The sequence below is a fragment of the Mya arenaria genome, chromosome 8 (genome assembly GCF_026914265.1).
Source record: "Mya arenaria isolate MELC-2E11 chromosome 8, ASM2691426v1".
NCBI classification, from domain to species: Eukaryota; Metazoa; Mollusca; class Bivalvia; order Myida; family Myidae; genus Mya; species Mya arenaria.
The window spans coordinates 43,630,260-43,702,348 of NC_069129.1; the positions used below are offsets into that span (position 1 = coordinate 43,630,260).

At 35.6% G+C, this 72,089-nt stretch overlaps 1 protein-coding gene and 2 long non-coding RNA genes across 3 annotated transcripts; 1 reads left to right on the forward strand and 2 right to left on the reverse strand.

Annotated features, from left to right (window-relative positions):
* Nucleotides 1-8,484: 8,484 nt before the first annotated feature.
* On the reverse strand, nucleotides 8,485-12,708 carry LOC128244987 (uncharacterized). Its single transcript, XR_008263026.1, has 4 exons — nucleotides 12,572-12,708; nucleotides 11,141-11,380; nucleotides 8,943-9,022; nucleotides 8,485-8,530 (listed from the first exon to the last, which is right to left on the reverse strand). It is a non-coding gene; the product is annotated as an uncharacterized LOC128244987 (long non-coding RNA).
* A 71-nt stretch (nucleotides 12,709-12,779) lies between these two features.
* On the reverse strand, nucleotides 12,780-15,906 carry LOC128242590 (uncharacterized). The gene is made up of 3 exons (XR_008262640.1): nucleotides 15,761-15,906; nucleotides 13,765-13,983; nucleotides 12,780-13,202 (listed from the first exon to the last, which is right to left on the reverse strand). It is a non-coding gene; the product is annotated as an uncharacterized LOC128242590 (long non-coding RNA).
* Nucleotides 15,907-42,405: 26,499 nt separating this feature from the next.
* Nucleotides 42,406-45,676, forward strand: LOC128243830 (uncharacterized). Its single transcript, XM_052961797.1, has 3 exons — nucleotides 42,406-42,496; nucleotides 43,524-43,602; nucleotides 44,349-45,676. Exons 1-3 carry the CDS (start codon nucleotides 42,448-42,450, stop codon nucleotides 44,632-44,634), a joined length of 414 nt encoding a protein of 137 aa, XP_052817757.1. The 5' UTR covers nucleotides 42,406-42,447; the 3' UTR covers nucleotides 44,635-45,676.
* Nucleotides 45,677-72,089: the final 26,413 nt, after the last annotated feature.

Sequence of the window (72,089 nt, forward strand, 5' to 3'; positions counted from 1 at the left end):
TATATATTGACACCGCCTTCTGGTTATCGCCTTACTATCCACATATAAGGGACATACTAGACCTCAGCTGAACATATGGTGACCTCCGTCAGCTGGTTGTCGCCTTAGATTTTACGGACTTACATTATAGGGACAGTTTAGTCTTGACTTGTATATCAAATTACCTCCGCCTACTGGTTGTCGCCTAAGGAGGCACATACATTGGGGAACAAAGTCTGCGTTGAACATATAGTAACCACCGCCGAGTGGTTGTCGCTTTAAGAGACTTTTTGAGGGACATTTAAGGCCAACGCTGAACATAATTACAGTGACCTCTGCCTAATGGTTATCGACTTTAGAGACAACACTTACAGAGGCGTAGCCAGGCTTAAATGAATGTTACGCACGAAAGGGGGAGGGTGTGGTAGGGAATATCCCTGAAGCCGATGGGGGGGGGGTTGGGTAGGGGGATGCGGGGGGGGGGGAGGCTCCCCGGGGCAAACAAAATAAAATGGAACGAACAAGTTGAACAATGATGTGTATTTGGCGGGATTAATAGGTGCGAGGCCGCCGTCTATGTAGTTACCAAGTGATTAATTAATGCTCAGTAAGCCGTATCTAGCACAGAGAAACAATGCTTACTATAGCTTATATTCCCTTTATTCTGATATCAATAACTAGCTTAGCCCTCTACTTTGATGCCACTTTCTGGTAATTTTTATTGTTTTCATTTTAAAATTGATAATACGCACGTGCGTACGTGCGTAACGCTGGCTACGCCCCTGTCTTATGTGGACATATAAGGTCTGAGCTGCATATAAAAACCTCGACCTACTGTTTGTTACCTTAGGAGACCCTTAAGGCCTGAGCTGAGCATAAAATGACCTCCTACTGGTTTTCGTAACATGTAATGGTTATCCGTCTATATGACACTCTAGGGGACACGTTAACGAACATTGTATTTATACAATATTGACAACAAATCACGGTGACATGGTGTTATTTTACCAAGAAAGCAGTTTTGTAATAAAGATGTTACGGGTTGCGAAATACAACGTAAATGGACTTTCTACGTTTAGCTCGTTTAGCTATGTACCTATATACGTCTATGGCTATATTCTAGTATGGCCTATATGTATGCATAAGGGGCTGTACCGTTCATACAATACCCTGGCGATGACGTTTTTAACTTTATTCCATAACACTTGATAAGATTTGATCAACGATTCACCCAAAAATACTGAAATATGCGTAGAAACACTCCCTAGTATCAGGTCAAGAACGGTAACTTTGACAAACGTTGAGTCGACATTTGCTACGTAGTTTTATAGTTGAGAATAACCTCATCACAACACAGTACGGCATCGCTTTTTCAAAATAAAATTTTAATATTTATAGCTCCGCCCAAACTATATATACTGGATGTCGGATAGCACTGGCCGGGAAAAAAGGCCAATGCTATCCGACATCCAGTATATGTAGTTTGTGCGGAGCTATGAATATTATAATTTAATTGTGAAAAAACGATGCCGTACTGTATTGTGGTTAGGTTATTCTAAACTATAAAACTACGTAGCAAATATCTACTCAACTTTTGCCATAGTTACTGTTCTTGGCCTGATGTTAAAAAGTGTTATTAATCATGTTCTTTATTGATTGAAATTGTAAATAAACTGATCTCGATCGGAAAAACACTTTTATAATGGGTGTTCCATATTTAGGTACTGTACCAATTTAGATACGGCCCCTTGTGCGTACATATAGGCCTTACTAGAATATAACCATAAAGACGTATAGCTAAACGTAGAAAGTCCATTTACGTTGTATTTCGCAACCCGTAACATCTTTATTTTAAAAAAAAATGCATTCTAGGTAAAATAACAAAATGTCACCGTGATTTTTTGTCAATACTGTAGAAAAACAATATTCGTCATCGTATCCCCTATAGTGTCGTATAGAAGGACAACCAGTATACACGTTACAACAACCGGTAGAAGGAGGTCAATATAGGCTCAGCTCAAACCTATAGTGTCTCCTAAGGTAACAATCAGCAGATCGAGGTTTTTTTTATATTCAGCTCAGGCCTAATATGTCCAAGTGTTTTCTCTTAAGTCGATAACCATTAGACTGAGGTCACTTTAATTATGTTCAGCGCAGGCCTTAAATGTCCCTCAAAAAATCTTTTAAAGCGACAATCAGTAGGCAGGGGTCACTATATGTTCAGCTCAGGCTTTGTTCCCCATGTTTGTGTCTCCTTAGGTGACAACCAGTAGGCGGAGGTCATTTAATATACAATTCAAGACTATAATGTCCCTAAAATGTAGGTCCGTAAAATGAAGACAACCAGTAGACTGAGGACATTATGTGTGTGTTCAGTTCAAGACTATAACGTCCGTATGATGTATTTTATAAGGCAACAACCAGTAGGCGGAGGTCACTATTTATATATCTAAGGCGATAACCAGTAAACGGAGGTCATTATGAGTTCCGTTCAAGACTAGAACGTCCGTATTTAAGGGTCCGCCAAGGCGATAACCAGAAGTCGGATGTCATTATGTGTTCAGTTCAAGACTATATAACGTCCGTATTAGGGTCTTTCAAGGCGACAACCAGTAAACGGAGGTAACATTATGTTCAGCTGAAGTCTAGTATGTCCCTGTGTCTTTTATGGCGACAACCAGTAGACGGAGGTTATTATGTGTTCAGCTCAAGACAAGAACGTTCGTATAAGGATCTTCCAATTCGACGACCAGTAGACGGAGGACAATAAATATTCAGTTCAAGACTATAATGTCCCTTTAATGTAGTGTAGAAGGCGAGAGCCAGTAGACAGTAACTATATGTTCAGCCGAGGTCTAGTATGTCCCTATTATGTGCCTATTTTGGCGACAACCGTTAGACGGAGGTCATTAAATATACAGTTGAAGTCTAGAATGTCCATATTATGTATTGTTTAAGGCGATAACTAGTAAACGGAGGCCGTTAGATATACAGTTTTAGACTATAATATCCGTTTAACAGGGTTAGACACTAACATTTTTCACAAGGTAGTCCCTCGGACTACTGGATCTAAAATCCAGGTAGTCCAGCAAAAATTCTGATAGTCCAAAAAAAATTGCAAGCCTGCAACGGATTCCTTCAGTGTTTTGTTAGACTTCTCCTTAAAAACATTGTCAGTATAACCCTTTGATTGATCATGTTTCTTATCTGTCTCAATCTTAAAATTTCCACATTCTTCAAAACAATGTTTGGCCATACAATTTTAAAACCTTAAAAAGTCTAAAAATCATGCTAAAATACCCCAGAATAAAAATCTAAAAACCATGCTAAAATACCCCATAATCTGTCACTTTCAGGAAAATGTTGCAATAAATCAATTGACACCTCGACCGAGATCGTTGCTAAGTTACGGCACAAATGACAGACATCCTACTGGTCAGCACTATTTGATATTGGCATCCTACTATTCAGTAGTCTTTGTTAATCTATTAAAACGACATACAATAATGCTTTAACAGTATAATGAAAGTAATTTCCAAAATGTTATTAATTAATTGGGAGTTGATAAGAATTGTTATTGGCCCTAACTTCAATGTATAAAATGTTACGACATTTTGGCGCGAAAATTAACGCACACAATTTTTGCCGTCGTCTGCACTTACACTGAATTAGACATTTATGAGCAGTATGATTATTTTTTAAGCTGCTCTTTTAAAACCCAGTTAAAATATTTTACAAGCCATACATAATGTTCCTTCTGTCTGCTTTATCAAAACACCGACATTTGACAATAGACGATAAATAAATAACCATGACATATTTTCAGAAAATCTAAAAATAGTAACAACCATCAAGTTTTTGCTAGCATTGTATCTATCATTGTTTCTGACTGAAAATGCAAGGGATCTCGAAATTCTACCTCATTTTAAACCCAAATCTACCTCGCTGACACTGGCAGACTTTCACGTGTCTGACGATTAAAACACACCATACAGTGCAAAATGGTTTTTCCCATTCTAAATAAAGACATTCTACAGACTGGTTTAAATATTGATCGAAAGGCTATACGAATTGCGCGCGAAACTCGCCTATCAGTCCAGGTTGTCCGGAACTGCTCGGCCATCTTCGGCAAACTTTAGAATCAGCTCCGAATGCTTTAGAATGAGTATTTAGCTATACCAGTGATACTTTTTTAAAATTTTAACAACACGTTTTACGCAAGTTTAAACGTAATAAATATTTTATGCTCAATTACCTGATGTCATATTTACTTTTTCTAGTAGTCCGACGGACTATTGACTTAAAATTTCTTGTACTCCGAGCACAAAACTGGTAGTCTCGGACTACCGGACTACCGTTAGTGTCGAACCCTGTTTAATATATTGTATAAGGCGACAACCAGAAGGCGAAGATCACTTTTTGTTCGGCCGAGGTATAGTATGTCATTATTATGTGTCTATTGGGGTGGCAACCAGTAGATGGAGGTCAATGTTCAGCTGAGGTCTCGTATGTCCTTATTATGAGCCTATTAGGACGACAACCAGTAGGCGGAGGTCACTGTTCAGCTGAGGTCTCGTATGTCCATATTATGAGCATATTAAGACGACAACCAGTAGGCGGATGACATTGTTCAGCTGAGGTCTCGTATGTCCATATTATGAGCATATTAGGAAGACAACCAGTAAGCGGAGGTCGTTGTTCAGCTGAGGTCTCGTATGTCCATATTATGAGCCTATTAAGACGACAACCAGTAGGCGGATGACATTGTTCAGCTGAGGTCTCGTATGTCCATATTATGTGCCTATTAGGACGACAACCAGAAGGCGGAGGTCATTGTCCTCTATACCTATAAGAAAGACAACCAGTAGGCGGTCATTGTTCAGCTGAGGTCTCGTATGTCCTTATTATGTGCCTATTAGGGCGACACCCAGTAGGCGGAGTTCATTGTTCAGCTGAGGTCTCGTATGTCCATATTATGTACCTATTAGGACGACAACCAGTAGGCGGTCATTGTTCAGCTGAGGTCTCGTATGTCCATATAATGGGCCTATTGGGATAACAACCAGTAGGCGGAGGTCATTGTTCAGCTGAGGTCTCTAATGTCCATATTATGAGCCTATTAGGAAGACAACCAGTAAGCGGAGGTCATTGTTCAGCTGAGGTCTCGTATGTCCATATTATGAGCCCATTTGGTCGACAACCAGTAGGCGGAGGTCAGTGTTCAGCTGAGGTCTCGTATGTCTATATAATGAGCCTATTAGAAAGACAACCAGAAGGCGGAGGTCATTGTTCAGCTGAGGTCTCGTATGCCCATATAATGAGCCCGTTAGGAAGACAACCAGAAGGCGGAGGTCATTGTTTAGCTGAAGTCTCGTATGTCCATATTATGAGCCTATTAGGACGAAAACCAGTAGGCGGAGGTCATTGTGAAATTAGTTAAAGACTATAGCTTCCGTATTAGAGTCTTCCCATGCGACATTATATTTACAGTTTAAGCCTGGAATGTCTCTTTAATGTATTGTGCAAGGCGACAACCAATTGGCGGATGTCACAATATGTTCAGCTGAGGTCTGGTATGTCATTATAAAAGTATGTCTCCTATGGCTTCAACCTGCAGGTGGATGTCACTTTATGATCAGCTCACGTCTAGTATTTCCCTTAAATGTACCTATGCCTATTAGGGGGACACAGTAGACGGATGTTATTATTTGTTCAGTTCGAGACTAGATCGTCCGCATTAATTTCTTCTCAGGAGAGAGCCAGAAAACTGAGGTCATTACATATACAAAGACTAGAATGTCTCTATTATGCTTTCAATAAGGCGACAAGCAGTAGGCAGGTCTAGATAGGCTCATCTTTGACTCGATATTTAAGAGGTTTACCAAGGACATTTGTTCTTACAATGTGGTAATTGAGTGTGGTGTCAATAAATGTATGGCATTATTTAACATTTTGTCCGTCTGTCCATCAGCAACTGTAGTATTACCATCACTTCATACCCCTTAAAAGGGCCTTATCATTTTTGTTTAAATGATGCTGTTCATGGGTCCGTACTTATACGTTTTTAATGTGGTGAAATGGTGTACACCTTAACTCCAAGTAGGGAGGCTAAATGTTCCCTTATTTTGCTCTTTTTAGTGACAACCAAGAAGCAATCATGAACCTTAAATCTTATGCAAATGGCCAAGTGATGAAATACAATTGCAAATTGTACGTTATATCATTTTATTGGTTTTATACATAATATTTATACAATCAGGTATCAAGTTATAACATATATGATAGACTGTGAATGGCAACACGAGACTGAGGAAGATAGAGGGAGAAAAAAAGATGAACGAATAGAAATAGATGGAACAGACACACTAAGAAGGACAACAGAGGAATAGAACATACACCTCCAGTTAGAGAGGTAGAAGAAGCATGCATAAGCACAGGCAAAGAAACACGAAGAGAAATATAGCGGTAGAACAAGCATGTACACACACTGATTTAGAGGGAGATCACGCATGCACATGTGCTTATATACACACCCACTCACACACAGATAAAAGGAGGCAGATAACATACAAAGGAATAAAAGGTAGACGAAGCACACAGACACACACACACACACACACATTGTTATGGTAAACAGTAAAAGTACCTGTTTCCTTGTTTGCCTTCTTGTTTGCCTTTAACTAATTAATTGAATTCATATGGTAAACAATTATGCATGGTGTTTATTGTCATATAAACCATGCAAACATGCAACAACAAATGGACGATTTAAGAAAAAATCAAATTTCATGCCGAAAAATAGGTAATATATGTCAATGAGCAAAGACAAAATAAATACATTTTTGAAATGTAAGAAACTGATTTCCTTAGCATCGATAAATGTAAAATGATTTCACTGCAAATAATGCACAAAAGATCATTCCTTTAATATTTTTGATGCCCGGCAAGCGTGAGGTTTGGCGCTATTAACTGGTTTAAATCCTCCTTGATTTTCACTCTCCGTTAAAAAGGGAAATTACGACATTAATCATGAAATGGATTCACTTTGGTAGCTCCTTTCGATAGCTCTGAAACTCCTTATGAATGATGACCTCAATCTCCTCCTTAGTGCACCTCACACCTGTTGGACATAAAATATGTAGATTATATAAGGATTTAGACTTTCAGAACATAACAGTTATAATTAATAATATTCAATAACAATCATATCTTTACTTTATAACTTTTGCATTTTCATTTGCTACAAAATCTTATAGAAAAAAATAACCAAATAAAACTTTCTTAGTATCACACTTTTTTTAAAGACCAAGGAATACACAGTCCAAAACAGTTATTTCCACATACTAATTTCAGTGTATGGATTAAAAAGTTTTGGCGAAACATGCATGGATCACTGTTAGATTAGATTTCAATGCAATACATGATGTGCCGAGATATTTACATAAATTGAATTGGAAAATATTTGAGGTGGTACGCAAACTTTAACATAAATTCTAAGTAGAAAAAGGGGCATAATTTTGTCAAAATGCTTGATGGGGTTACCTCCTCATGTGTACAGGTTGGGGGCATGATGGTGAACAAGTGTGCAAAGTTTCAAAGCCATATGTCAATGGACTTTGAAAATATTTGAGGTGGTACGCAAACTTTAACATAAGTGGTTACGCCGACGCTTGGGTGACTAGGATAGCTCTCCTTATTCTTCGAATAGTCGAGCTAAAATAGGATACTAATAAGACACATATATTGCCTTAAAAGGATCAGATAGCATTTATCCTAATAATTTTAGAACTAAAAACTCTTACAGAAAGGATAACAAAAGCCAAATCTACACATAAATGTTATCAAATTCAGTAAGCCAAGTCAACAAATGTACCTGTTCATCATCATCAATATGACCAAATCCACTATGTTGTATGGCTCTCTTGGCTCTCTGTGACAGCCCAGTGAAGATAGTGTAAAGATTGCTTGCCTGTTTGCCTTGCATATAATCAGTAGGTTGGCCTGAAATGAATAATATGAGATTACTCTATTGTAAATATCTCTTTCATTGGATAGTGTAAACTAGACCTATGAATGAATAGGAGAAGTATCCCTGCCACACTGAATTAAAAGTCATAAGTGTCATATACTATTTTTGGAAGCATTGTGTGCCCTGCACTGTTGTCCGGCCTTTTTCCTATAAAATAAGTGCAAAGTTTCATTGCTGTTTCTCTAAGGCTATTATGATATTAAATATTTCGCAACCGGGAAAGACAATGTGATATGTACTTGATTCAAATAATTCACTATGTTAAGCAGGAGTATAATATAGATTCTGTACACATGTATCAGGTGTTACATTGGACTTATTATTATTCAATAAACAGCCAAATGGGCAGACTGAGAGTGTATAATAAACATGTATGTATAAATATGGTATGTACAGTAAAATCAAACGATCTTGGTTCAACATTCATCTGCTTGAGTTGAAATGTAAAACTATAAAAAATTACATTACCTTGACATCAAGAACTGCACTAGGGTTTCATTCTTTTCTTTCATGTTTTGCAACCTGCAAGGTAGATATTAAATTGCATTAACCAACCAAAAACAAATACAGTTTGAGGCAAACCATGTTATTCACTGTTTATCATCCAAATATTTTTATCATTTTTTATAAAAAATATTTTTTATTGCCATGGCACCTTACATTTTGTGCCTGAATCAAGACCATTTCCACAAACTTAAGATTAAAGAACCTTCCAGAAGTAATAATACACTTAGGGTATACAAAACACAAATTGAACATTTTACAATTTGTGTTCACACAGCATCCAAAGAATTGGCCTCATAAAAAAATAATTTCATTATCTCTATAGAGCCATCTTCGTTAACTTCCAGAATATGTTTGGAGTTCTTGCACAATCCGGATTTTTTTATGTGAAACTTAATATAATTTATCAATAAAGGCTTACCTTTTTTACCTTTCTTTGAAAGCACATCCTTTGGTGTTTTTTGTCTTGAATTCCCTTTCTCTGGTGTTTCTCCATGATGCTCTCTTGATCTTAAAAGGATCAAAGGTCAAAAGCATATGGGTCTGAACTCTGACACAAGAAATTGATGGTATATCATGATAAAAGTATTTTTGTACTTGGCACATTTAGATGTGTTCTCACCCATAGGATTAATGTACACCAAACAATTTGCATTTGACCATAACTCTTGGGGCCCAAAACATAATCTCTTAAAAGGTCTCTGGAAAAATCTTCATATATATATATATACTAAGTTTGGTCGCAAAATGTCGACCCTTACTTAAGTTATTTAATACTAACCATTTTTCTATAAATAGTAACTTTGACCTTGACCTTGATCCTAGGGGCATTAAACGCAATCCCATGAAAGGTCTCCATAAACTCTTCCTATGTACCAAGTTTGGTGACTAGATGCCAAACCTAGCTAAAATTATTCGATATATAAGGTGACTTTGACGCTGCCCTCCCACTAGCCTGCCCGAACAATGACACAAGTCATTTTAATAAATAGTTTTCCCTTTGTCAAAACCTGGTTAAGAATATGAAAATTTGCAACAGAAATAAAAAAAAATCAACCAAGGGCCATAATTTGTAATCAAGGTTAAAATGTAGTTAGGTAACCTTGTTGTAATATGGTCATCAATAATTCTGTGACGTATTTAGTCAAGTGAATGAAGGGTATAGAAGTTTTTTTTATTAAAATCCCAACTTGCCCTACTTGAACCTGCCCTAAAACTTTAACCTAAGTTCCTTAAGGGGCCATAACTTGTATTAAAGATAATATGGAGTTATGTAACCTAATTGTGTAATAGTCCCGAACAACTGTTGAAGTATTAACAAGCATTTTCAGTGAAAAGATATCCCCCGCCAATGATGGCTTGTTTGTGCTTGATGGCTTGTTTGTGCTTGAAGGTTAAAAAAAATCTCAAAAAGAATAAGATAAGCACATTGGTTTTACTGAGAAACGGCTGCAAACAATGATTTTTTTAATAAATCAAGGGCAATAACTCTAAGGAAAATTGACCAATCCAAAAGAAAAATAGACAGGCATCATCACAGTATGTTGGTTCTTATTTCTTCCAAGTGTCATGAAATTCTACCAGCTAGTTGCATAGAAAAGGCTGCAAACATGGATCTTTTAATAAATCAAGGGCAAATAACTCATATAGATATTACACAATCCAAAATATAAATAAACAGGCATCATCGCAGTATGTTGGTTCATATTTATTTCAAGATTCAAGAATTTCTACCAACTAGTTACTGCGAAATGGCTGTAAATGAGTTTTTCAAAAAATCAAGGGCAATAACTCCAAGTACAATTGACCAATCCAAAAAAAAAAATGAACAGGCATCATCCCAGTATAGTAATTCATATTTATTTTAAGTTTCATGAAATTCTGCCAGCTAGTGACTGAGAAATGGCTGTGAATGTGCATTTTTCAAAAAATCAAGGGCAATAACTCCAAGGACAATTGACCAATCAATTTTTTTTTGGACAGGCATCGTTCCAGTATAGTTGTTCATATTTATTTTAAGTTTCATGAAATTATACCGGCTAGTTACTGAGAAAACGCAGGTGACGGACGGACCGACGGAAGGAAGGACGGACGGAAGGAAAGACGGACGGACGGAAGGACGGACGGACAACGCCATTTCAATATCCCCCTCCCTATTTCATAGGCGGGGGATAATTAAGTCAATTGAATGAAGGATAAAGAAGTTATTAATAAATATCCCAACCTGCCCTAAAACTTTAACCTAAGTTCCATAGTCAATCAGAGGCCATAATATGTATAAATGATAATATGGAGTTATCTAACCTCATTATGTGATGGCCTTGAACAATTTTGTAAAGTATTAAATGAATTGAATGATGGGTATTGAAGTTTTAAGTGAAAATCCCAACTTGCCCTTATACTTTAACCAGACGCCGACCTGAGTAGTAAAGTCCTCCTTATTCTTCGAATAGTCGAGCTAAACTTGGACAGGATAAACACTTCATGTTTGTCATCTTGAATACTGCTTAAATCTTATCAGACCAACCTAGCTCAAGGAATCCACCAATAAAGTGATGTACATAGCACTTTCTCACATTAATTACTTTATTTTCAAAAAGGAATATTAAACTATACATTTGTAGTTACCTGATCAAGACTGCCGAAGGTCACTTCATTTTCATTTTTTTCCCAACAGAAACGGCTTCAACAATGAATATGTCAGTTTGTCCAGGCTGCCAAGGGAATCAACTTTTAGAAATGGCTCCAGTGAGGTACCCTCCCTCAAGCCAATATCTCCATCTACACCAATCAGATTGAGTATAAAAATTTGCACTGTCCACTCCAGCATCCAACTTCCTGTTGTCACAGCAACCACATAGCGTAACACTGAAAATCATGGTTTAAATTTCAGAATCAAAATTATGATCCCATCACAGGCTGATAACAACTATACGCCAAATGGCGACATGTGAAAGAGACTCTGACACAGATATTTCTCTTCAATGCAATTGCATTACAGAATAACATGGAGTTGAAAAATACATGTGACCTGTGGCACTACGCCTCAGCATGTTTTTTTTGAAAATCCAATAATGCATGGTAAAGTTACAGCCCTGATATGGATTAGTCTAAACCAGTCCCATCAACAGTACTCATTTTGACATTTAAGTTGTAAGTGTGACTTTAATCTTTAATGAACAGACCTTGGTCTTTTGTGTATCACACCACCTCATCATGGTGTACCTTCATGGCAAGTTGTTTGAAAATCCTATAATGCATGGTCAAGATACAGCCCAGACAAGGATCATTTCAACCTTTGACCTCTAATCATGACCTTGACCTTTGACATACAGACCTGCTTCTTGTGCGCGAAACACACCATCTCACCATGGTGGACCTTCATGGCAAGTTTTTAGAAAATCCTATATTGCACAGTCAAGAAACAGCTGGGACAAATTCAGTCTGCATTTACCTACGGACACACATGCATGCACGCAAAAACACGGAACCCCCATTGTGATAACTATGTCTCACTTACTGCAAGCATGCTTGTCAACAAATGCCTGTTTACTAACACTTAAGATTTGTTTGAGCATTTATACTGTATAAACGCAGTAGAGGACACAAGCTAACTCCAAAAAATCAAATGAATTCTTTCTTGATACAAAGCAATTAACATTAATACCAGTACTTAATACCCAACATTATGTGGGAAGTTTAAAGCTGCACTCTCACAGATTGAACATTTTGACAACTTTTTTATTTTTTGTCTTGGAACGAGCCACTTTTTTGCGAAAATGCATGGAAACCAGTTATACAAGACTCCTGACAAAAAAACAGATCGCAGATTTTCATATTAAGTTCAAAAATTGATGATTTGTGCATTTTTCTTAAACCGTTAGTAACGCTTTAAGCCATGAAACAGAAATATTAAAGTCTGATTTGATCTTCAACATTTTTGGTATGCAGATATTTATGCAAAGATTTGCTCTTTCCAAGACAATAAAATAAAAAAAGTTGTAAAAACGGTATATCTGTGAGAGTGCAGCTTTAAGTACAAGGAATATTTATATAGACCTGGCAGGCTAGGGGTGCCTTTACGTACTGCTGGTAGTCCTCTACAGATTGAACCATCAACTTTGTCAAGGGCAAGCCAGTGGTCGACGAAGTACATAAGCTTATCACTGCTATCCTCATCATACATTCACACCTAAGTACAAAGAAGTTTTGATATGACACGTTTGCAAGACAGAGAATTATTAGAGAGGCTAAATAACAATCTCAGATGTCATGTATTATTTACAGAACAGATATAGAACTATGGCCCATTATAGGATTTTAGGGCGATGTATGTTAGTACAAATCACGATTCTCATAATGATCATTATACTTAGCTTCTAGTGGCTTAAGTTAATCAAAAGGAATGCACAATAAAATCAGCAATATCATACATAATCAACCCTCCAGTCAGGTTTAGAGCCAGAGTTGTCACATTCTAGTCAGATCTTGGTTACTCGGCAAACGTGCCCGGTGCTGATATGGAACTCAGACTTGGCCCCGGAAGTGAATGCCAGAGTCCCAGGGTCTAAAGATGAGAGGAGGAGGGCTGCAGTGTGGCCACTGGTGCCATACATGGTGATTTGAACCTTCCCTGTGGTGGCCGTCCTTTTACCCTCGCTAGTCTTCACAGTCACCGTACATGAGCAACCTAATTTAGGATTAATAAAACAACTGTTGAATGGCTAGTGAATAAATTCTTCTTTCACAATCATGCTGGGGGTGCTTGATTTACTTTTAATCAAAAGGTGGTGATCTACCTCAAACTTTCAGTTTTGTTTTGTTTTTGGTAACTTTCAGTTGAAATGGTTTTTGAAATAAAAGTTTATAAAGTGTGAACTGGATTTTTTCTTTTCCTTTGTTGATGGTTGTTTTTTGTGTTAATGACATCTGAACGTTATTACTTTTATTCACTAAAACATTATTTTTTAATTCCATCAAAGCATCATTTATTTTTCGAAGAACAGTACACCACAAAATTAAACAACGTTTCTTACACAAGAACAGCGCATAATCTTTATAAATAACATTTTGAGTCTAGTAAGTACTGATCATTCTAAACAATGTATGTACCAAATAGTTTAAGCCAAGTACATACCAATGATTCTCAACAAAGTGTGTACCAATCATTCTGAGGAGAGGTCTATAAATAATTCACAGCCAAGTACATTCTGAGCCAAGTATGAACTAATCATTCTCAGCCAAGTACTTACCAATCATTCTCAGCATCGTCTCCATGTGGCAGTTACCGTTGTGCGAGTCCAGCCAGGGGCCGCACTGGAACACGTGCCTTATGTGTGACTTGTCCTCGCTCCTTTCTGTGACAACAACCGTCTCCACAAAGAAGCCAGCCCTGTGTCCCCTACCATCATGACACAAACGAGATTTGCTCCAGAGTCTAAAGATCCACAACTTCAAACAAATGTGTCCAACTGCAAAATGAGTAATAGCAAAAGCTTGTTAACATTTAACTTTAACTAGAGTGTGGTCTTGTGTTGTGGAGAAAATCAAAGTACAATGAAACCTACTTGTCCGGCTTAGTGAGCACTAACCAAACATAAAGTGACTGGTTGTCACCCTAGCCAACACATTAGGGACATACTAGGCCAGAGAGGAAGAGTGACCTCCGGATACTGGTTGTCACCCTAGCCAACACATTAGGGACATACTAGGCCAGAGAAGAATACATAGTGACCTCCGGATACTGGTTGTCACCCTAGTCAACACATTAGGGACATACTAGGCGAGAGAGGAAGAGTGACCTCCGGATACTGGTTGTCGCCAAAATGAAACACATAATAATTGTCGCCCTATAGGGACAAACTAGGACAGAGCTGAATACATAGTGACCTCCGGATACTGGTTGTCGCCCTAGTAGACACATACTAAGTCAGAGATGAATACATAGTGACCTCGGGATACTGGTTGTCGCCCTAGTAGACATATTAAAGGGACATACTAGGTAAGAGATGGACAGATAGTGACCTCCGGATACTGGTTGTCGCCTTAGTAGACACATTATAGGGACATACTAGGTAAGGGATGAATACATAGTGCCTCTGGATACTGGTTGTCGCCCTAGTAGACACATTTAAGGGACATACTAGGTCAGAGAGGAATACATTGTGACCTCCGGATACTGGTTGTCGCCCTAGTAGACACATTATAGGGATATAGGGACAAACTAGGACAGAGCTGGATACATAGTGACCTCCGGATACTGATTGTCGCCCTAGTAGACATATTAAAGGGACATACTAGGTAAGAGATGGATAGATAGTGACCTCCGGATACTGGTTGTCGCCTTAGTAGACACATTATAGGGACATACTAGGTAAGGGATGAATACATAGTGCCTCTGGATACTGGTTGTCGCCCTAGTAGGCACATTTAAGGGACATACTAGGTCAGAGAGGAATACATTGTGACCTCCGGATACTGGTTGTCGCCCTAGTAGACACATTATAGGGATATACTAGGTCAGAGCTGGATACATAGTGACCTCCGGATATTGGTTGTAGCCCAAGTAGACACAAAATAGGGACATACTAGCTCAGAGATGAATACATAGTGAACTCCAGATAATGGTTGTCGCCCCAGTCAACACATTATAGAGACAAACTAGGACAGAGCTGGATACATAGTGACCTCCGGATACTGGTTGTCGCCCAAGGAGACACATAATAGGGAGATACTTTGTCAAAGTTGAATACAAAGTGACTTCTGGATACTGGTTGTCACCCTAGTTGACACATTATAGGGACATACTAGGTCAGGGTGAATACATAGTGACCTCCGGCTACCAGACACATAATAGGGACATGTATACGAGGCAATATAGAATCAAGAATATGCGCAAGCCTGGATGATATTTTACAAGTGCAGGGCTTGATGGCTTATGTTAATTAACAACTGCAGGGCTTGCTGGCTTTTGTTTATTTCAACCACTTGTTGTCCTAGCAAACGCATAATAGGAACACACTAGAACTGTGTGCGATCTAGACCCGAGCTCTACATATAGTGACCTTCTACAATTATTTCTATACACTATTACAGAGATAATAAGTTAATATTAGTTTGCCATGAATTGTCAAAACGATGAATTTAGATGATAATTAATATTAATAATAAGTATTAAATAAAGCGCTCGACGACATGCTTTACTGTTTACATAATACCTCGAATTTATATTACAATGTAATTTAATACCTGGTTATTCAAATCTGCTATCTTTGGCATTGACAAAGGAAGACGTTTTCGATTATTTCTAATCGAAATTTAGTTCGTTGGCATATTTAATCGGTAGACCATAGTCCATACGCCATAAAACATTATTCTCATTAGTCTCATCAGTCGATTTGGTAGCCATTTTGATTTTGTGACGTGTGAAGCACGTCACACAAACAACTGCCCTTGACTCCGCCTCCTCCAGATACTGGATGTCGTTTAGCATTAACCTTTGTTGTTTGGTTGTGGTCGAATCCGTCTGTTTTTTTTTTCTAAGACACCGTGCATGGTTCATCGATTTTACGGAAACTGCCGGAAATTCTGGTTCCCAGCGTTATATGAATTACATATTACAAATGGTAAAGGCTCATTTGATTAACTTCATGTTGCTTAGTGCTTACTTAGTATTGTTTTCGCCTTGCATAACTTTCAATCATTTAATGCCTAAACTACTATTACTTGATATCTAATAAATATACATCCAGCATATCAAAGAGCACAGAGAGCAAGTATAGATAGCAAAAGTAAGAATCCATTTGACAGATTTATGAATGAAACCTACAACAGGGACCTATATACAAAACAACAACAACAACGGGCAACAACTAAATGTTAACATGCATGTGTCAGTATTGAATAATGGAGGAACGATTTAATCAATTTCACAAAGTAAAACGTACAAAGCAATAAGAACTTGTTCGCATTAACATTTTAAGATGGCACAGAATGGATGCATTTGCCATTTACACGCAAGAATATGTGATTCACATACATCAAATAACACAAGGCAATATGCAATTGTCATTTAGCAGCATGCATGTCCTGGCGGATATTCTCTTCCATACATGCAAGCTAGTTTAAACCCCCAGTAGACTTATGTTCCAGTGAACTTGTGTTACACTGACAGTTCAAAGGTTGTTGTCCAATTATTTATCAGTAAAGCTAGTTTGATGTGTGTGAGCTTTGTTTCTGATGTTTTTAATTTCTACACGTGGTGTTTATACGATTGCGTCTCTAGTACATCGTCTTGGGCCTTGACTTGTTTATTAATTTTCGACTACTGCACTTGTCCTTGTAGTTTGTTTTATATTTTGTAATAATTGTGAAATGATAAAATTCTTAAGAGTGTTTGGATCATCCCTTAAATGTCTGCAACATGTATTTTCCGCAATTATTTTCCCCTTCGTTTCCTCACGACCTACTTTGATTTTGTCACGCGGTCATGGATTCAAAGCCACGTCTTGTCTGTCAATATTAATCTATTCAGAAATGCATCACCCTCCTACTTGAACCCCTGTAGAAAAGCCCTGGAAACATAGACACGGCGTTCCTTTTTCATGATCGTTTACCAGACTCGTAACCAAGGGTGCATGAACCTGCAAGCAATATTTAATTAAAAGTAAAAATGATTCGTTTGAATTCAACTTTGAACTTGTATCAATACAAGTAAGGGTTATACTTATATAAATATATATAAATCAGAGTGAGTGCGTGAGTGCGTGAGTGAGTGAGTGAGTGAGTGAGTGAGTGAGTGAGTGAGTGAGTGAGTGAGTGAGTGAGTGAGGTGAGGTAAGGTGAGGTAAGATGAGGTGAGTAAGTAGCTTTTTGTAAAATGAATAACAATATGATTTGAATAGGTTTTCAAAACGCGGTCACTTTGGTCCAGGCCTAGACAATCTATGTTTGTGGAAACAAAACCCTATCCAACAAAGTATCCTGACCGTATTGTTTTTGTTTAGTTTTTTCTGATGTCCAGGTGTTGTTGAATGTAAATTCCATGTTTGCCAAAATAATGCTGTTTAGAGTAAAGAGTGTCTATCTTTAATTTTCTAGATGTTATCGTAATGCTCAGGTCAATTGTTGTCTTTGGGAATTTAAAAAAAAGTAGTAGTAGTTGTAGTAGTAGTAGTAGTAGTAGTAGTAGTAGTAGTAGTAGTAGTAGTAGTAGTAGTAGTAGAAGTAGAAGTAGTAGTAGTAGTAGTAGTAGTAGTAGTAGTAGTAGTAGTAGTAGTAGTAGTATATTTAATAATAGGAAGCAAACTATGAAAAAGGTACGCTAACAAGCATAGTCGTTTAAAAAAAGATCTGGTTTGCTGCTTTTTAAATTTTGATTTAATTTCTATATTGTTTTTAACTACCAATAACATGCAGTTGGCAATTAGATTAAAATCAATACACAGAGGTTGAAAACAATACACGTTTTTTTTTCGGGGGTGGGGGTCCACTTATAGAAGGATTAAACTAGGCCGTTAACATGACGCGGCCTGTCAGTCAAACCAGCCGGTCGATACCCGACTGACCAATCAGCGTTGAGATAAGGCGGGTCTTATCAGTTGCCTGTCGCTATCCGCCCCGACCTCCGACAATCTGCACATATCAACAGTAGTGTAATTACGCTTTTTATCTGAAAGATAGTAACGACAATAAGGAAATCCGAAATACTGACATTTTCCGTTAATTCTGTTCAAATTATGCATTTCATTGTACTTGTTTGAGTTACCTTTAAGTAGACTATTTCAAACCTCCAAATATATTAATCGTTAATGTAACCGTACATTATAAACGTATATGTTCCATTAGCCATTAAATAGGAAATACCAGAATGAGTTATCAGTATAAGAGTATTATATTAACGATATCATGATTTATTCTTATTAAGAATTTTGTCTCCTTTTTGTGCGTTAATTTTAAATCCGAAGCATATAAATTTGCTTTTTACATACTTTTACAGAAAAAGACAACTCTTATAACTAAAGGTCACATAAAGTATATACATACAAATCAAATACAATCATCTTTTTCAATTGATACAAATCATAGTATAAACTTTTTGATGATGAATTTGATAATTTCGTTTTCCTTTGTTTCTTGTTCAAACAGTCTTGCATTACATTTAATATGGATATATGATATATGAACTTTTTATGGAGAGAGGAAGAAAACAGCACAATCAATTGAGTTTTGACAAACGTCGTTTTTGTTGGATTTCGTTAAGGAAATTATTACATGTTTTGTTTTCATAAATTTGAGCTTTAAAAAGAGACATTTGCTGAAAAATTCGACATTAGATCATTTGTTCCTGAATCATACATTGCATAATGATGAACTAATTTAATGTTATACTTGCTTTTATTGCTTTGTTTTTCCAAGTTCCATGTTTTTTATCTGATTAGCAAGTATAACTTCTGTATTATTATCGTCTGCTCTTGTGCCCGTGTCTATCCACCATGACCTCCGACAATTTGCATTGTAGTGTAATACGCTTTTTTTCTATATATTTATGAAAAATGTGTTCTTCATAATGGAGATAAAGATTAAACAAATAAGGGAATACAACATACTGGCATTAACACAATTACATTGATTTTGACTTCCTCTGCAGTTCTTTTATATATCAATACATAATAATATTTATTGCTGAGTAATAAAGCTGCATTCACACAGATTGACCGTTTTGACAACTTTTTACATCTTGGTATGAGCCAATTTTGCGTAAATGACTTGAATTCAGTGATGTAAATGATCAGATCACGGTTTATAGCTCACCAGAGCACGAAGTGTTAAAGGTGAGCTATTGTGATTGGTCTTTGTCCGTTCGTCCGTCCTTCCGTCAGTCCGTCCGTCAAAGAATTGCTTAAAAACATCTCCTCTGTAACTTTCAGTCCAAATTTGATGAAATTTTACAGGAAGCTTCCTTGGGTGTCTTTCTACTAAAATACAACAGAAAGGCACGATTAATCAACAACAACAACAACAACAACGAAATGGCTGACTTCCTGTTTTGCTTTAAAAACACCTCCTTATAAATTACCAGTCTAAATTCAATGGAACTTTACAGGAATCTTCCTTTGGTGACCCTCTACAACAATACAAAAAGGGGTCACGATTGATCAACAACAACTACAACAAAATGGCCGACTTCCTGTTTTGCTTTATAAACATCTCCTCTGAAACTACCCGTTCAAATTAAATGAAACTTTACAGGAAGCTTCCTTAGGTAAATATATGTTTAAATTGCAACATTTTATTATTGCTTTATCACAGAGTTATGGCCCTTTGCTTAGGTGAGCGTTTTAGGGCCATCATGGCCCTCTTGTTAAATTTACTGAGTTAAGCGTGGTAGATAGCCCCAGTAAACCTCGAATTGAATGAATACGCAAAAACTGTGATAAATACATGTGTCGTTAGTGATGTGATACTTATGAGTATATTTATACTGAGAAATGCATTTAAGAATTTAAAAAATAACCCACGAAAACATGTTCAGTGGTTGTAAGTCGTGTGTCCGTGTATTTGAATATAAGTTTTGCACTCAAAATCTGATTTAGGTATTATTTAGCACTAAAATTTGAGTACAAAACAATGAATAACTTAAAACACACGGTCACAAATAATAATGGCTTTAGACGCTGTGAAACTGCTGTTGTTTACTGAAGACTAATCCATTGACCATGATACTGATTTTCACTTAAAACGTATATTTTACATTACGAAAACTGAAAGTAGAAAGTAAACTGAAAATTAAAACGGAAATGAATACAACAGTGCGTACTGCAAAATATTCTCGACATAAAAGACTGTCAACAAATATCAGCTTGTTTGCGGTTACCCGGACCTGATTTTGTCCTCACACAAGGAATCAGTGTATGTATACCACGTGATTAATTACGTCATATATGCTACGTCGGAACGCAACATTTTGCTTAAAAATAAAGACTTAAATCAAAGATTACTTTTCTTTTACTACACCATTTTAAATAAAACAAAGGGCAGTCTATGCCGCTTAAAGAGCCCCGACTTCGTTTTATTTCCGAAGTTTGAAAAGGTGATTAGTTTCATCAAACAAACCTGGCGTGAAACCACAGTTATTTTTACTATATGTTTCATATAGACACTAACCTGGCTTTTCACTTTAAAACAGTCCCAATTGAAAAACAAGTAACTGGCTGCTGTAGAACAATCCAATACTTTATTTAATCACAAGAAAACATAGGGTTGACCAATGCGTTGTCTCACAAAATTGAGTAGTAATACATGACCCTGAGGTCAAGACGGAATAAGGCTACAAACAACCAATTTACATAGTTCCATAGTTTTTTTTACCAATTTTTACACTAAAAACTATCAGTTTTTGTAATACAGTGTCAAATTATGTTAAGCTCTATGCAAAAAGGCCTCCTGTTTCTTCTCTTTCATTCAACTTTAATAAAATATTGATACTTGAACACAAACACTCTTTTCTGTATTCACATCCGGATCATGATCAACGTTTACCACCTGTTTCCAAAAAAATGTTTTGACAGTGCTGCGTATTGTGAAACAGTTTGTCGAAGTGTTTTAAGAAACTAAACTCTCAATAAAACTCTGGTAGAATACCGAATCGGTGCTTCGTAAGCCGCGTAGACTGCGCTATGTTTCATTCAAAATGGTGAACAAATAGGGAAGTTATCTTTGTTTAAAGTATTCACTTGAAGCAAAATATTGCCATCCGACGTAGCATTTACGACGAAATTTATCACGTGGTATACACACACTGGGAACGTTTGCTCGTGAAGAATTTAAAGCATGAAAATACCTTCAAAAAAAGGCGAAGTCGACGTAAACGAAATTAAGAAAATAGGGGAAATTCAGAAGGCAACAGATAACAGGATTGGTCTTTGTCCGTTCGTCCGTCCGTCCGTCAGTCCGTCCGTCAAAGAATTGCTTAAAAACATCTCCTCTGTAACTTTCAGTCCAAATTTGATGAAATTTTACAGGAAGCTTCCTTGTGTGTCTTTCTACTAAAATACAACAGAAAGGCACGATTAATCAACAACAACAACAACAACAACGAAATGGCTGACTTCCTGTTTTGCTTTAAAAACACCTCCTTTTAAATTACCAGTCTAAATTCAATGGAACTTTACAGGAATCTTCCTTTGGTGACCCTCTACAACAATACAAAAAGGGGTCACGATTGATCAACAACAACTACAACAAAATGGCCGACTTCCTGTTTTGCTTTATAAACATCTCCTCTGAAACTACCCGTTCAAATTAAATGAAACTTTACAGGAAGCTTCCTTAGGTAAATATATGTTTAAATTGCAACATTTTATTATTGCTTTATCACAGAGTTATGGCCCTTTGCTTAGGTGAGCGTTTTAGGGCCATCATGGCCCTCTTGTTAAATTTACTGAGTTAAGCGTGGTAGATAGCCCCAGTAAACCTCGAATTGAATGAATACGCAAAAACTGTGATAAATACATGTGTCGTTAGTGATGTGATACTTATGAGTATATTTATACTGAGAAATGCATTTAAGAATTTAAAAAATAACCCACGAAAACATGTTCAGTGGTTGTAAGTCGTGTGTCCGTGTATTTGAATATAAGTTTTGCACTCAAAATCTGATTTAGGTATTATTTAGCACTAAAATTTGAGTACAAAACAATGAATAACTTAAAACACACGGTCACAAATAATAATGGCTTTAGACGCTGTGAAACTGCTGTTGTTTACTGAAGACTAATCCATTGACCATGACACTGATTTTCACTTAAAACGTATATTTTACATTACGAAAACTGAAAGTAGAAAGTAAACTGAAAATTAAAACGGAAATGAATACAACAGTGCGTACTGCAAAATATTCCCGACATAAAAGACCGTCAACAAATATCAGCTTGTTTGCGGTTACCCGGACCTGATTTTGTCCTCACACAAGGAATCAGTGTATGTATACCACGTGATTAATTACGTCATATATGCTACGTCGGAACGCAACATTTTGCTTAAAAATGAAGACTTAAATCAAAGATTACTTTTCTTTTACTACACCATTTTAAATAAAACAAAGGGCAGTCTATGCCGCTTAAAGAGCCCCGACTTCGTTTTATTTCCGAAGTTTGAAAAGGTGATTAGTTTCATCAAACAAACCTGGCGTGAAACCACAGTTATTTTTACTATATGTTTCATATAGACACTAACCTGGCTTTTCACTTTAAAACAGTCCCAATTGAAAAACAAGTAACTGGCTGCTGTAGAACAATCCAATACTTTATTTAATCACAAGAAAACATAGGGTTGACCAATGCGTTGTCTCACAAAATTGAGTAGTAATACATGACCCTGAGGTCAAGACGGAATAAGGCTACAAACAACCAATTTACATAGTTCCATAGTTTTTTTTACCAATTTTTACACTAAAAACTATCAGTTTTTGCAATACAGTGTCAAATTATGTTAAGCTCTATGCAAAAAGGCCTCCTGTTTCTTCTCTTTCATTCAACTTTAATAAAATATTGATACTTGAACACAAACACTCTTTTCTGTATTCACATCCTGATCATGATCAACGTTTACCACCTGTTTCCAAAAAAATGTTTTGACAGTGCTGCGTCAGACGGCCGTATTGTGAAACAGTTTGTCGAAGTGTTTTAAGAAACTAAACTCTCAATAAAACTCTGGTAGAATACCGAATCGGTGCTTCGTAAGCCGCGTAGACTGCGCTATGTTTCATTCAAAATGGTGAATAAATAGGGAAGTTATCTTTGTTTAAAGTATTCACTTGAAGCAAAATATTGCCTTCCGACGTAGCATTTACGACGAAATTTATCACGTGGTATACACACACTGGGAACGTTTGCTCGTGAAGAATTTAAAGCATGAAAATACCTTCAAAAAAAGGCGAAGTCGACGTTTCAGGTTTTAATACTCAGTAAACGAAATTAAGAAAATAGGGGAAATTCAGAAGTAAACAAAAAAATCCGCGCGGCCAAATAATATGTGCGAGTCCCCCCCCCCCTTTTTTTTGCTCGTTTTTCGAATTTTAGTTGCGGCAAATCCGACGACCAAATAATCAATTTGTTGTGGCCAAAGGCCTAAAATCTCATTTTCTGCTATGACCATTTATTCAAACAATTTGTTTGAAGTACGGTTATCTGATAAGCCAATTATCCTGTTAGGCTGTTGGTCTGTACCAAAGAATTAGGTCTTAATAATTAAGTTACATGCATTTTTGTATATTTGATAGTACAAATTACATGTTCATGTTAATGTGAATTTGTAATTGACTACGATTAGATACAAAGTCAGTTTCATGCAGGTTTTGCCTGTACAACTTTTTCTACAGTGCGAAAACAACCTGAAGGCTTATTTCATGTCTTGTGTGTGTTATTGTTGTTATCTTCTGAATAAAATAATCTACTTTTTCGGCTGCAATTTTGTAAATCCTAAATTGCAAATCGCTGCTAAGCGTTCTGATTACTTGAACGAAGAAAAAATAAGAATCTTTTTTTTATTATTTATATTTCCCTCTTTTCATTACTTTATTTTAAGCTCACCAGAGCACGAAGTGCTCAAGGTAAGCAATTGTGATCGGTCTTTGTCTGTCGTCCGTCCGTCCGTCAACAATTGCTTAAAAAGCATCTCCTCTGAAACTACTTGGCCAAATTCAATGACACTTCACAGGAAGCTTCCTTCGGTGTCTCTATACAAAAATATAAATAAGGGATCAAGAATGATTAACAACTACAACAACAACAAAGTGGCCGATTTCCTGTTTTGCTTTAAAAAACAACTCCTCTGAGAGTATCAGTCCAAATTCAATGAAACTTTACAGGAAGCTTCCTTGGGTAACCCTCTACAAATATACAACAAAAGGTTATGATTGATCAACAACAACAACAACAGCAACAAGAACAAAATGGCCGACTTTCTGTTTGGTTTTAAAAAACATATCATCTGACACTACCACTCCAAATTCAATAAAACTTAACAGGAAGCTTCCTTGGATGAGCCTCTACAAAAATACAACAAAGTGTCATGATTGATCAACAACAACAACAACAAAATTGCCAACTTCCTGTTTTGCTTTAAAAAAGCATCTCCTCTAAAACTACCAGTCCAAATTCAATGAAACTTTACAGGAAGCTTTCTTGGGTAACCTTGTACAAAAAAATTAACAAGGGGTCACGATTAATCAACAACAACAACAACAACAAAATGGCCGACTTCCTGTTTCGCTTTAAAAAAAACATCTCCTCTGAAAATACCTGTCGAAATTCAATGAATCTTTACAGAAAGCTTTCCTGGGTGCCCCTCTACAAAAAATATAACAAGGGGTCACGATTGATTAACAACAACAACAAAAACACCAACAAAATGGCCGACTTTCTGTTTTGCTTTAAAAAAACATCTCCTCTGAAAATACCAGTCCAAATTCAATGAAACTTTACAGGAAGCTTCATTGCATGACCCTCTACAAAAAGACAACAAGGCATCGAGATTGATCAACAACTAAATGGACGACTTCCTGTTTTGCTTTAAAAAAAATCTCTGAAACTACCAAGCCAAATTGAATGAAATTTTACAGGTAGCTTCGTTGCATGACCCTTGACAAATATAAAATAAGGCATCGTCATCAGTATAGATATGTTTAAATTGCAACATTTTTTATTAATGCTTTATCACAGATTTGGGGCCCTTTGCGGTGGTGAGCGTTTAAGGGCCATCATGGCCCTCTTGTTTATATTTACGTTTGAAAATTGATGTTTTATGGGTAAACGCGGTACTTTTATGCTAATTCTTTAAGAAAACTAAATATCTCGGCAGTTTTCCAAACAGATGAGATCTGTTATATTGTGAGTTATCTTATATGACTGAAATGAAGGCATTGATACCAAATTGAGATGATGAGACAAAATGTATGCAAAAAGCTACAGAAACATGCTCAGTAGCAAAACAGTTTAAACATAAACCCGGTTTATCTGAACATAAACCCGGTTTATCTGAACAACCTTAAAAAATGTCAAAATTGTCAATCTTTGAGATGTGCATCTTTAAGGGGGATCTTTATTTCAACTCCCTCATACCAATGGATAGGTTTACGGTCAACCGCTTTGAATGAAAAGGAAGTTCATAATGGGAATCAAATTAAAGAAAGTAAGCTAACAATTAGAGCCGTTTTAAATAAAATTTATATAAATCAAATCTGGCTTCTTGAAATTAATTCTTATTTCGTATACTGTAGTTTTACCACGAAAGCGAATAATCTATTTATACGTTTGCTATTTTCCGCAATCTGATTTATGATAACAAATAATCTCTCCGCGACATGCACTCATTGGAAAGGCAATAAAACTACACGAGCAAAAAGAATGTGCTGACACTTCTTAAGAGTCTAGAAATATATTAGGTGCCGCCTTTTAATATAAAAACAACATGCATTAGTTATGCCAATAAATTGAAACAGTCGTCTGTGGATTTATCTGAACAATTTATATGTTAATTCATACGATTTTATAAAAGTGATATAGTCACTAAGCGTGTACGGGAAATACAACATGTCCGTGTTTCCATTTTATATTGGTAATGTTTCTTGTATATTTCCGCCGTACATCCATAATAAACGTGATCTGCACACGCCAGTTTATTCATCATGTACGGGAAACTTAACTTTAGAGCTCTAGCCGTGAATCAATCCACCCAGCATTGTCGAATTAAATTATTTTGTATCAAAAAGATATTTTTTTCATTTCTTCTGAGGCTGTTAAACACATAAAAACGTTGATATTTCTACAAAACCCGATTCCTGATACTCTGCGAAACACGGAAAAACAAATAAGTCAATGGTCTTTATAATAGATATTAATATTATATATGTTGTCAAATGAAACACCGATCAGCATTGACAAATCTTATTATTTTTTTAACATAAAGATGTCACAATTTTATCAAAGGCTGTTAAACCCCAAAAAGCATTACATTTTCTACAAAAAATGACTATTACTAACACTTTCCTGTTTCTCTACATAACATGGCAAAATGAATACAAGTCAATGGCATATGTTCATATCATGTTTGCTGTCAAATGAAACACCAAATTTAAACAACCTTACTTATTTACAAAATGCAAAACTATTTTATAACAGGAATGTACGGGAAAGAGTACATTTCTGAATATCCATAATGTACGGGAATTGTTGCTTTTCCGTTCACTTAGCGTGTACGGGAACTTGTATATATCCGTACATCCATACTACACTGGAATTGTACACGCCCGTATATTCATTGTGTACGGAACGGTATATTCTAGCACACCGGATAGGCATTTCCGGTGAATTCAGCCGTGCTGGAAAACTCCATCTGGCATCCCCCATGCCAGATGAGTCACGCGCTGTGACGTAATACTTTTCATTTCTTTTATTTTACACTCTTTGTAACCATAATTATGAGATTTCAATTGATGAGTTCCATAAACATTAGCTTTACAAAAATATACCTTCAAAACAAAACAAAATAACCCTTAAAAGACATGATACTGAAAGAACTTCTTGACGTATGCAGTGAATAAAAATTAGTGCGCGTCATGACGTCAGTAAACATCATCGCTCGCGCTTTTTGGTGAAAATACAAACATGCGCTTTTCTATGTATTTTTTCACAAAAAAATGTAATCTAAGGTGTGCTAGAAAAAAATATCAATCATGTGTTTCAGTTCCGGATAAAAAAAAATCCGACCCTCGGGCACGCTGCGTGGCCGGTAACTCGGCAAACCTCGTTACCTGGCAACGCAGGTGCCCTCGGGTCGGATTTTTCTATCCGGAACGGAAACACGTGACAGATATTATTAATTCCGTTTGCTCAAAGAGTACGGAAGAGCATAAATTCCCGTATACTCAACATGTACGGAGACCGTCCATTCAAGATATACGTGTCGTACTTTTTTAAAATAGTATAAGTACTAGTCTTTTGTCAATCCACTTAGCATTGTCGAATTTATTTATTTGTTATCATTAAGACCTCTTTTTGATTCCATCAAAAGCTGTCAAAACGCATTAAACCATTTTTTTTACAAAGTTGATTTTTACTATCACCTTCCTGTTTTTTACGCAACAGTGATATTTTTAAGTCAATGGTATAACTGTTGTTCATATCATATATTCTATCAAATTAAACACCAAAAGACCTTACTTAATTACAGAATTCATTTTTTTATTATAACATTGGTGTACGGGTACGTACACGCCCGTAAATCTAATCCCGTATAATCAAGATGTAAGAGTTTTATGAATATAGGGGTCCGAACACACCTTCATACACTTTCAGTACATTCCCGTATATTAAACCATTTTCCGCAGTGTAAGGAATGAATTGTATTGTTGACTTCATTATCGGTGTATGGACGCAGTTGGGCTGGATAAAATTCGTTGAAGTGTACATTAATCACACAATTTTTTTATATTTTTACCAATATTTTATAATCTATGTCAAGAATCATTAAAACAATACTTTATTTCGTTAAAAAAACAACTTTTAAGTAATTCTTTCTCATCCATTCATAATCTATATCCAAACTTATTAAAAAAGATTTTATTTCATTTAAGAAAACTTTTCAGTTAATTCTTTCCGACCCATTCTGTTAATAGAATGACCCAACCATAAATGGAAACAGTTTGCCATAGCAACACGGAGAAACTGAACGGCTTCATAGTTGATTTTAAACTTAGAATTGAAATGCTAGTGTCAACAATATTATTAAACATGTCATAAATTGACACTTTTCAACATGTTCATTTAGGTTCTCTTGGCCTGCTGACACAATAAGAACAGCAACAAGAAATTTAACATTATTCAATGTACATGTATATTTATATGCGATCGAATCATATCAGACGTTGTTGCGTTTATCGGATGATAATGACAATGGGCGAAAGATTGTTTATCTAAGAAATGAAAGTTGAGGAGTAAATATTACATAATGTGTAACCATTTTTAGCAGAAATTAAATAGTGAAAGAAATACAGTCGGTAGTACGGTTAGTGCAGTGGTTAGCGCACTCGCTTCTCACCAAGGCGACCCGGGTTCGATTCCCGGCCTGTACGCATGTGAGTTTGTATAGTGGTCACCAAGCCGGACAAGTGAGTTTTCTCCGGGTACTCCGGTTTCCCCCACAATAGAAGACCACACTCTCGCGCACCATCCTGCCAACGAGAGTGACTCAGTATAAGCTATATAATAGCTTTCTTCACAATCGTTGTAAATTTTATAATGTTTAAACTAAATACAGTCGAACCCCGTTGACTCGAACTCCCATGGACCGGTAAAAATACATGGAGCGTCGGAAAATCCGAACCAAGCGGGATTGTTAACCTTCAGTATAAACGAATCGGTCCTTTACCCCTTGTTTGATCCAACGAGGAATTCGAGTCAACGGGGTTCTACTGTACTCGAAGATATTTTAACTGCAAAATGTGAACATTTAAATATAAGTTATATTCTTTATATATATTAAGTTTTTCATCTGTACTTAAGTACAATTTACATTTTCAGGTAGAAGAAGCTCTTGGAATTACTAAAAAGGTAAGACCAGTATTAGTATTTTTAGCCTGATTTGTAATGTGTCTATTTAATAAATAAAGTTGTGGCTTTAAAACTCACACACTTACATAAAAATACACCATTAATACGAGAACTGTAGCTGTTGATGTTATTTCATCATTGTGACATGTATGCCCAGTTTCATAAAAAGAAAACGAACAAGCTCATTTTAAAATCAACGATTGTGCTTAGAACTTAATTCAGCGTAAAAATCGTTGCACATGTATTGCATTGGCTATTACTGTAGATATGATATTTATTGACTGATTGATGGCTGTTTTTGGTCCTTGATAAAGCAAATAGGATTTGTGTGCGCCTGTTTTTGTCCATGTTTTGTTTAAATACTTTACAGCCCTTACAACTTCTTGTATATTACAACCAAGACTATCTCCAGTACAGTCAACTCAGAAATGGTGTGAGTAAGAGAAGGAATAGGATGGATTGGTAAAGCATTTTGTGTCAAGAGTATGTGTATTTTTAACATAAATTGTAAATTAAGAAAAAAACAACACCATAAACAGGATAGATAATACTTTGAGAATTTGTTTTATTTGGTTTTTATTACATGATGTTGATACTGATTATACTGGTGATATGTGTACTAAAGATGTTAATTTTGATGATGAGGAAGTCTCGTCGCAACCTGGGACTGAAATAGGAACAGTTATCTTTCTTACTATATGAGATTATAAGTATCTTCCATGGACGAAAGTGAAAGATATCCGACCCGAGCGTAGGGTGTTTTGCGGAAACGAAAACAGACGACAGTCTTCAACAAAGGAGGTAATTACACTGTGGTGACCATTAAAAGAAGTTCCATACGGGCATTTTATCTTCGCCCGTGGGCAAGATAAGAATTTCTAGCATGGTTAAATGAATGGATCTACTTATCTGAGGTGGGAGAAAAATGGTTTCCTGCCATTTGATGTTTTCATATAGATTTGCCCTTGTTGTTAAAGATTTAGTCTTGGAATGTAGTTTTCATAACGGGTTCAAAGTGATTGGAATCAAGTGTCTCCATCTGGACGTCTATGGGTGTGTGACCAAATTCATTATATTAGCATATCAATAATGAAAAACAGCCTTTTAAGGTGATGACTATGTGTAATAATTTGCTAAACAAATAAGCCATTCAAACCGCCAGGGCTATTAACATCAGTTTGACATAATTTTACTCCTCGGTTGAAGGTCATTTCACAATCTCGGTTGTACATCATTGCATGTAAATAACTCATTAACCGAACAGTTTAATATACGTACGTGTATTTCCTTGAAAATATGTAAAGCTGAGAACTTTTTTCATTATTATGCTTACATAGAACAAAATCAAAATACCAGCGGTTCAAAAGACAAAATACTATGTCATTTTGTTGCAATTACTCTCTACGACTAGCCTAGTTGTGCAGTGATAAAATGTCTACCACTATGGAGGTCAGTGTCAAGACCAGTACAGCAATTTAATTAATTTGCCAGGCATCAAGGAATTTTGAAATACCTGAGGTCTCAATACAGGTATGGTGTCGAATAAAAGAAACTGGCATCCATTTGAGGTGACATTTCTAGAAATGTTCTCAGTAAGAGGTTTTGTTAATGCGCATCAATTTCATTCAAATAATAATTGTCAACGGAAACTTGTTTCATTGATAAAAATAGCATTACTTGTTAGCCTTAAGAAACATAGTATACCTATTTGCTTATATAATATGTTTTTATCTCCACAGGTCAACTCGAAGCAGTCGTATTTGCCGGGATTGGCACAAACTATGTAAGAGAAAGAATCATATTTAAGTTTGTAACAATTAGAAATTTCCATTCTTTAAGCAAATTTGATTTAAAAAGTTTTATTTCTGAAAGGGCGTAAATGTGCTGCTGTGACCCGGCGTCTATGTTGTCTTCCTTTGTGTTACCACCATACTTGTAATCTTAATAATACTTAGAGTGTTTAATTTAGACAGAATGTGTTTCATGTTACGGACCAGTGTAGGAAGTACCAGTAAAAATATGTTATTGTATATGATAGAAAGACCTTTTATTGAATTTCGACTGATCAAATAAAATCCTGAAGTCCAACATGTTAAACATGGACTACAATGTATATTATATAGCACTGTAAGACATTTGGATCAGGTCCGCGCTAAAAAAGATGAGACTGCTTACTTTGCCTTTTTCATTGTACAAATTAAAAAATACGTTAAATTAATTAATGGTAAGGTTATCAGTAAAACACATCATTTTAAATACAGGTCATCTTTATTTATTGACTTGCAGAGGCAGGACAACCTAGTGATGATGACGGTGGTGTTGGTGATGATGATGCTGATAATCCTCATTTTGAAGGTGGTCATGATGGTTCCTCTGTTTGTGAATCTATGTCAAGCAACATTGCTACAGATGAACCGACTGCCATTTCTGATGACAGCTCAGATAGCAATGAAGTCTACAGTATTAAAAGTTCCTATTTAGTATGAAATGCTTGGGTTTTTCTTGCTCAATGTGTTGTATTTGACATTTTAGTTGATGGCCACTTTTAAACCGAGTGTTATGCAATTCCAATATATGAGGAAAGATAAAATACTGCCAAATATTATCTGTAATTAACAGTAAATTAAAGCCATAGAATGAGACAAATGATGATGATCAATAATCCTGCACTCAACTACATCTTGATGCTTATTTGCTTGTAGTTTGACTTCATGTTGCTCTTTTGTCCAAACGCAGATATATTAGATAAGAAATATTCTCGATTTCCTGATTGATTGCTGTTGATTTCCTTGGAATAACAATAATAGTGTTGCACGTAATTTACAGCTTTATTTTCATGGCCACATAAACCAATTTAAGTCTTCCAAGATTATACTTATTGCTAATTCCTTCCTTGGCTACTTAAATTGATAAGGCCAAAAAACAAATTGTTTGTTTAGGGTAACCTTCCCAATATTTTTAGGTAGGGTAGGTAGTTTTTTTTTTTTTTTTTTTTTTTTTTTTTTTTTTTTTTTAAATCTGTCGTAAGTTCAGAGTGTTTCCTTGCACATGACAGTCTTTCCTACATTACTTTCATTGCCTGACTTTGTTTTATCATATAAACAATAATTCTGATCGTCCAATTCGCATTTATCCGCCCTTCGTAACTCTCTATTCGCTAACGAATATGTTTTTGCTCAGAAACAGAAAAAATAGTTAGGGTCGGCGTATTTTTATAGGTAGGGTCGGGTTACCCGAAACAGACATATTTTTTTAGGCCTAAGACATGTTTTAATATAGGATTATACACTATCATATTTAAGTTCTCAAAATAAATGAAATCATACAGTGATTTTTTTGTCTACACAGTAGTCTGTATTTCTGTCTTTAAATTAGGAGGCAAAAAGAACTGCTGCAGAACACTTTGGAGCCAGCCTAAAAAGGAGCAATAGAAAATGGACTTTAAAAGTGCATTAAGCTTAGTATTCTAACAAAAAAATCTTGTCTTGAAAAAGTATTGAACTAAATAGATAAAGAAGTTTTCAATTCTTGTCAGGCAATCATGAACAATGGTGAGAGTGTTTGTTAGAACAAGGCAACTGGCCTTGCAATAGGCTCATCAAAAAGCCACGAAATAAAACAAATAACCACTTGAAATAATAGAACAGACTAGATTTTAGCTTTATAGCTGAATACCGTCAGTGATTGACAAGTTCTATATATATTTTTCTTTTTTGTCTGTTTTTCAACAATTTAGATTTGGAATTGAAATATCTATAATTTGTGTTACATTGTGGAAGCCACAAACGGTCAATTGATGCACCTTTTTTAGATATTGCCCTTTCTTAATTTTCATAGTTAATATTTGTCTAGAGCATAATTCTCTAAAATTCTTTTAGATATTAAGATAGGCATGTGTGGTGTTTTCCATGTAAATGTATATAATGTCGAAAATGTGGCTATAAATTAAAGCTAGAGTTATGCGATTTCATATTTATATGAAATAAATGTATGCATATGTAGACAATGTACATTGTGCAAGTCTGAAAAAATGATTGTTCTTTTGTTCCGTTCTGGGTTGGTATTAAGTATTGGTCTAAATTGGATCTCCGAACGATGTAGCTAATCGGATTACTTCTTAATAATAACTGGCCAATAGGGTGAATAGAGTCAATGATGCAATACCCGAAGTGAACAATCTTTTTCAAAATAAGAACTGGTAGTCCTATATACTACGGTATGATAGAACAATTTCAGCACTTATTTATGTTTCTTTATTAAATTATTCAGCAACCACCGATTGACTTCAGCATTTATAAAATCTTTTTTTATGATTATCACAATGCTCACACATGTGTTATACTCGACAGCACATTTTTTCAAACGATTATTAAAAAAATAAAATGTGAAGGTTTTTTGTCAGTGAGCACATTTTTCGTAAATTTGATATTTACATACATATATGATTTAGGTACGGATAAAAATGTCACCTTTATGAATGTTGTTGTATAATTAATAGCTACGTGGCCACAAATTCCTCGGTTAAAAGTGCCAAAATATCGCCTATATTGGTTTATATGGACTTAAGTCATGATGTTTTTTATCATAAAAGTCAAACAAGTAAAGCATGATAGTGCATTAAAATTAAAAGAAATGTGCATCAATTATTCACATTTATTGTTGTACAACGAATGAAATGCAAGTTCTAACCTGCTTTAAGGATTTGCTTAACGCCAACGACGACCCATTCCGTTAGTATATCCATCAATCTTTCGGCAGAACGTAGGCATACGACGATGCAGACGATCACCAGTGGCCATACTACTTATCGATCACCCAGGCCTTTAATATATCCAGCGACTTTATCTAATTGAAAACCGTACAATACGATTGCAAAATACGATTTTAAAACTAGAAAATGATTTTTTTAAATTTTCAAAATTGTCCTTCCGGGTTCTTCACGTGTCAGAGTGGGCGGATCACGTGTATCGTGGAAGGCTTCGTTTGTGACTGCACCCCGGACTGTGATGATGGAAGTGACGAATCCTCCTCCTGGGGTCAGTGCTCGACCATTTGTAGGAATGACGCGTCAGGTTAATGTTGTTTGCACTCAATTGCTCTAAACATACTGTATTATGAGAGAGTTAAAATGATTAGACACTATATGATACAAATGCAAGATATTTGTTTTTTGTCAACAACTTACCTAAAAAAAATTTCGTCGATGTAATTAAGGATTGATTTTTATTTTTTGTGCGTTCATGCAGTTGAAAAATAATCAATCCTTATATTTACATTTTCCCTTTTTATGTCTTTTTGTTCGACCTAAAAGGGTTCGAGAACAAGTCTTAAATAACAACAAAGGGAAAAAAACGCGAGAGCAAATGTAAATGGTAAGAGCACTTGTCGCCCTTGATGTTTGAATTTTATCGTGAAGAAAATATTCGATACATTTTAATTCTGTTTTACATATGCATGGCCCATGTGAGAAGGCATAAAAATGTGGTAACGATGATTTTAACAATTACTTATAGTTCAAGGTAAAAATCGGGTCATAATTTTCTTTTTGTTTTATTTTCGTTTAATGTATTTAAACAAATTGAAGCTTATGATGTGCTAGTGTTCTCGAATTGACAATTTTTTGACGATTGTTCTTACTCGACAAATACATGACACTTTGACAGTCTTCAATCATTTCAGGTATCTAAATGTTGTTTTATAATAAGTTATGCATTTTTTAAAATGTTCTTCTATAATATGGGAGATACCATTACATCATTCTAATGATGAGAAAATGCATTTGACATTATATGATGTTTCAAAATGTTTAAACTGGACACATTTATGTCAATTTATCAGTTGCTAGTGTACATGTGCCGTGCTATATTTAGCATAAAGTAGATCGTAGTAAGATCTCTACGCACAGTGATTCACCAGCGCTCAATCAGAGCGTTGCTTTCTTGCCAAACTCCGCCTACAAAGGTCACGAAAGGTCGACCGGTTTATACAACCTGAACTCAAATTTTATTTTTCAGAAAATCAAGTACGAATGTAAAATAACGCATGGAATTGTTTTTACTGGGTTATCACATCATTAACGACACATGAATATGAATCTTTCGCAGTTCCAATTCGATATATTCTTGTCTAAATAACTCAATATTTGTTCCTATGGCAACAACGTAGTATGAATGGCCCAGATTTTTTTTATGATTACCACGTAGGTTTAATTCCTTAGTCATTAAACAGTGTTTTCGGAAAAAGTATGTCTTACAGGAACCATGGAGGGACTTTGGTGGGATATTACAAATCGTGTTTCGCATTCCTAAAGTTTAAACTTTCCTAAAAATCAAAAGCTGTAATCTGAGATTTTGATTGCCTGTTTTGAAAATATACGAAGTTCATCTCGTATAAAAACACAAGCTCAACGTCGAATATAATCGTCAAATGATTACATTTAAAAGGGAGATAATTAAACGTTTAAATAAAACTTAGTAAGTGCTGGTTAAAAAAGATTAAAATCTAAAAAAAATCCAACTTGTATCAAAACTATTTACTCTCCAACGCTAAGTCCGACAATGTCATTAAGAAACATTGGTAAAAGTTTTTTTTTTTCAATTAGTGGGCGGAACAGAACCTGTTAGTTCTTTTACGAAACACCGTCTCCTTCGGCCATAGTCTCGTCATTGCATATCAATACTAACGCTTTTAGGGGCTTCAGGTAATTTTAACTTAATTTTATACATATAACGCTGGAGATTGTTAAAGAACCGCCTTTCATGAATTTTTCTTTATATTTTGTCCAATTTGGTAAAGTATATGCAAATTATGATATGATATCACGAGGGTTATGTGGTACCGTTGACACCTTTGGTGTGGTATCACGAGGGTGATGTGGTACCGTTGACACATTCGGTATGGTATCACGAGATTGATGTGGTACCGTTAACACATTCGGTATGGTGTCACGAGGGTGATGTGGAACTGTTGACACCTTCGGTATGGTATCACGAGGGTATGGTATCACGAGGGTGATGTGGTACCGTTGACACCTTTGGTATGGTATCACGAGGGTGATGTGGTACCGTTGACACCTTTGGTATGGTGTCACGAGGGTGATATGGTACCGTTTACACATTCGGTATGGTGTCACGAGGGTGATGTGGAACCGTTGACACCTTCGGTATGGTATCACGAGGGTGATGTGGAACCGTAGACACCTTCGGTCTGGTATTACGAGGGTGATGTGGGACCGTAGACACCTTCGGTATGGTATTACGAGGGTAATGTGGAACTGTTGACACCCTCGGTATGGTATTTTGAGGTTAATGTGGGACGTTGACACCTTCGATATGGTGCTACGAGAGTAATGTGATAGGGTCGTTATTCCCATAGGGGCAGGGTGCGTTGCAGCAAATCACATACTTATCTTTTTACCCTTATTATATTCATGGTAACTTTTTAAATGAAGTACATCATGTGTAATTTTGTTGAAAAAACCCACAACAAAACACTTCTTTTAAAGCTGCACTCCCACAGTTTTTGCCTTTTGATTTTTTTTGTCTTTAAATGAGCCAATTTTTGGGTCAATATCTAACAACCATTGATATAAGACTGCTGACAAAAGATCAGATCATATATTTTCATATTTTCATTCGAAAATTGATGTTTTATGGCTAAACGCGTTACTAACGTTTTAGAAAATTGTATTAAACATCATTTTTTTAACATAAATATGAAAATCTGCAACCTGTTTTTTTTCTGCAGTGTTATTTTACTGGTTTCCATGCATTTTCGCAAATATTGGTCATTCCAAGAAAAAAAAGAAGAGTTGTCGAAACATTCAATCTATTGGAGTGCAGCTTTAAGTCTCGAATTTGTTTGTCGGGTATTACCAAAAGTCATTACTTAAGATGCTATTATATCTAGTTATTAAAATTAAAGAGATTGAAATCATTCTTCAGTGTTTTTCATATTAATCCTTTACAATTAGCGTTAGATACAATTATACCAGAAGTGACCCTAAATATATGCTAAACAATATTATACAAACAATAATGCTTATACACGAGTTCGAGCCAACGTGTTTCGACTGTATTTGATTTAAGTAAGAATAATTTCAAACTCCTTAGCCATGTTCGGATAAATACACCAGGAAATAAAACACAATCAGTTCAAGACTAAAAACAATTGAAAACATTTTATAGTCAATCAAAATTATAATAAACCAATGTTTAGTGCTTTTCGTAGACTTAACATGTAGTCCCAAAGGTCTTCATGGAAAAATGAGAACTTATGCAAAGCCAGATTCAGGTCCTATAACTGTTTTTATTAACTAGAGACATAGTTATTAAGGAAGTTGTGCTGCACAAAATGATATCTAGTTGACAACCTAAAATCACTGTTTAAGGCTTTTCTCACATTTTATATATACGCCCAGAGCATGAAATTAACTACTTTAAAATTTAATCTTAAGGACACATTGAGGAGCAGTCTAATTATTTTTGGGTGAATAACTAAAATTTTAATTAACAATAAGTTTACGCTTGATAGCTCAGATGACTTGCTAAACCAAACGGGGCTTTTTTATGTCTTCACGTATTTCGAAATGGATATTGGGGTTTATATTGTAGTTTTACACTCAATTAGTCATCATGAATAATCATATTATACAGTATAAAAGTATTTTGTTTATATTTCTACTGCGAAAGATAAAATTTATGCAAAACATTACTCTTCAAGTCAGGAGCGTAACTAGAGACATATAGCATGTACTCGCAACAAGTTTGTAGGGGGGGGGGGGGGGGCGGGTGGTGGCATCGTCCCCCGTGAAATATTATTTTAACGGTGCAATTTGGCGTCTATTTCATGACTTTTTTTGTGCTTTAAAAACGCTAATATTTTACAAAAATCACATTTAAAAATCAAACAAAGATGAAACATTTCGGGCTTTTTTCAACCATTACTACTTAAAGCTGCACTCTCACCGATTTAACGTTTTGGCAACTTTTTTATTTTTTGTCTTGGAACGAGCCATTTTTTGCGATAATCCATGGAAACCAGTTAAATAAGACTGCTGACAATAAATAGATCGCAGTTTTTTTATATTTAAGTTCAAAAATTGATGTTTTATGCATTTTTCTTAAACCGTAGTAACGGTTTAGGCCATAAAATATTAATTTTCGAACGCAAATATGAAATGTTCGATCTGATTTTTTGTCAGCAATCTTATTTCATTGGTTTGCAGATATTTACGCCAAAATTTGCTCTTTCCAAGACGAAAAATAAAAAAGTTGTAAAAATGGTAAATCTGTGAGAGTGCAGCTTTAACAACATTCGGATACCATATGACGATAAAATGACACGGGAGACAACTTCTCTTCACGTACAAGGACACCTCCGCTATACTGATCAAAACTAAATGCAGGTCATCAATTTAGATTTATAACCCCTCCCAGAGAGTGGCATTTATCATGAAAATTAAAACGTTCCATTGTCATAAATAAGACTATTATGGGTACCAATGTGCCCTACCCGGGAAAGGGTTGGGTTTTTACATCAAATTTTGCAATTGAAAACTTTGTTATGTTTCAGTTCTTTTTTCAGTAGTACGCGCTCGAGTATTTGCGTAACACTAGGTACGCCGCTGCTCTTTGTTTTGATTATTTCGCTCCAACAAGCTACATTGGTTTCACAAAACACTTTTTTATGAGATGATGGTATGGAAGAGTACGTAATTTAACAATACACAAATAACAAATTTTGACAAAGATTCCGAAATATAATTTACAATCTTGCCTATAATGTCCTAATATTGCTTGATTTTCGTACATTTGATCTATATCTTGGTTTCTCTGGCCATTTCTTCAAGTAATCAGTTATAACACACTAGTATAGGGTGAGACATCACGTGTTTACATCGGTTGTGATCCGTGGTGACCAATGTGAGAACCCCTTTGAAGTCACGTGATTCCTCACCCTGTAGTAGCAAGTCGTACACATATGTGGGCCCGTTATGGTTATAGTGGGTTTAGAGCGCTTCCCAATAGTTAAATTCAGAAAATTGGTAACATATTTACTGTTTTTGTATGCACACTTTAAATATTATCAGTGCTAGCAAGAACTCATATAATTTTTATATTACATAATAATACACTTAACAAGCAATAAAGTTAACATGGTTTATAAAATAAATACATATATATATATAAATGGCGACCGAGCGAACGATTCCCAGCACGCGAGTTTGGGCCAGACAAGTGTTTTTTTCCGGGTTCTCCGGTTCCCCCAACACCGCAAGATCACTCTATCGCCCAACAACGTGCCAACGAGAATGACCTGAAGTATAATTGAATGTAAATTTCTTTGCAATCGTTGTAAAAATAAATCATGTTTAAACTAACACCCTGACAACATTACATTGTATTTTAACGAGAATATACAACATTACATGTATTTTAACGAGAAAATGCGCGTCAGGCTGAGCTTTATTGTTTCTCGTAATTTCCTGGGCTACAAGCCTTTTAGACACTGAAGCAATATCAGTAATAGACCGCGTACAAATGCCAGCGTCATTTGTATTCTTTTCAGAAATGTGAAAACACTATAAATATATGTTCAATTGAACGCTGTTTAAAATTGATATTCAAAAATTGACATTAATGGTCGAATGGCCGGAGAAGTTGTGAGAGCATGACCCTTCTCATGAAGCAAAGGTTTAAACCATTCGGAACTCCTCGGCCATTTTTTCTCGAAAACAACTTCGGACGTATGCTGGTACATCAGTAAAAGTAGTTCGTAAATTTTTCAATTATATCATTCATTAAATGTAGTGTTTTAAGCTTGTGTTTGTAGATCTAAGTTTAAATAGATTACCAGTGAAGTGTATTATTGCAAACATAATTAAGATTCCCTAGAGTTATGACATTAAGTTTAACTGCTAAATTAAATTTCTACGCGATGTACTTGCAGCGGACTTAAACATGACGATTTTGAATATGTTAACCGACCATAAATATCCCAGGTTGTTTTAAATATGTTACGGAATCCGTTAGGGGTGGTGGGTTTCGAAGGTAGTGGGGTTATCGACACTAACGTATCCGTTTTGGCTGATAATATATTTTGATTGCATTATGTATTGTTTTTACATATTATTAATAAAACCGTGGATGTATCAACGGCGATAACACTACAGCTGTTATGCATACATTTTGTTACATAAAAAAACCCCCAAAATAAGTGTGAGTAATGAATTAATCTCTGTAAGCATATTTAGATATCTCGGAAGAATCCAATGTTGATGTTTAAAATTGACACTTAAAATACTTACTGCTTATGCACCAGTGAATTGTAACCACGGCCCCCAGGTCCGGGGGTATACCGGGAATAGCCGGGGATATGGGCCGTGTTTTTCCCTACAAGGTGGCCCCGCAGTGCCGGGTGAATGCGGTGGTTTTGTCTTGGCGCTTAAAATACCTGTGTGTGTGGGGGGGGCATCGTTACAATTGATTTGTGCATTAGTGTGTGGTCTAGCGGTTAATGTTTATAACATAGATACATTGAAATGTTTCTAATTTATAAAACTACCGTCATAGACATGCTTTGTTGTGTTAACGTACATTCAATGTCCTTCACTGATGTACACCCTTACTTCCGCTTAGAACTGTCGAATTGCTTACACTCGGCTGTTTAACGTTTTACCTTTAAATCTAATTATACGACTATATTTACACTTCAACTTCCATTCCTTAAATGAACTGCCATGCGGCAATTGCGTTCATCAATCGATGGACGCAACATCTTCGGATATGTTCGGATCGTAATTCATTGCATAACAAGATACATGAAAGATATTGCTCTTGTTATCTGTTGTATTGTGTCAGCACGTCCCGTAAAATATAGATCAACATTTTAGAAAGTGTTAGTTTATTATATTTTAAATATATTGGTGCCAGAAGTGTTTCAATTTTTACGTTTTAAAGTGATTTCAAGTGGTTGATCTTTTCCCGCGTTATTGTGACGTCATTTGAAAAAAATGTTTCCGGTTATAGTCGGGTCGTTCTATTTACAGCATGGGGAAGAACGGATTACTGAAAGATTTTCTTAAATGAAATGAAGTAGTTTTTTAACAATTCTTCAATGAAATAATGAACTATTGGTATAAATATAAGGAATGAATTGCGGGGTTGATGTCATTATCGGGGATATGAACGCAATTGGGTTGGTCAAAGTACGCGTGGAGTCCTTCGGACTCCACACACATTGACCAACCCAATTGCGTTCATACCCCGATAATGACATCAACCCCGCAATTCATTCCTTAATTACTCCAAGCAGCGCTATTAAAGAAGTGTTCCTCTTACGGCTGTAAGCGGACCGTGCACGAGAATTTCGAGTAATCCCACTAGCCGATACATTGTATTTAGAAAGGCCATGACAATAATCTAATGTTTATCTTTCGAGAAAAGTATATATTTATAAATCTGTATTTATTTATTTATTAATGCATTTATTTGATCACTAATATATGCAATACAGTAGCCGTCGTATAAGTCAGAAACAGTTACTCGTTTTTTCGCCAAAAGTGTCCTCCTGGAGACGCAAGAAACCGCTTCGCTTCGGACAAAATTGATGTTTGTCCTAGCGAAACGGCTTCTTACGTCTTTAAGAGGACGCCCTTGAAGAAAAATACTCGTACTGTATCCATTACCGATCGTATACGTACAATACCATATAAACACATTGAGGCTTCTAGTGCGTGAATCAGTGAGCAGCATGTCTACACATGAACCTATTGGACTGAATACATTTTTTATCCCCTCAAGAGGATACTAGACAGATTGAGGGTGGACTTTTATAGTTATCAGTAACGTATGTATACACATAACTTAAAACTGGTTTAAAAGACTTCTTTGCAAAATCATACATAAAATTATAAACCATGTGTGTATGTTCCTGGTTCCAATAATTTTGATATTGAAAACGAGCTCAAAACGTTTTCCTTAGATACATAAACATCTAGTTAAAAGCAGGTCGGCTATATTACAATACACATGCAACATTTCTTGGTAACCAAGCTAAAAGAACCAGAACGTTTTATATTGTCGTTTGGGTGAATACCCAAATAACGGGTTGTGCCCGTTTATGATAGGGTCTCCGATAACCTAAAACAGATACAAATGTGAAATGTATTTGGGGATATATGTGTTTAAAATAGAAGTAATCAGGTTTTTTGTGAAACAAAAATCAGTTTGTCAATATATAAAAGGTTAAGTTAATTTCATAGTTATTCATATATGTTTAGAACTCAAAGGCTGTACATTGTAAAAAAAGCGTTTAGATTAACTCATGAACTACTATATTATACGACTCGTATTTGGGATGGCGCTCTTACAAAGTAAGCATTTAAAGTGACACTCGTATTCAAAATCAATACATACACATGTATAACAAACATACATTTTGAGTGATAAACCTTTAACCACTAACTAAATAAAGCATTTATGGAAAATATTAATTACTGATAATAAGATTATAACCGTGTATTTAATAGGTGAAAAAGCAAAACTATTAAATGATCGGTGAGTGCTAAAATATTTATTATGATCTGCTATCGTCTCATAAGGTAGAAATACCGTGTTTTCTGCACTTTCTTTCAAACCGTATACTTCATTATAACCATTGTTTTAGACATTTATTAATCCATTTCGGTATACTAAAACAATTGTTTTACTTGTGGTAAATCTTATCCGGGAGAAAGAGTGCATCTTTAAAATGAAAATAATATTTACGATCATTTCTATCTACAAGAATAGACCAATCTTTGAAAAGTGTTGTTACGATTTTTTGTTCTTTAAACTTGCATTAATGCTTTTAACAAATACTTAAAGATACTCTCATCTTCCAAATAAGATTTACAACAATTAATAATATTGTTTTAATATTCAAAAGGATGAATACATGTCGGAAACAATGGTTCTTTAGAAGGATACCGAGTTTGATTTGAAATAAATGAGCAAACAGCACGATATTTCTACCTTTTGAGACTGTAGTAGACCACACTAATTTTTTAGCATTTACCAATCATTTTCTTTTGCCCTCTGCTATTAAATACACGGTTACAATCCTGTTATCAGTAATTAAAATTTTTCATAAATGCATTATTATAGTTAGTACGGATTTTCTTTAGTAAAATTTTGGTGTTTGTTATGCATGTGTATGTATTGATTTTGAATAAGGGTGTCATTTTAAACTACAAATCTCTGAGAAAATATAGATAACATAGAAGGAAAAAAGGACAAAAAGTATGTATATGTATAAACACATAAACTCAATGCTTTTAGAACATTTAAAACATTCTAAAAATATATTTAGACTGTTTTTAATACAAATCGATGTTTCCTTATTTGTACAATTGTTCCCAGGCGCGGTGGTAGAGTCTAAAGGAGGTCGTGATCGTGGCAGGTCCACTGTTCGACGTATCAGCGGCAGGTCCGGCGAATGGTATGCTAATTTTGAGTCACATATATAGGATAATTATTGACTGTAGTGCTATTACTCCAATAAGGTATCCATTTGAAGGACAACATTTCATTGAAATATATTGATGATTATTACCCCATGTCCTATATAAATGTAACTGGCTATTTTCGACTGTTTTAGTATCAACATTACAATGTTTTGAACTGTTGACCGATAAACAATATGAACTGTTACCCGCGCGTGAGGCTACGTCATATGTACGTCATGGGTTTTACCGTATTTCTAAAAATAAACTGCATATCGTTTAATCTCGTGACTTTCCGATATTGGTTTTGTAATTTTGATTGGTTCATAGAGAATACCGAAGAAATTTCAAGGGCTCAATCGTCCATATAAACTTCAATATATACGCTTTACAAAAGTATTTGTCTGTTTCGTGTTTGAACAAAAATATATAACCAGGCAATAAAACAGATGTTGCATGGGCATTTGTGTCCGGGATCACATTCTTAACTGTTGCCCTCGGCCTATCGGCCCCGGTACAACAGTTCAGAAGTCATCCCCTCCACCTCGGGACAACAGTTTTGACTGTTTCACAAATGTCCATGCAACATCTGTAAACTTTTGATATGACATTACAAATTCAGAAACATAGTAATTGATACCATTTTACGGATTTTTTTCCCCGCCGTACAGCCAATCATATTTCATTTTCTTTTAACATACAATTATATTTCGTTTCAACTTTACTTCTTCTTTCCCTACAGGAATTATTCAATAGATGGTGGAAACGAGAATGCAGGGAAGCTTGTTGGAATAATTGGAGGAGCTATCGGAGCTACACTTATTGTGTTGTTACTCATTTGCTGCTGCTATTTTTGGGATAACTCCGGTACGGGGAATCGTATCAATCAATCCGCAGCGCTACAATCAGTTAGAACTGAACCTGTCAACGTCCAGCCACCACCTTATGCGTCATTAGATAATAAAGATACTATGCCAAATGCCAAACAACCTGTGTTCACTACTGCTGTGAATGATGAAACCGGTTAACAGCCAGACGCAAGTTTAGTTTCGAACTAGAAAGATTAGTGTATACAATTTAAAGAAACTGGACGTTGGTTTATATGGAATGGCAATATGGTAAACAATCTGTGTATTGATTATTTTAATACTGCTGTTCAAGAATTCTTTGCGCAAAATCTGTATTGTCATTTTTTAAATGTCAGAAAACCATGCCTTTATGCTAAGCTATTTGTTATATCTACATTTTGCCATTTCTAACGCATGTTAGGAAATAGTTATTCTTCGTATACGTTAATCAATATATTTGAACTCCATTTGTTGATTGTTTCTAACAACAGTATTAACATACTCAATACGCGGTTTGGAATTTTGATCTTTCTGAACTTCCATAGGTTTAAACCTCATTGTAGTTTATATGTTTGGAGCATGCCTTCGTCTGAAATTACAACTTGTATACAATTGAAACACCTCGGCCATCTCCGTCAAACAACGAGCCGATCGGAACACCTCGGCTTTCTCCGTCATACATCAAGCCAATCGAAACATCTCGACCATCTCCGTCATACAACGAGCCAATCGAAACACTTCGGCCATCTCCGTCATACAACGTGCCAATCGAAACACCTCGGCCATCTCCGTCATACAACGAGCCAATCGAAACACCTCGGCCATCTCCGTCATACAACGAGCCAATCGAAACACCTCGGCCATCTCCGTCATACAACGAGCCAATCGAAACACCTCGGCCATCTCCGTCATACAACGAGCCAATCGGAACACCTCGGCAGTTATCCAACATATATGACCACGGAAATAATATGGGTCTTTTAAGTGCTCTATCATGGAAGCGCCCATATTGAACACGTGTTGTATGTGTGGTCAACCCTCAAGGTATACATTTTTGCCGCTAGGCCGCTTGTGTTATTACTACATGTACTTTTGAGTAGGCTGAAAACAGAATTTCTCCATTTCTCAGTGTGGGAGCCACATTCGGGAGTAGTTCTCCAAGCTAATGAATGTTGAGTGCATAATAAATGGTTGTTGTTGTTGTTTGAATTTTCTACGCCAGTGTTTGCTATGAATAAATGTTAAATATTCTAAATTGATTTTCAATTATAATGTACTAGTGAGGCACAAATGATTATGTAAATATAATTACACCACATAATCGAAAAACAGAAAAAAGGAATTGTGAAATGTCCCAAAAGTTTCAAATTATATTTTCGTTTGTTAAACTCTTCATTGATCAAACGTCATTGGTATAATGACGTTCGTTTTTGAAACAATTCGACAAATTGAACACAAATTATTGCTAACATGACCTAAACATGGCCGTTATTGAAGTTTCGAAAATATTCAGATCATATTGCGAATGAATATTGGTCAAAATGGCCCAGCCCATGATGTACTAGGTTTTCTATATACCTAAATTGTAAAATCTTTTATCGCTCAAACCACAAGGCCAATACTTTTCATAATTGGTATATAGCCCCATGAAGTGGCTGTTTACCGAAATTTTTCAAATTACGATCGAAGGGTCTAAGCTGGTCCCGACCTGGGGGTCCCAGGAGTCTTATATACATACATAGTAAAATCTTTAAGATTTGGTATGTGGCCTCATATAATGTTCCTTTACTAAGATTGTTTAATTTATGTTCCTGGTGTCAAAGCTGGCCCGCCCCTGTTGTCCATGGTATTCTATATACTTATAAGTACTTATAAGTACCATTTTGAAAATCTTCTCTGAAACTGCCTGACCCAGACCATTTATATTGAGTATATAGACATATGTAGTTGTCCAACCAAGATTGTTCAAATACTTCCCCTACCTAGTAGTTCAAAGCTAGACATGGCCCTGGGAGTGTATTTATTAAACATTTTATGTCAAATTTAAAGAAAAATGCAAGGGTTTTAAACATGATAAAGGTATGTTTAAAAATAACATTAATAAAAATATCTTATACATTAAATTTATATATCATATAAAAAAGGACTAAGCAAAGTGACTTAAGTTAGGTAATGACTTTAAAAATACCACCCACCAGGGCCCAAGGTTATCTATATACGTATAAAGTAAACTCTAAGACACTCTTCTTTAAAACTGCCGGGCCCAGGTACTGGGTACTTGGTATGTAGACTCATGTTATAGTGAGGAACTACCTACATCCATAGCAACCGATGACTTCCTTCGCAAACAATGACTTCCTCAGCACCCCATGATTTTCTTTTCATCCACAGTCTTGCTGAGCATCCAACGATTTCCTTATCAAATCAATGCTTTTCAAAGCAACTAATTACTTCATTAGCTACCAGCGACCTCCTTATCAGCTAATGGCTTTATCAGTAATCAATTATTTCATTATAAACCTCTTACAAACCATGCAATGAAGTTATTCCTCATCAACCATTGACTTCATCAGCAACCAATTCACACTCAGCAACAAATGACCTCATTGGCTACCATTTTCTTACTAAGAGACCACTTCCTTTTTTAATTTTCAATTTTCAATTCAAATTTTATTTGTAAAGAAAGGCCTCCGGTCCATAAAACAACACATACGATACAAAGCATAAAATCTTAAGAGTTGTGATTCCTTAATGACATTCATTTTTCCTTATCTTTTTGTTTCATTATTACATTTACAAAGAATGTTATAAGTCTTGCCTACCCGTGTACCATTTATAGATATAAAATTGCCTGTTTTGCCTGATTTTTTTACATTGAAAGAATACATGAAATTCATCTTCTACACATCTGATATCAAAATTAATTAAGTAATATCTACACAGTCTATTTTCCCTTTCGACACCCAAATGTCGACCAGTCTCAATAAACAATTTATGGCTAGAACATCGAAATCTCGCTAACGATTTTCTCACATATAATGGTAGATTAATACAAAAATATTTTTCTGGATTTAACAAAGTTTTAAAATCCTTATATGTGTCACATCATGTTGAGTCTCCCACATTTTCGAACCAGTTTTGTCTTTTACAATCAACTAACCTTTGCTTAAATGATATTAAAAAATCGCCAACATTTCCAACTTCCTGGCTTAGCCAAACAAAACCAAAACCATATTTGAATAATAAATTCTTTACAGATGTAACCCAATTTTTTCTTCCAATATCATCATGTCGTTTAAGCATTATATAGCAGTTTCTTGGATAACGTTCATTGGACATGTATAGCAGTTTGCACCAGTACTTAATACATTTTACATGATGATCAATACATAGAGGAAACCTCCCGCATTCCCCCAATGCAACACAATCGTTAACATAATTATTTACCCCAAGGAATTCCTTACAATATTGAATTTGTACCTGTTCAAGAATATCAGATATTTCCGTACCATATATTTCAGCATCGTAAATAATTATAGGCTTAACCATTGAATCAAATATTTTAAAATATTCAGTGTGAGAAAAGTTTCCAAAAGCCCTCTGGTAGGCCTTTATAGCATAAATTGACTTCCGGGCTTGCGCAGCTAATTTTGATTTTGCCTTTGTCCAGGATAATTTTGGCGTGAATATGAGTCCCATGTTCTTGCATACCGATGTAACATTTACCGGGGTGCCATTAAAATACCAATGCTCGTATGACCGCAGAGGCCCCCCCCCATTTCTAAACACGATTATTTCTGTTTTCCTCTGATTAATAGTCATACCAGTATTTTCGCAGAATTTCGAAATAGAATTTAGTTGTATTTTGTAATTCAATAGCAGTTCGCAACGTCATCTGCAAAAAGTATGCATATTATATCCGCGATTTGCTCAGTAATAAAAATACCCGTATGTCCCTTTGATCGTAGGAAGGAAGATAACTCATTACTATATAGATTAAAAATTATTGTACTGGTTACGTCCCCTTGTCGCGTGCCAACGTTACAAATAAAGGGTTGCGTAACTGTGCCGCCGCCAACTCGGACACACCCGCGTAGATTTGAATACATAGACGTTAATATACGGAAGAGCTTTCCCTGAACTCCTATTTTATGCAAACTGGTGAACAAGTTACTGTGTATCAATCCATCAAACGCCTTTTTAAAATCGACGTATAATACATAGAATCTCCTCCCGGGCTTACTGGTATATTTCTGAACCATACTTAAAGTAAATATATTATATGTTATCTGTTGTCGAATAACCAGTCCGAAATCCAGCTTGTGCCTCATCAATTTTGTTAAACTGTTCCGACCATGCACATAATCTGTCATGTACTATATAGTTTAAGCAACCAATGATTGCCATAGCAACCAGTGCCGATCAAAACAGCCACTTACTTCCTATACAGTAACCTACATCCAAATCAACAAATGACTTCCTTAGCAATTTACGACTTTATCAGTAACGAATGACTTCATTAGTTACAAATGCTTACCTCAGCAACTACATTCAACTAGATTTCAACCGATGACTTCCTTAGCAACGGATGACTTTCTTAGCAACCAATGACTTCTCTGAGTAACCAAGGATTTCCTTTGTAACCATAACTACCTTTAGTCATAGCAACCAATGTCTTCCTTGAGAAACCAGTGACTCTCGTAGCAACCAATGACTCAGAAACCACAAATTTCCATAGCAAACAATAATTGCCTATGCAACTTTTGACTTCTTTAGCAACAACGCACTTCCTTAGAAACGGAGGTTTTTCTTCGGAACCAATAACTTCCGTACCAACTACTTTCATCCATAGCCACCAATGACTTCCTAAGGAACATGTGACTTCCTTAGCAACTAAAGATTACTTTAGAAATTACCTCACCCGTACAACCAATGAACAACAATTATTCATCAATGTTTTTTTTTTTATTCAGGTTCATGCCTTCAACGTTAAACAATTTTTTTTTCAACGTTTTTGTGCGGATCGGATTGTTTATAAAAGAATTAATACGATGTCAATATAATGATAATAATAATAATAATAATAATAATAATAATGATAATAATAATAATAATAATAATAATAATAATAATAATAATAATAATAATAATAATAATAATAATAATAGCAATAATAATAATAATAATAATAATAATAATAATAATAATAATAATAATAATAAAAATAAAAATGATAATAATAATACTAATTATAATTAATAATAATGATGATGAGAATAATAATAATAATAATAATAATAATAATAATAATAATAATAATAATAATAATAATAATAATAAAAATAATAATAATAATGATAATAATAATAATAATAAAAATAAAAATGATAATAATAATAATAATTATAATTAATAATAATGATGATGATGATGATGATAATAATAATAATAATAATAATAATAATAATAATAATAATAATAATAATAATAATAATAATAATAATAACAATAATAATAATAATAATAATTGTAATAATAATAATAACAATAATAATAATAATAATAATAATAATAAAAATAATAATAATAATAATAATAATAATAATAATACGAATAATCGTTATAATAATAATAATAATAATAATAATAATAATAATAATAATAATAATAATAATAATATAAAAAATAATAATAATAATCGATTTGAATCACTACGCGTCTAAGTAAACGAGTTCACATCGGTAGAGATGCTATTTCAAGCTTCTCTTTGTAAAGCATGCACAAGGTTTGCATATCAGTCTGTATTTAACGGTTTTTTTTAGGGGGGGGGGAATTTCCGTAGTTATTGAACCTCTTCGTTGTTTCGTATTTGGCGTTTTCAGTGTTGATTCTGCGCAGTTCGTCTGATTATGTTAGAATTGTGTCAAGAACAGTTATACTAATTACATTTTTCTTGTAATTAAGCCTTTCCGGCTTTGTAAAGATTATATAGCATCTTGTCAAATGTTTCAGGAAATACAGGAAATACAATATCAATGGACTAAAGGATCAAATTTATTTGCTTTTAAAACAATATCAAAGGACTGAAGGGCCATTTGTTTGTGACCAAGCTATGAGACGATCGCCTGTGATCGCAATTATATATAATTCTAAAAATAAGCCATTTAGTCTTGTACCAAAGGTCATGTTCGACGAATATAATATGCTAAGTATGTCGACGTTGTTTACATCTCCAGTATAGCAGTCTGGGGAGATTACTGGACTTTTCACTCTTTTTAAATGCACTTCTAAATATATCATATATCATATACCTCTAAAATAGACTCAATGGTTGTCATCAAAACTGAAACAAAAGTAGGTCATTACCAAAGTTAGTAGCTACTGTTGACTGAATGACAATTTCAACAGCCTAGCATGATGTACTTCAATGCCGACATGCATCACATCTCTATAAAAGGAGCGAAATTGCTGAAGGAGTTCTTGATCAAACATTGCTAGTTTTATGTGGTAAATTTACCCATGGGAAGTTCAAATTCGGTATATATTGACGATTACTTGATAACTTCCTGTAAGACTGTATTACGTATTTTAGATGAAATAAAGTCTGAATATGATAAACCAAAAGTACTCAAAACAGACAACTGTCCACCGATAATTGGAAATGAATTACACAATTTGCTTCATATATGGGTTTTAAACACAGAAATACAAGTGAACGGAGGCCGTAAGCAAATGCAGAAGTTAAACGGATCATTAAATCAATCTATAAAGCCGTAAGAATAGGAAACGCAAAATGGATTCCATGGAACCAGGCGAGGCACTCAGATCTGAGAGATTACAGAGCAACACCGCATGCAATTACAATATACAAGTCAAGCCATGTATTCATAGTAGGAATGGTAAGCCTAACATACAGTGAGCTCTATGTAAATCATGATCTGCCTTGCATAAGTACTAATTAAAAAAGTCAAGTTCTGCAAACTTCGCTTAATCCCCCCCACCCTTCCCCCGACCACAGGACTAGGTACACCGAAAATGGGACTGAATAACCAAGTTGGGATGGAATCAGTCAGTGGATGTTTATTGGTTGGTGTGCACGATGGTTGGAATGTATCTGGCAATGGATGTGTACTAGTTGGTGTGTACAAAGGTTGGAATATATCAGTCAATGGACGTGTACTAGTTGGTGTGTACAAAGGTTGGAATGTATCAGTCAATGGACGTGTACTAGTTGGTGTGTACAAAGGTTGCAATATATCAGTCAATGGACGTGTACTAGTTGGTGTGTACGAAGGTTGGAATATATCAGTCAATGAACGTGTACTAGTTGGTGTGTACGAAGGTTGGAATATATCAGTCAATGGACTTGTACTAGTTGGTATGTACGAAGGTTGGAATGTATCAGTCAATGGACGTGTACTAGTTGGTGTGTACGAAGGTGGGAATATATCAGTCAATGAACGTGTACTAGTTGGTGTGTACGAAGGTTGGAATATATCAGTCAATGGACGTGTACTAGTTGGTATGTACGAAGGTTGGAATGTATCAGTCAATGGACGTGTACTAGTAGGTGTGTACGAAGGTTGGAATATATCAGTCAATGGACGTGTACTAGTTGGTGTGTACGAAGGTTGGAATATAAACGTCAATGGACGTATACTAGTTGGTGTGTACGAAGGTTGGAATATAAATGTCAATGGACGTATACTAGTTGGTGTGAACGAAAGTTGGATTATAAACGTCAATTGACGTATACTAGTTGGTGTGTACGAAGGTTGGAATATAAACGTCAATGGACGTATACTAGGTGGTGTGTACGAAGGTTGGAATATAAACGTCAATGGACGTGTACTAGTTGGTGTGAACGAAAGTTGGAATACAAACGTTAATGGACGTATACTAGTTGGTGTGTACGAAGGTATGAATATAAACGTCAATGGATGTATACTAGTTGGTGTGTACGAAGGTTGGAATATAAACGTCAATGGACGTGGACTAGTTGGTGTGTACGAAGGTATGAATATAAACGTCAATGGATGTATACTAGTTGGTGCGAACGAAGGTTGGAATATAAACATCAATGGACGTGTACTTGTAGGAGTGTACGAAGGTCTGAATAAATCAGTCAATGGACGTGTACTAGTAGTTGCGTACGAAGGTTGGAATAAATCAGTCAATGGCCGTGTACTAGTAGATGTGTACGAAGGTTGGAATAATTCAGTCAATGGCCGTGTACTTGTAGGTGTGTACCAAGGTTAAATAAAAGAAGTTCATGGACTTGAGTGTGTAAGAAGGATGGAGTATATACGGTAATTGACGTGTATTAGCAGGTAAGTACGACTGTTAAAATAAGGAAGTTCATGGACGTTAAGTAGGCTTGTACAAATGTGTGTATAAACAGGAATCACGTACAAACACTCATCACAGAGAACAAACAAAATGTGTTAGTAGGATGAGATAAATGGAAATATATGGATTTATAATATAACAAACGGCGCAGGAGTGATATAGCCACATGCAAAATTTTTCATATATCACTAGTGTAAAAACTATGCAAATTAGGTAACAGGAAAATAACAGGAAAAAATATTCATACGCACTGTCAAAAAATGTAAACAAACATTAGAAACGATGTTTCAAACGAAATCATGTCGACTCGGTGTACAATACACAAGTCAAGCCAAGTAGAAATAGTAGGAAAAGTTATCCTAGTAAGCAAATTAGGTAACCGCATCACAGAAAAATTTATTCATACGCGCTGTCAAAAAATGTAAACAAACATTAGAAACGATGTTTCAAACGAAATCATGTCGGTGTCAACAAACTCAGCTTCACGATGAAACGAATTGTGAAGAAGGCTGGGCTTCATCCAAACAAACACCTCCCTGATCACAGCGACAGAAAATACCTTGTCCAGAAATTGAATGACAAGAATGTTCCTGCGAACCAGATTATGCAAACATCGGTACACAAGAACATTACATCTATAAAAAAACGATAGCCACATGAATTCAAATCAACACAAGGAAATGTTCAGCGTCCTGTACTCCAGTGAAATAAAAAACCTTTCTACTACCTTGCAAAATGCTCAGGCTGTTCGCCATTAATGCTCAAGTTCACACACTTCCACTGTCACTGATTCCACATGAAATCCCACTTTATTCTGGTGGATTTTACAACATTTATGTAGTTTGAATTCACGGAAGTAATGTCCTTGTGCACATCCATTAAAAATTACATAAATCCATGCTGTAATCGACCAGCTACAAAGCGAATTCGCACTATTGAAAGCGACTGTGACGCTGACTTATGTTCTTTTTAAACTTCAACCGCCAAATGACATGTACACACTCGCGTGATTATTTATGACGTCACGCGGTTATGACATATATGAATATATGTATTTTTGTTGTTTTTAAGTGAAACCTTTGAAAATCGGTTGATAATTGAGACATGATTTATGTTTTGTATTGTTAATAAAATGTTTTTATGTCGGGCTATTTTCTTTCTTGCGGATGAAGCATTCTAATAATACAATGTAAATTCTTCGCACTATGACAAGAGAAGTGTATTGAAGGAACTTTGACCTATATTTGGACCGTAAATGAGGTATGTTATAAATAGAATCTCAAATTCGTGTTTATTTTGTATCAAATTTATTAGACTCGTCATTTAAAAACGATAAAAACTCGACAGAGCCTCGTTTTTATCGTTTTAAAATGAACTCGTTAAATAAATTCGATACAAAATAAACACTCATTTGAGATCGTCTATATCTAGTACAAAGTGTTTAAGTAGTGTTTTAATCAAACAGTACGCTATCTTAACATATAAATCTTACAAGGCAGCAATGTCAGGTGCGTCGAGGCTTCCTGGTTCATTGTTTTGATTGAAAAACGTCCTCGATTCGGTGAGTTTGCCTGTATTGAACCGGACGTTATTACACATCAGTGAACCTGGCTAGATATTTATATTACTGCAATTTTGTTGAAGTCAGGAATTTTGTTTAACTTAAGAAACATAAAAAGGAAAACTTGTATTATGGAGAAAACATTTCTCGTGTTGGATTTATTAGGTAAATTAACGATTTAATAAATCGAAATTTGCTATTTAATTTAAAATTATAAATCAACTGGTTATCGTGGTTTGTTTAAAAATTAAAATTAAATATAAACCCGAATGGTTTGAATGGTTATTCACTATTTTGTTTCATATAACCCATATTGGCACGGTTGCAAGTAGGCGGAGCTTAACCATTCATTACCTAGCATGCGCATAAATAAAAAAAACGTGATTCATGAAAACCGCATGCAAGTTATTGAACGATTTCCTTGACAACATGATACAAAACAGGAATTTGGTTATTGTTGCTGTAACGATAGGTAATGTGACGATTTATGAACTGTTTTATATTTTTTCCAGTGTTATATTCTCTTCTTGTTGGAGTTGAATCATCTTTCTTCGGACAGAAGTAAGTTCATGTATATTCTTAAAATGCATGCTTTATATAATTCGTCGTTAGAGTATGATTTAAAAGACAATAGTTATTTATTTGTCTATAGTTTAACAATGCTATATTTCAAACATCTTAACTGACTTCATGATAACACAAGACCCACCATACTCGTTCATGTTCAACATAGAGACAATAAGTATCTACCATGGCCGCGATCTTATACGAGCGGCCATTGTAGATGCTTTTTCTCCCACTTCAGTTAAACAAATGATATAACAAAAATTTAATGTTTATTTTCGCTGGAACTCTTTTGTGCGTAGTGATAAAAATAATTCCATACGGGTACTTTTTTATCTTTGCCCGTGGGCAAAGATAATGATACACAGCATGAGAAATATTAAGATCTACTTAATCAGGATGTGAGAAATACAGTTCTCGAATTGTCATTCAACCCAACTGAATTAAATTTATCTCAACTCAACTTATTAATAACACTTTTGCATTAAGTAAACTTGTCTGTGACAAAATGGACAAAATGCCACTTGGCCAAAAAAACAACTGTCACCGTGTTATTTGCAGATATGTAGTTTTTGAAGGAATGATTCACAACTCTTAATGCAGTATTAAACGCTAACGTCCATAAAAATATTTTGTTTTTCAAAGAAACTTCGCATAAGTTATCGGCAATTTTATTTAATCCTATTAAATCATTATTATCGAGAATGACTTGGAAATCATTGACAACAATATTTATATATTAGAAAGTAACAAATGACTGTTTTGTAAAAACGGATACTACAGTTAAGGTGGTACAAAGCCTAACGTGGTCCGTGTATTGAATAGCCTCAATTGCTATACAGCAAAAATGCCTTTTGAAATAGGACAGTCCGGAATTTTTTGAACGACCCTCGTACCACTGTGTGGGAATGGACACCGGATATAGCTCAAAAATTGATAAGTAAACATACCAATATGCTGTTGTTTTTCTAGACCAGATCTAGATCTGTAAGATCTTGCTGTGTTAAAGATTATCTACCGTATCCACAAATGAAACAAGTGTTTGAACTAATAGCTGAATGCTAAATTTGACCTTTGATGTGCTTTATAATGCTTAAAAGTTAGCAGACCATGAAAAATGTTACTTTAAATCTGTGATGATCACCTCAAAACTCACAGAATTTCGACAAGTATTGTAATCTTAGGAAATATATCGAAGAAATAAAGAAATCTGAATCGAAGGATTTTACAAGCATAAGCTAAACTATGTTTATTGTAAAAACTGGCAATGTAACTTTTAAACTGTTAAAGAAATGCCCTTACAAATGTTCACGATACTGTACCGGGGATAGCCGTTTGTGTACTGGGGATAGTTTCAAAGTTGAGCAATGTGTACTGGGGATAGCATGTAAAAATGGACCAAAATGATCGTAACACTATAACAGTATATATACAATACACATGTATGTCTTTTTCGAACTATTTCGGTTACTCCATTTTTTTTAAATTATCAATATTTATCATAGGTACGTCCAATACTAATTGAGTATAAAAGACGTATCACATTTACCAAAGATTTATAGGTCCAGGGCTACTACCTTTATTATCATCTTTCTTACCATCTATTCGACTCTTGTTTAATAACCTACAAAATTACTTTACTTTCAGAATAACAATGCAGTACATATATAGCATCTTTATTAGAAATATATTTGAGTATATTTGTTACAACTTAAATCACAGATAATCACATGGTATAATCACAAAGAGTTTTAAATTACAATAAACATTTTAATTAAAATTTAAACATGACTAGAAGAGTATGCTTTACAACAACGGAACACAAACAGAAATAACTAAAGCTTAAAGGGACTAGAAACCACGTGGCAAAATCGGCAAATAAGTATTTCTCAAAAGAAGCAAAGAATTATTAATGAAATAACGACAATACATCATTTTTCAAGATAAAGTTTTTAGACAATTTTCTTTTTTTCTTACAAGGGTACCATCTGCCTGGTGTCTAGTCCCTTTCTTGTGTTTCAGTTAAAGAAAATGGTAAAACAATTATAACATAATTCCGACAATGAGTACTATGTAGTATATTTAAATTAGAATATGCGCTCAGTGTGAAGTACGTAGAAAAACAGTGTTAAATATAAGCCGTGTAACATAAATGTAATGTGAAATAGAAATAACCTACGTATGTTTGTAAGAATTATAATATTAAATTACTGATTTTTGAGTTTTGATTTTAAATCTCTTAAAATTGAAATGCATATCTGGAACCAGCTCCCTTTAAAAGAAGGAGCCATGTCGTCTTTAAAAGTATGATGCGTGTCGCTTTTAAACAAGAGGTATGTCCCTTTAAAAGAAAACAGACAAGGCTAACCCACGTTAATCAAAAGCAGCTATGTAATTTAAGATATGTCTGCACTTCTTGTGCAAACACTCATACAAATAATAAACAGAATGCGGTGGTAGAGAACAATATGAAAAAACTAATCCTACATAAACAACAATGAAAGCAAGTTGAAAACAAAAGGGCTACCCGTTTAATGCCTGACTTTACCATGTAAATGTTTGAAGGATTATACTGTTAACCAACGATTAATATATCCTAGAAAATGAATCCCTTGAGATAAAATGCCCATCGCTTAAAAATGATAACATGTTTTGAACAAAAGACACAACTGTCACATTTCCAAAATACAAACTAAAATAACAATATACAGAATATATGTGTTTAAGCTTGATTTAGGGAATGAAAAAAAAATATTTCTGTCAAAAAGTACACATATTCTTGAGAAATTGATGATATTATTCAAATACGGTTTGTATAAAAAAATCTGGTGTTAAGTACTAATCATTTCTTGATACGACGATCTGTTATTCCGTTATGAATTTTATGTTCAATCTAAGATAGATATTCAGCCACATGAAGTGGTATGCGCCTTCAGACAAGAACGCCAGGAAAAAACATTCCCACATTTTTCACGAACGTAGCGCGGTGCCCCATGTTTTCCTTTTCTATGATATGTCAGTCGATCCTTTGAAGCGAAAACCTTGAAGCAATCTTCACATGTATATTCATTTGCACTTTCATTGGCGTTTGGATTCATCACGCACATATTTACGTGACGCTGCAGAGATAAGTGTCCTTTAAATCCTTCTTGCAGAAAGAGCACTTAGCTGAGGACAGTTTATGATGCATATTGCAGTGAAACCGATATTGTACAGTTTGGTTATATCCCTTATGGCACACTGGGCAAATGTGTTTAAACGACTGTTCGTGTTTCTTTTTGTGGAGAGTGAGTCCATACTTGGTTTTATAATGCTTGCCGCACTGGTCACACATAATGTTTAATGGTTCCGATATTTCATTCGCCTTTTCTTTGGATTTTGGAGTGCTGGTCCTTGGTATGTCTCTTTGTACATTCATATGCCTTTTCAGGTTGCTTTTGTAGTCAGTTGAATAGGTACATATGCTGCACACAAACTTTTTTCCATTATCCTCAGTCACAGTTACCGCTGACAAATCCATGGATGCATCCGTCAAATCCATTTTTCAAATTATCTGCAAAAGTGAGAGTACAATGTAATAACAAATTATTGAATAAACTTAAGTTATCAATGATAGAGTTTGGTGCAAGCCCTCCTTAATGAACGTATACATTTGTATGCATGCTGCTTATATTTCAAGGTTGGTCACAATACTTGGTTTCTCGGTGAAGTGAACGAGCTGAGACCATTTTCTGTTCTAAGTAATAGCAACATCGATCCAAGCTAAGAAAAAAACAAAATCACAATATATCATTTCTTATTGATGACTTAGTGTGCAAAAACGTACGTTCTCGTTTGACAAGCAATAGGAAAGACCCGCGAGTCAGCCACCGAAAGTGTATATGGACCGAGGCGTAAGCTAAGGTCCATTTACCTTCGGGGGCTGATTGACCGGTCCTTAAAATGTCATATGGCCCGAAGTGTAATGTAAATATTTTTTATATTATACCAAACCTTTTAGATTACCATTAAATACTTTAAAAGCGCTTTAGGTGTGTTTTATTAAACAAAGCCAATGAAGTTTTCTTGCGACTTTTCTACGTCGTTGTGAAAATAGCAAGCCGCACTTACTAGTTGTATGACGTCACCGGTCAATATTATATTTATGATATGGACAGCTGATGATATAAAACTGATTTTTCATTAGAATACAAAGACACACGGACCGATCATCTTTATTTATATATACAAAGAAGGGACACATTTATGTAAGGTATACTATACATATAACAGTAACATATTTGCTCTAATGTCTCGATATGGACAACATTGGACAATTTCCCCTGAGCTTGCATAGAGTTAAGAAGTCGTAACCATCATCACAGTCTCGTTAATATAAATACATCGCAACTATCCTCAGTACAGTTAATAGCTATCCCCTGTGCAGTTATATATTTGCTTCAGCTATCCCCGGTACATCTTCAGGTCATCAAAAAGAATGAATATCTCCATAACAACAAAACATATCGTATTGATATCATACACAATATTAGATGCTGTAATTACAATGAAATCGCTCGATTCAGTTTTCATTCTTATTTTCTATTTGTTGTTTTATGTTTGAAATCGTACCAAAGTACTGAACATTTGTGAGCGATCATGCAACATTCGGCGAGAATGTTGCTAATATACAAAAGAAGAGACACATTTCCATTATAGTCGTGTATTGTACAGGATTGATCTATTCGAAGCTCTTCGAATTTGATAAATATCACTATAAAATAAAATAATAATAACAAAAAACTTACCATGTGTCAGAATCAAATGCTTATCGATTGATCATTTTTCGAGCTATATCCGGTGTCCATTCCCACACTAATTTCTTCCTCTTTGTTACTTTACTGTTTAAAGTGGGTTTATCAGGTTTTTGCTTTATTGTTAAACAACATGCCATTTTAACATTCGGTACACCTTGGTCATATTCCATCGAAAACAACTCCGGATGTATGCCGGTACATCAGAAAAAGTATTTCGTAAATTTTAAATATTGATATTAATTTAATAAAGTGTTTTAACGTGTATTTTGTATTACTTAGTTTAAATTGATAGCCAGTTAAGTGTATTTTTGCATAAACAATAGAAATTTCTTAGAGTCATAAAATTTAATTGCATTATTGAAATTAATACGCGATCTACTTGCAGCGAAGTTAAATGGTTTTATTTCTGACATTATAAACCGTCCTTATACATCCGAGGTTGTTTTCGAAGGCCGAGATATTCGGAATGCGACATTGTGGACTTGTTTATACGACGCTCGTTTTTACTTTGTAGCCTCAGTTATGGGAGAGTGAGTGCTGTCGGTGTTGTCGCTTTAATGGGCATTGTCTTCGGGATTATGGCGATGGTGGCGGTGATATACTATATATATAAAAAATGTGGTTGCGTTGGAGATGGACTTGATGAACTGATAGAAACAAAGGAAGACTGTCTTATGAAAAGAGCAGACACAGAAAGTGTTCCCGTACAGTTCCCATGAATGGATCAGGGGCCTTAGCCAACAGCATTCTTTGAAATAGGCTAACTTAATCTTAAGGGAAGAATCTGAGTGTTTTGATATGATTACTTGTATGTATACTATACTTGTTCAATTTACTGAATGGAATCACTGGGGCTTGTCTAAGGATAAGGATAATTACTATATTACCATATGGTTCTATTTTCTTGCACCGCTATGAAGAACATGGACATTCAACTCCTTTTCAGTATGAATATTTGACCGTCTGTCAAACGAATGATGTTCTTCTTTTTAAGACAACGGTTTTGTCTGTCACAAAGGTTTGTATCTGAGTAAATCTTATGGATGCATATGTTGTTGAATAAATATATTAAAATATTGTTGATAAATTCATTGAAGCTTTCGAATAAATGTAGTCCATTACGGCACCAATCTCACTAACAGTGATCTGAATTGACGATCAGAGAAGATGTTCGCCACAACTGTCAAAGACAGTTGGATTTTAGCGATATAATATGCTTTTCTTTAAAATAATTTAATTTTGATCGTAAGTATTCTCTATTTTCTTAAAGATCTTTAAAAAACAGTTGAATGAAAGACAAATTTAACTCTTTGAATGATGTCATTTTAATCATCATCACATGACAAACCAATACATGATATATCTTCACCGTCACAAGTCATACCATCACATGACATACTATCGCAAGACATACCCTCGCATGACATACCATCAAATCACATATCATCACATAATACACCATCACAAAGCATACCATCACAAGACATACCCTTATATGGCATACCATCACAAGACATACCATCATATGGCATACCATCACAAGACATACCATCACATGCCATACCATCACAAGACATACCATTACATGACATACCATGACATGCCACACCATCACAAGACATACCATCACATGACATACCATCAAATGGCATACCATCACATGAAACACCATCACATGTCTAACCATCACATGGCATACTATCACATGGCGAACCATCACATGGTACACCATCACATGACACAACATCACATGAAACACCATCACATGGCACACCATCACATGGCATACCATCAAATGAAATACCATTACATGCCACACCATCACATGGCATACCATCACATGACACACCATCACATGACATACCATCACATGGCACACCATCACATGGCACACCATCACATGACACACCATCACATGCCATACCATCACATGACACACCATCACCTGACACGCCATTACATGACTAACCATCACATCACACACCATCCCATGTCAAACCATCACATGACAAACCATCACATGACGCACCATCACATGCCACACCATCACATGCCATACCATCAAATGACGCAACATTACATGCCTAACCATCACATGACACACCATCACATGACATACCATCACATGAAACACCATCACATGACACACCATCACATGACAAACCATCACATGGCACACCATCACATAACAAAGCATCACATGCCACACCATAACATGACACACCATCACATGACGCACCATCACATGGCACACCATCACATGATACACCATCACACGACAGATCATGACATGACTAACCATCACATCACACACAATCACATGTCAAACCATCACATAACAAAACATCACATGGTACACCATCATATGACACACCATCACATGACATACCATCACATGGCATACCATCAAATGGCACACCATCACATGACATACCATCAAATGACATACCATCACATGACATCCATTCACATTGCATACCATTACATGACACAACATCACAAGACACACTATCACACGACACACTATCACATGACACACTACCACATAACACACCATCACAAGAAACACCATCACATGACATAATATCCCATGACATACCATCACATGCCATACAGTCAAATAACACACCATCACATGACACACCATCACATGACATACCATCACATGACATACCATCACATGACATACCATCAGATGCCACACCATCACATGAAACACCATCACATGACATACCATCCCATGACATATACATGCCATACAGTCGCATGACAAAACATCACATGACAAACCATTACATGACAAACCATCACATGACACACCATCACATGACATACCATCACATGACATACCATCACATGACACACCATCATATGCCATACAGTCACATGACAAAACATCACATGACAAACCATTCCATGACAAACCATCACATGAAACACCATCACATGACATACCATCCCATGACATACCATCATATGCCATACAGTCACATGACAAAACATCACATGACAAACCATTACATGACAAACCATCACATGACACACCATCACATGACATACAATCACATGGCATACCATCACATGCCATACAGTCAAATGACACACCATCACATGACAAACCGTTACATAACAAACAATCACATGACACACCATCACATGACATACCATCACATGACATACCATCACATGCCATACAGTCACATGACACACCATCACATGACAAACCATTACATGACAAAGCATCACATGACACACCATCACATGACATACCATCACATGGAATACCATCACATCACATACCATCACATGACATACCATCCCATGACATACCATCACATGCCATACAGTCACATGACACAACATCACATGACAAACCATTACATGACAAATCATCACATGACAAACCATCACATGACACACCATCATATGACATACCATCACACGGCATACCATCACATGACATACCATCACATGCCATACAGTAACATGTCACCATCACATGACAAACCATTACATGACAAACCATCACATGACAAACCATTACATGACAAGCAATCACATGACACACAATCACATGACATACCATCACATGGCACACCATCACATGCCATACAATACCATCAAATGGCATACCATCACATGACATGACATGAATTCACATGGCATACCATCACGTGCCATACATTCACATGGCATACCATCACATGACAAAACATCACACGAAACACTATCACATGATACACTATCACATAACACGCCATCACATGACCTACTACCACATGACATACCATAACATGAAACACCATCACATGATACACCATAACATGACATACCATCACGTGACATATCATCACATATAACACCATCAAATGTTACACCATCACATGTCTCACCATCACATGTCACACCATCCTATGACATACCATCACATGACATACCATCACATGTCACACCATCACATGTCACACCATCACATGTCACATCATCACATGTCACACCATCACATGTCACACCATCTTATGACATACCATCACATGACATACCATCACATGCCATACCATCAAAGGCCATACCATCATATGTCACACCATCATATGCCAAACCATCACATGGCATACCATCACATGACGTACCATCACATACCATAGCATCACATGACATACCATCACATGAAATATCATCACATGACATACCATCACACGGTATACCATCACATGAAATACCATCACATGACATACCATTATATGGCATACCATCACATACCATAACATCACGTGCAATACCATTACATGCCACACCATCAATTGACATACCATCACATGACATAACATCACATACCATACCATCACATACCATACCATCACATGGCATACCATCACATGACATACCATCACATGACATAATAACACATACCATACCATCACATACTATACCATCACATGGCATACCATCACATGACATACCATCATATGAAATACCATCACTGATCATACCATCATATGGCAAACCATCACTTGTTATACCATTATATGACACATTAAATGGCATTCAATCATACGGCAAACCATACCATCACATGGCATACCATCACATAGCATATCATAACATGACATATCATCGCATGGCATACCATCACATGCCATACCATCACATGACATATCATCACATGCCATACCAGCACATGCCATACAATCACATGACATACCATCACATGACATACCATCACATTTAGAATTTCAGTGGCCGCTAGCAAATGCAAAAACTGAAAGGATCATTAAATCAATCTATAAAGACGTAAGAACAGCAAACGCATAATAAGTAGCTCTGTATAAATGAAGGAATAAATCAGGCATTGGACGTGTACGAGTGGTTGTGTACAAAGGTTGGAAAAAATCACTCAATGGACGTGTACTAGTTGGCGTGTACGAAGGTATGAATATATCACTCAATGGACGTGTACGAGTGGTTGTGTACAAAGGTTGGAAAAAAAATCACTCAATGGACGTGTACTAGTTGGCGTGTACGAAGGTATGAATAAATCACTCAATGGACGTGTACGAGTGGTTGTGTACAAAGGTTGGAAAAAAATCACTCAATGGACGTGTACTAGTTGGCGTGTACGAAGGTATGAATAAATCACTCAATGGACTAGTTTACGAGTGGTTATGTACAAAGGTTGGAAAAAATCACTCAATAGACGTGTACTAGTTGGCGTATACGAAGGTATGAATAAATCACTCAATGGACGCGTACGAGTTGGCGTGTACGAAGGTATGAATAAATCAGTCAATGGACGTGTACTAGTTGGTGTGTACGAAGGTGTGAATAAATCACTCAACGGATGTGTACTAGTTGGTGTATACGAAGGCATGAATAAATCACTCAATGGACGTATACTAGTTGGTGTGTACGGAGGTATGAATAAATCACTCAATGGACGTGTACTAGTTGGTGTGTACGGAGGTATGAATAAATCACTCAATGGACGTATACTAGTTGGTGTGTACGGAGGTATGAATAAATCACTCAATGGACGTGTACTGGTTAATGTGTACGAAGGTTGGAATACATCACTTAAATCACTCAATGGACGTGTACGAGTTGGCGTGAACGAAGGTATGAATAAATCACTCAATGGACGTGTTCTAGTTGGCGTGTACGAAGGCATGAATACATCACTCAATGGACCTGTACTAGTTGGTGTATACGAAGGCATGAATAAATCACTCAATGGACGTGTACTAGGAGGTGTGTACGAAGGTATGAATAAATCACGCAATGGACGTGTACTAGTTGGCGTGTACGAAGGTATATCAGTGAATGGACGTGAACTAGTTGGTGTGTACGAAGGTTGGAATAAATCACTCAATGGACATGTACTAGTTGGTGTGTACGAAGGTATGAATGAATCACTCAATGGACGGGTACTAGTTGGTGTGTACGAAGGTTGGAATATATATGTCAATTGACGTGTACTAAGTGGCGTGTACAAATGTTGGAATATATCAGACAATGGACGTGTACTAGTTGGCGTGTACGAAGATATGTATAAATCACTCAATGGACGTGTACTAGTTGGTGTGTACGAAGGTATGTATAAATCACTCAATGGATGTGTACTTGTTGGCGTGTACGGAGGTATGTATAAAACAGTCAATGGACGTGTACGAGTTGGTGTGTACTAAGATTGTAATATATCAGTCAATTGACGTGTACTTGTAGGAGTTTACGAATGTTTGAATAATTAAGTTAATGGACGTGTTATAGTTGGTGGGTACGAAGGTTTGAATATAAACAACAATGGACGTGTACCTGTAGGAGTGTACGAAGGTTTGAATAATTCAGTCAATGGACGTGTAATAGTTGGTGAGAACGAAGGTTGGAATAATTCAGTCAATGGACGTGTAATAGTTGGTGTGAACGAAGGTTGGAATATAAACATCAATGGACGTGTACTAGTTGGTGTGTACGAAGGTTGGAATAAATCAGTCAATGGACGTGTACTAGTTGGTGTGTACAAAGGTTGAAATAAATCACTCAATGGACGTGTACTAGTTGGTGTGTACAAAGGTTGGAATATAAACATCAATGGACGTGTACTTGTAGGAGTTTACGAAGGTTTTGAATAAATAAGGCAATGGCCGTGTACATGTAGCTCTGTATGCATATAGGAATATATCAGTCAATTGACGTGTACTAGTAGGTGTGAACCACGTTTAAATAAAAGAAGTTCATGGACGTGGGTGTGTAAGACGGATAGGGTATTTACAGCAATTGACGTGTATTAGCAGGTACAGACGACTTTTTATATTTAGAAGTTCATGGACGTTAAGTAGAAGTGTACAAATGTTTGAATAAACAGGGATCACGTAAAGACATTCATCACAGAGAATAAACAAAATAGGATGAGATAAATGGAAACATATGGATATTTTCTTATAAACAAATTGTTAAATAGTGTTTTAATCGAACAGAACAATATATCTTAACACATAAATCTTACAAAGCAGTAATGCCACGTGCGTCGTGATTTCCTGGTTCATTGTTTTGGATGAAAAAACGTCCTCGATTCGATTAGTTGCGTGTATTTAACCGGACGTTATTACACATCAGTGAACCTGGCTAGATATTAAAATAACTGCAATATTGTTGAAGTCAAGAATTCGTTTAACTTAAGAAACATAAAAAGGAAAACTTGCATTATGGAAAACATATATCACGTGTTGGGTTTATTAGGTAAATTTACGATTTAATCAATCGAAAATTGCTGTTTGATTTAAATATATAAATCAACTGGTTATCGTGGTTTGTTTAAAAAAATAAAAATAAATATAAACCCAAATGGTTGGAATAGCTTTTCACTATTTTGTTTTATATAACCTTTGCTATCGTCTATATATTGACACCCGTATTAGGACGGTTGACAGTAGGCGGAGCTGAACCATTCAGTACCTAGCATGCGCATAAATTAAAACGTTATTCATGAAAACCACATGCAAGTTATTGAACGTTGTCCTGGACGACACGTTAAAAACAGGAATTTGGTTATTGGTGCTGTAACGATGGGTAATATTACGATTTATAAACTGTTTTATATTTTTTCCAGTGCTATTCTCTCTCCTTGTTGAAGTTGAACCATTTTTCGTCGGACAAGAGTAAGTTCTTGTTTGTTGTAAAAATACATGCTTTATATAATTCGTCGTAAAAGTATGTTTTAAAAGACAATAGTAATTTATTTTTGAATAATTTGACAATAACATATATTCCAAACATTTAAATTGACATCATGATAACACAAGACCCAACATACTCGTTCATGAACTATAAAGAACTTTCCATGGCCGAGAGGGTTCATTCCGACCCGAGCGTAGGGTGTTTTGCGGAAACGAGGTCTACCGAGTTTCCGCAAAACACCTTGCGCGAGACTCGGGATGAACCTATCTTACACGGGCGGCTATGGTAGCTGCTTTTCTCCCACCTCAGTTAAACAAAATTAAGTAAAAATGTATTTTTTGCTGGAACGCTTTTGTGCTTAGTGAAAATAATTGCGTATGGATATGCGATAATTTATGGTTGTCATGGATATGCGCGTAGTGATTCAGACTATGATAATACTCAGATCGCTCAGTTCTAAGGAGAGTGAAGCATTATTTATTGAAAGGTGTGTGAAAACTGTTTTATGGGAACATTTGAAGCGAGAAATAATTATTTATCGTTCTAAATATTGCCATAAGACAAGGTTTCCACAATGCTACAGACGACAGTCTTCAATAAGGGAGGTAATTAGAATGAGATGACCATTAAAAAGGAGTTCCATACGGGCATTTTATCTTTGCCCGTGGACAAGATAAGAATTTCTAGCATGGTTAAATTATTGGATCTACTTATCTGAGGAGGGAAAAAACAAGTTTTTACCATGGCCGCGAGTGTAAGATAGGTTCATCCTATCCCGAGCGAAAAAAACTCTGCGCAAATGTTTGGAGAAACCTATCTTATACGAGCGGCCATTGTAGATGCTTTTACACCCACCTCAGTTTAGCAAAATATAGTACAAAAAATAATTTATTTCTTCGCTCTTTTGTGCCTAGTAATGAAAGTATTTTTTGTATCTTTGCCCATGGGCCAGCATGGGAAATATTAAGATCTACGTATCCATGGTGTGAGAAATATAATTCCCGGATTGTCATTCAACCCAACTCAACTTAATTTATCTCAACTCAACTCAACTCAACTCAACACTTTTGCATTTAGTTTACTTGTCTGTGACAAAAATGGTCAACAAGCTAGTTGGCAAAAAATAACAACACTATCATCGTGTTATTTGCAGATATGTAGTTTTGGAAGGAATGATTAAAAAAACGACAGTCATGATTTTTTTGAACGACCCTCCTACGCACTTATTTCTTCCTCTTGTTACTTTACTGTTTAAAGTGGGTTTATCAGGTTTTGGCTTTATTGTTAAACAACATGCAATTTTAACATTCTGTACACCTTGGCCATATTCCATCGAAAACAACCCCGGATGTATGCCGGTATATCAGAAGAAGTTCGTAAAATTTAAATATTGATATTAATTTAATAAAGTGTTTTAACGTGTATTTTGTATTACTTAGTTTGAATTGATAGCCAGTTTAGTGTATTTTTGCATAAACAATTGAGATTCCCTAGACAGTGTGTTTATACCATGTGATAAATTACGTCACAAATCCTACGTTGGAAGGCAACTTTTTGGTTCGAATAAAGATAAATTTGCTATTTCATCACAATTTCAAATGAAACATATCGCAATCTACGCCGCTTACGGAGTCCTGCCTTCGGTCTTTTACCAGAATTTGATTGAGAGTTAAGTTTCTTAAAACACTTCGATAGACCTTTTCACAAGACGGCCGTCTGACGGAGCACTACCAAAACATTTTTGAAACAGGTTTGTCGGTGATTGATGAAACTAATACTCCGGTAATAAAACGAAGGCGGGACTCTTCAAGTGACATATATTGTCCTTTGTTTCATTTAAAGTCGTGTAATAAAAGAAGAGATACTTTTGTTTTAAGTCTTCATTTTAAGCAAAATATTGCCTTCCGACATAGCATATATGACGTAATTTATCGCGTAGTATACACACACTGCTAGAGTATAGTCATGCCATTTAGTTGATATATTGAAATTAATACGCGATCTACTTGCAGCGTAGCTAAATGCTTTGATTTCTGACATTGTAAATCGTCCATATACACTTTTATAGATATATGCATTTTTGCTTTTTAAGAAGTGCTTATCAGTAATGTTGTGTTCCGGCATAGGTACTATAAATAACAGTTATGTTTGCATGCGTGAGAACGTTCTTACGGGGTGTGTAAGCACCGAAATGTACTTGCTTTGCAATCAAATCTCAAAAAATGCACCTGTCCGATTCGGGAGAAAAGCTCCTGGCACCACAGCTTGCACAATATTGAAACGAAATAGTAACCAGCCTACAGTAGAAGTGTTCTTACACGGTACCACATTCTCCGATTTTCGAGATATATCCGTTAAATGAAATTATCAAATAAAATATAAATCATACTTACGTTTGTTCATGTAAACATAGGGCACAGCTCCACCACGGAAGTGTCGACAGCTCTTATTCTTTGCACCACCGTAAAGTGGTGGAGCTGGCGTTTAGAGGCCGTGATATACATCCGAGGTTGTTATCGGCGGTCATGGTGTTCGGAATGCGACATTGTTAATACGACGCTTGTTTTTTCTTTGTAGGTACGGTGATCAGGTAATAGCGAGAGCTGTCAAGAAAGCCGCTATATTCGGCATTTGTATAGGGATTATATTGGTGGTGGTGGTGATATACTTTATATATAAAAAATGCATTGAAAAATGCAGACAAAGAAAGTGCTCCCGCACAGTCAGCATGTATAGATCAGGGACCATAGCCAACAGCAACCTTTGACTTAACATAATCTTAGGAGTAGAATCTGAGTGTTTTGATATGATTACTTTAATGTATAATATACTTGCCCAATAGACTGAATGGAATGACTGAGGCATGTTTAAGGATAATTACTTAATATCAGATGGATCAAAATATGTTACACTACAGTAACTATAAAAAAGATAGACCTTTTCAGAATAAATATTTGAACGAATGTCAAACCAGTACCATTCTTCTCTTTAACATAACGGTTTTTAACTGTCACAAAGGTGTGTATGCGAGTAAATCTGTATGGATGCATATGTTGTTGAATAAATGTATTAAAATATTGTTGATAAATTCATTGAAGCTTTCGAATAAATGTAGTCCATTACGGCACCAATCTCATTAACAGTGACCTGAATTGACGATCAGAGAAGATCTTCGCCACGACGGTCAAAGACAGTTGGATTTTTGCGATATAATATGCTTTTCTTTAAAATAATTTAATTTTGATCGTATGTATGCACGAGTTCCTTAAACATCTTTCAAAAACAGTTGAATGAAAGACAAATTTAACTCTTTGAATGATGTCATTTTAATCACCATCACGAGACAAACCAATACATGATATACCTTCACGAGATAAGAACAACATCACATGACAAACCATCACATGACATACCATCATATGCCATACCATCACATGCCATACAACCACATGACAAACCATCACATGCCATACCATCACATGCCATACCATCACATGATATGCCATGACATGACAAACCATTACATGACAAACCCTCACGAGATGAAAACAATCTGATGACATACCCTCACATGACGTACCATGAAATGACAAACCATCACATGACATACCATCACATGACATACCATCACATGCCAAAGCATCACATGTCATACCCTCACATGTCATACCCTCACATGACAAATTAACATATGACCTACCCTTACATACCATACCATGACATGCCATACCATGATATGACAAAACACCACATGACATACCATCACATGACATACCATGACATGATAAGACAAACCACCACATGACATACCCTCACATGACATACCATCACATGCCATACTCTCACATGCAATACCATCACATGTCATACCCTCACATGCAATACCATCACATGACATACCATGAAATAAGAAACTAACACATGACATGACAAACCACAACATGACATATCCTCACATAAAATACCACCACATGCCATACCCTCACATGAAATAGCATCACACGCCATACCATCTCATGATATACATCACATGAAATACATTAGATGCCATACCATCACATTACATAACCTCATATGCCATACCATCACATGACTTACCTGACATGACATACCATGACATGACAAACCATCACATGATAAACGATCACATGACATGCTTTCACATGGCATACCCTCACATGACATGACAAACAATCACATGACATACCCTCACGAGATAAAAACATTCCATGACATAACAACCATCACATAACTTACCCTCACATGCCACACCATCACATGACATACTCGGACATGACAAACCACCACATGAAATACCATCACATGACATACCATGATTTGACAAACCATTACATAACAAACCATCACATGACATACCATCATATGTCATGGCAAACCATCACATGACATACCCTCACGAGATAAAACAACCAGATGATATTCCATCACATGACATAACAAACAATAACATGACCTACCCTCACATGCCATACCATCACATGACTTACCATGACATGACATACCACCACATGACATACTCTAACATGACATACAATCACACGACATACTATCATATGACATACCCTTATATGACATACATCAAATGACTTACATAACGTTCCATACCTACACATGGCATACCATCACATGCCATACCATCACATGATATTCGTGATGGCAGCACAGCAAGG

What these genes read in the sequence shown, in the direction of transcription:
- LOC128243830 (XM_052961797.1), top strand. Translation starts at nt 42,448, where the DNA reads ATGAACTACTATATTATACGACTCGTATTTGGGATGGCGCTCTTACAA. An exon ending in TGGGATGGCGCTCTTACAAA is followed by an intron (nt 42,497 to 43,523) that starts GTAAGCATTTAA and finishes AATTGTTCCCAG; the next exon opens with GCGCGGTGGTAGAGTCTAAA. An exon ending in AGCGGCAGGTCCGGCGAATG is followed by an intron (nt 43,603 to 44,348) that starts GTATGCTAATTT and finishes CTTTCCCTACAG; the next exon opens with GAATTATTCAATAGATGGTG.